This window comes from Pelecanus crispus, chromosome Z (genome assembly GCF_030463565.1).
Source record: "Pelecanus crispus isolate bPelCri1 chromosome Z, bPelCri1.pri, whole genome shotgun sequence".
Classification (NCBI taxonomy): domain Eukaryota; kingdom Metazoa; phylum Chordata; class Aves; order Pelecaniformes; family Pelecanidae; genus Pelecanus; species Pelecanus crispus.
Genome location: NC_134676.1, coordinates 65,035,539 through 65,107,627, shown reverse-complemented (window position 1 = coordinate 65,107,627; position 72,089 = coordinate 65,035,539). Strand labels below are relative to the sequence as shown.

Sequence of the window (72,089 nt, the reverse complement as noted above, 5' to 3'; positions counted from 1 at the left end):
CTAATAATGCTAAGTGCATTGCTATATTGGTACAAGTATTATATTACAGGTGTATTGTCAGTTTGCCAGTAGTTCCTGGGATGCACTAGCTGTTTAAGAGTGCACAACACCCACCCAGGGCACGAGGAACAGTGCCAAACATTGCTGAAAGATTTTATGGTTGGATTCTCTCATCTACAAAAGTCTCAGCATTGTTTTGCCAGAGAGGGGGTGTTCATAATATTTTATTTATATGAATTGTCTTTTATGTACCAAGTACAGAACCTAGACTGTTATCTTGTCTTTTGTTGAAGGAATATTTTTTCTTTTCTCCTTTATTTCTTTTCTCCTTTATTATAAGAGAATATGTAGAATCTTTGAAGTCTTTCCATATATCAAATGCTGTTGAAAATTCAATCTGCAGTTGAGAAATTGGGTAGCAGTAAACATAAAGTGTTTATTTTGTACTTAGAGAACCAGGCTAAAAAGTAGATTATCAAAGGGGAAGGATTAAAATCCTGGGATAACCCCACCACCACCACCTCTTTTTTTTTTTTTTTTTTTCATTTTGTTCCACCAGTGAGGTCAAACCAATGAATTGTTTGCCATTGAAGGCACCAGCTTAATTTCTTTCCACTAATTAATTCGCTCTTGCAGATCATGGCTTCCCACACAGGAAGAAGTGAAGGACTTGAAAAAAATTAACTCTGTGGGAGAGCAGGGCAGTGCAGGGGTAGATGGGATGCCGTAGAAACTTTATCAAGGCTACAGTTGCAATCTAATTATTTTACCCATCCACTGGGAGAGCTGATGAGGACAAATCAGTGTCTCTCTAAGTTTTTCTTTGTTTAGGCTGCTCTATTACGTCTAATTTGGTTTACAATTTCAGACAAATTTAATTTTCAAATTAGGGTAACATTAATATGCTTATCATACAATTGGTTTCATTTACATAGTTGTCCATGTGTGCATGTGTTGAGAGAGAGAAAATTTTATTTAGAAAAATCCAGCAGAAACTGTTTTTCCCCATCCACCTTTTTCTCTCAGGCTGTAAACTTTTGTGGTTCGCAGCTGTCCCTTCTGTTACAAAGGCAATCAAATTACGTCCCTGTCTTCCCAACAGGAATTAAGAGAGGTTAAAATAAAATCTACAGAACTCTGTCCTAGGGCTATTTCTGGAGAATGATCAAAATATAAAGGTCTTCATGTCACTGTCTGGCATCTGTGTGTGCATGAAGAGGAATAGGCATCAGGGGAATGGAAAGTGGCTGTGAAAGAGCTTAAGGCTAAGGTCTAAGCTTGAATGTATAAGGTATATATATCCTCTGGGATGCTAGTCCTCCTTATGACATGTATGTCTGGGGGAGAGTCTCATAAAAAGAAATGTCTTTCAGACTCCTTAGAACAGGAAAATGCTACAACCTTTTTTGACTGCTTCAGGAAGGGACTTGGTAGGACTCATTTGTTGCAAGTAGTCCTTGCATGTCATTTAATCTTAGCTATAGCAAGTGCAGATCTGCTCATCTTGTTAAATCCTGAACATATACGGGGAAGTTTTCTACCTGAGGATTATGTGTTTCTGTAGTGAGTAGTATGGAGACACCTGTCGGTTTGGTGGTTTTTTTTTTAATCTGAGACAAAATAAGATATTCTAATTGACTCTTAGTTGTTTAAAAATTAGGGAGACCGTACTGGGACCGGTGCTATTTAACATCTTCACCAATGACATCTGTCCCTGCTCACTGCAGGGAGGTTGGGCTAGATGACCTCTAAAGGTTCCTTCCAACCCAAAGCATTCTATGATTCTGTGATTCTATGAAAACAAAACAAATTGACTTTTTAAAATATTTTACTCACATCAAGGTTTAGTGGTTTGAACACCAACTACTTGCATTCTCCCGGATCAAGACAGACCTAAGAAACATCCCAAATGAACCACCCTGCCTGTCTGTAAAAGGCAGTTGTCAGCAAAAGCTAAGTGGTTTATCAAAATATCACTATAAGGGAAGAAGCAACTAGGTCTCCCTAATTATGCTAGGCAGGCAGCTGTGACCAGCACAGATGACAGTGTAACAATACTAATAGCAAATCCATTACTTTCAGTTATTTAAAGCTAGTGCGATGCACAATTATTGTAACAAACCTCTACTGCACTTTCTCTTTTGTGATTTTCTCAGGTTAGAGAGGAAACAAAGTAATGAAAGAGATTTTAAGAAATAGGAGGGCTAGGTGTATCATAAGCATTTGCAAAATAATTCTTATTTCCTCTGAGTTCCTGAAAATTCATTATCTATTGAATAACATACTGATTGCATTTGTTCTCCACGAAGTTCTGAAAGGTTCTGTTTGAAATTTTACTTTGTTCTTTTTTTGGAGGAAAGAAGCATTGCCATGGAAGCATGTAAATAAAATCACACTTTTCCCAATTTATAGAATTGTTTACACCTACTCATAGTGTACACACCCATATTAAATTCAGGGGAAATGCAATGGGCTTGTGGTAAATTTGCAACCAAAAAAAAAAAAAGAATTGTGCCTGTGTCATGGCAAAACAGTGACAGACTTAAATAATGAGTTAAAGTTTGTTTTGGCTGGTGATAGATCTAGAAAATAAGGACTTTAAATGAGATTGCCTACCTATCTTTCCATGGCTAACAGTAATATGTGGGTTTATTACTGTTTTTATTTAATTCTATGTCTTTTCACTAAAATGCTTCATTGCTTAGTAACTATGGCAGGTCTTCAGAGAGCAGAGGAGCTTTTGACTTGTCATGGAGAGACCTGTTTTTCCCAGGGGGGCGGGCTCCCACAGGATCCCCCTCCCTCCTCCATGGCAGGGGCAGCTCTTCTAGGGGCAGCACTCAAGAAGGGCAAGAGGGAATGAAATTGATCCCTCCTGTGGAGTATTGTTCTGATGAACTGCTCAAGAAGAACCATAAAATTGAAGACTGTGACCCTTAAAGACAATTTTTATTTAGAGGCCAGAAGAAATCTCGTGGGTTATAAGCTGGTGCTGGAGCAGGAAACCCAATATGACATTCATGCAGTACATATCAGCTGTGGGCTTGGAAATGTTACTGTCTTATAAAAATACTAAATTAACCTTTACGCTTCTCTATCTACCAATTAATGAACACTGAAATTTATAAATCTCTAAAGAAATGCCCCATTTTCAAATCACAGCTTTCACCACCATCATTGAAATCTTCAGTATGAAGCCATGTTTTCCAAACAATTATTAGTGAACAGGAATGTATCATCAGTACTAGGTATAGCAATCCATAAATGTGTAGATAAATGATGTCAGATAAGAGTAACTTCAATAACCATTTTGAGTAAATCGAATGTAATCAGAATGGATAGAGTCCCTAGGGGTATATATATTTCTTCCAAGTACATATACGTGTAAAAACAAAATTATTTTTCCCATTATTTCCAATGAGATTTTCAGCATGACCTATGGGAGTTAGCAGTATCTCATGAGGGGTTTCTAGGAGATTAGTATCTAATAAAGACCATCTGGGAACTACTAGCTAAAAACATCAACAGGAAATATATTTTCCTTTTAAAAAGTAAATTCCTGTGCAAAATTTTTTATTTCACCAAATTTTGATTTGTCAATTGGACCCAAACTGAAATATTTTGTCGGGAGGTTTGTTTGGTTTGGATTTTTATTTTGCCTGCACCTGAAACGTTTCCTTTCAACATTTTTCATACTACATCTCTCTTTTGAAGTACCATGGACAATTATGGTGGTTGTAATATGTGTCCCTTTCTTTTTCAAGTGGTAAGGACTTTGTCTAGTTTACTCCACTTCTGAAGTACCTCAAGCATCTCCTGGCAGATATACGTAACACACCACTGGAGTCGCCTCCTGACTGTGTGTCATGGGAGAGGTAAGTTAATCAGGGAGCTTGGCCTACTGAAAGGAACAAAGAAATAAAGTACTTGAACTCTAATTGCCATGTTCCTTCATAACATTTTAAAGAGGTACAGTTTAAGGTGAAAGTACTCCAAAAGTACAGACCTCAAACTGGTGGCATGATTTTCCATTTTGCTTCGTATAAAGTAGTTACTTGATTTTTCACCCAAAGTTATCAGAAAAAAATTCTGTCCTGTAAAAAACCATTATCTCTGCTCTTTTGCTGAGGCCCTTGAAAATCAGAACCAACATCCCTTGCATTGTACAGCTTTCTCCATCCCCTTACTTTAATTTTTCTTTAGAATGTGCCAAAGTGGGCTTTCTTAAGGTCTGGGGTCTGTCCGCATTCCCTTTATAAGAGGCACTCCCTGGAATGGTGGTGCATTTTGATGTGCATAGGATATTTTAGATAGTTTGATCACTTGCTGTAGGAATCCAGCAACCACAGGCTGTGTGTATTTTCATGTCACCTAGACAGGCTCTGATTCACATCAGAATCTCACGTGCATGTTCCACACTAGGAGCTGTACAATCACTGTAACACATACGACTTGTCTTGGGTTTGCATGGCAAGGTTTTGGGCGTGGGGTGCTACAGCGGTGGCTTCTGTGAGAAGCTGCTGGAAGCTTCCCCTATTTGTGATAGAGCCAATGCCAGCCGGCTCCAAGATGGACCCGCCACTGGCCAAGGCTGAGCCCATCAGCAACAGTGGTAGTGCCTCTGTGATAACGTATTTAAGAAGGGAAAGAAAAGAAACACTGGAACACAAACTGCAGCTGGAGTGAGGAGTGAGAATGTGTAAGAGGAATGATGCTGCAGACACCAAGGTCAGTGCAGGAGGAGGGGGAGGAGGTACTCCAGGCACTGGAGCAGAGATTCCCCTGCAGCCCCTGGTGAAGACCATGGTGAGGCAGCTGTGCCCCTGCAGCCCATGGAGGTCCATGGTGGAGCAGATATCCACCTGCAGCCCGGGGAGGACCCCACACCAGAGCAGGTGGATGTGCCCCAAAGGAGACTCTGACCCCATGGGAAGCCTGCGCTGGAGCAGGCTCCTGGCAGGACCTGTGGACCCATGGAGAGAGGAGCCCACGCTGGAGCAGGTTTGCTGGCAGGGCTTGTGACCCCATGGGGGACCCACATTGGAGCAGCCTGCTCCTGAAGGACTGCACCCCATGGAAGGGACCCACGCTGGAGCAGTTCGTGAAGAACTGCAGCCTGCGGGAAGGACCTCCAGTTCATGGAGGACTGTCTCCCGTGGGAGGGACCCCACACTGGAGCAGGGGAAGAATGTGAGGAGTCCTCCCCCGAAGAGGAAGGAGCAGCAGAGACAACATGTGATGGACTGACAGCAACCCCCATTCCCTGTGCCCCTGCGCCGCTCAGGGAGAGGAGGCAGAGAAAATCAGGAGTGCGGTTGAGTCCAGGAAAAAGGGAGGGATGGGGGGAAGGTGTTTTAAGATTTGGGTTTATTTTTCATTACCCTGCACATGTTCTCACTCTCTTGTCACAAATGCAGGTTTGTGAATCCTGCTGATTATGTCAATTCACTATGAACGAGTGAGTTTATACAGTTTGATTTAGTAATAGTTAGAATTTACTTTTAGCAAATCACCGAATTTGACTATAATATTTTTTATAGCACTCAGTCATCAATGATTAATAAAGTAATTAGACAAAATTGATCAAAACAGTGACTTAGTTACAGATTCGAAGATGGCAAGGTTCACTCTATTACTACATGGAAGCGCATAAAAGAAAATTAAATCACACTGAGTTAGAAAGATTCATAAAAGGATTGCGTATATACGGAATAAGGGGGACCCTCCCGTTGAGTCACGAGGTTCAGAATGGACCCTCTTGCTTTCTAAACTCCTTTTCAGAGAGGAGCCTGGGTGCGGCTGGGCCCACTCTTAGTCTCAGACTTGGTCAACGGTTTAGGAGAGTAAAGCTGTAAGAATAGTACAGCAATATAAAACTCCCTTTAAAATTAAATCATACATCTACAAAACTACTTAAATTGATTCATGCATGCACACTCACAAATATGAATGCATATATGAAAATAGTATACCTGTTAAAAATTCCCCTCGAGTTTAGTGAAATACTCACGTCTAATGCCTTGGCATTTCTCAACGGGTGAGAGTGGAGCCTCGAGGAGTGAAGAATATCAGCAGCCCAGGCTCTGTTGTCGATCTCCGGCGATGGAGTTCTGGTAGCAGCAGACTTTCGGAATCTGCTAGTTTTTGCTGACTCTGAGAGACATTTTGATCAGAGGGAGATGCTGGTGCAGCCCGCGGTGGTCCGGGAGAGCTCAAAGGGCCTCTCTTAGGACTGCCACTTATAGGATTGTGAGATGATTGACTTTAATCACCAGTAAATTTCCATCCGAGCCACAATTTGGGTCGGCTTGTTGCTGGAATTCCAGCAGCAATGATTCAAGCCTGTTTCAAGGCTGTCTCGGGTAGCTGTTTTTTCTCATTCCTCTCGTTAGCCAAAATATGAATCTTGATAAGAACAGAGCTGCTCTCTGCTCCAGCCATGTAGGAGTTTCTGGTACAATTAAGGGGAGCTTAACTGACCAACTTGCTACACAAAAGCTGCGGCCTGGAATTTCTGAGATCATAAATTGGCTGAAGTGAAGGGGAAAAACAGAACAAAAAAACGGGGGGGGGGGGGGGGGGGGAATGTACCACCACACCTCTCTCCTACTCAGTTTTGATTGCTAATAAATTAACCTGATTTTCCCCAAGTCAAGTCTGTTTCACCCGTGACAGTAATTGCTGAGTGATCTCTCCCTGTCCTTATCTCGACCCATGAGCTTTTTCATTGTATTTTCTCTCCCCTGTCCAGTTGAGAAGGGGAGTGATAGAGCGGCTTTGGTGGGCACTTGGCATCCAGCCAGGGTCAAACCACCACAGATCTTTAGGGAGAGTTTGCATCCCACCTCCCCACAACACCTAAAAGAAGAAAAAAACCCATAAATCAGATCATAAATTATTTGGAAATGTGGGACTTAAAAAAACCCCTATGTTTTAAGGGACTTACCTGGAACTTCAGACAGCTAGAGAGAAGTCAGCTCTTGTATGACCAAAAGCACGTTTGCGCTGCTAATAGTGCTGAGACCCTGAGCTAGACATTAGCTTTTAGGTCTACATGTTGCTTACCAGGTGAGGACAGGAAGCAAAAGACCAACAACTGTTCAACATTTTGCCCATGCTGATAACGTGTGTCTCTTGTCTTGTAGTGTTTATGATATTAAGCTGATGATGAAAGAAGTTAAAGAAATGGGGGTTTTGTATAGCTATCATAACAATTTTTGCAAAGGTTTTTCTGAAGTGTAACTTAACATCTAAATGTCTATGTAGGTGGTAAGATAGCTGTGAAAACAGCCTCCCCTCTGTGACTGTAATTATTCAGTGCTTTGCAGATTCGCATTTCTTGTCCTTTCAGTAGCATTGCTTGATGAGAAAGGCTGGCTGTTCAGCTGAAACACACCTTAGGCAGAGTTCTCTGTAATATGTTTAGAAAATGACTACAAGGACATTAAAAAATAAAATTTACAATATTGTCATCCAAGTGTTAGCACAGCTGAATCTGAATTTCCATATTACAACACCCTGTATTAGAATAACAGGGTGAGAAGGTAAGGGAAGAGAATATGCAAAAATGAAAATAATAGATTTTTTACAATAACTGGCTGTCATAGAGGCATCATATCCTTGAGACATATGCTTAAGTTCAAGCCCGGGAGTATGTCTGGAGAAAAAAAAAGTGTGCATTTTTTATGCTTCAATACCCAGCTGAATCAAAGCCTGCAATCACTGGAGGCACAGACTTTGCACCAGATCAAAAGAAAAAGGAATTCAAAGGCTTAAATTCCTCCACATAATATTTCCATGATTATTACAGATTTAGGGCAGAATGGGGCATGTCTGGAAGGGCTTTGGTCTTGTTGGTATGGAATAGTTCAGTATTAATTCCTAAACCCAGACTGCAAAATTTAAAGAAATTTTTCCTAATTTCCAACCTAAACCTCCTCTGGCACAGCTTGAGGCCATTTCCTCTTGTCCTATCGCTAACTACATGGGAGAAGAGACCAACACCCACCTCACTACAACCTCCTTTCAGGTAGTTGTAGAGAGCAATAAGGTCTCCCCTCAGCCTCCTCTTCTCCAGACTAAACAACCCCAGTTCCCTCAGCCGCTCCTCATAAGGCCTGTGCTCCAGACCCTTCACCAGCTTCCTTGCCCTTCTCTGGACACGCTCCAGCACCTCAATGTCTTCCTTTTGGGCAAGGGGCCCAAAACTGGACACAGTATTCCAGGTGCAGCCTCACCAGTGCCGAGTACAGGGGGACAATCACCTCCCTGCTCCTGCTGGCCACACTAGTCCTGATACAAGCCAGGATGCTGTTGGCCTTCTTGGCCACCTGGGCACACTGCTGGCTCATGTTCAGCCAGCTGTCAACCAACACCCCCACGTCCTTTTTCAGCCAGGCAGCTTTCCAGCCACTCTTCCCCAAGCCTGTAGCGCTGCATGGGGTAGTTGTGGTGCAAGTGCAGGACCAGGCACTTGGCCTTGTTAAACCTCATACAGTGGGCCTTGGCCCATCGATCCAGCCTGTCCAGGTCCCTCTGCAGGGCCATCCTACCCTCCAGCAGATCGACACTCCCACCCAACTTGGTGTCATCTGCAAACTTACTGAGAGCGCACTCAATCCCCTCATCCAGATCATTGACAAAGATATTAAACAAGGCTGGCCCAAAAACTGAGCCCTGGGGAACACCACTCATGACCGGCCGCCAACTGGACTTAACTCCATTCACCACAACTCTCTGGGCTCAGCCACCCAACCAGTTTTTTACCCAGTGAAGAGCATGCCCGTCCAAGCCATGAGCTGCCAGCTTCCCAAGGAGAATGCTGTGGGAGACTGTGTCAAAGGCTTTGCTGAAGTCCAGGTAGACGACGTCCACAGCCTTTCCATCACCCAGCAGGCGGGTCACCAGGTCACAGAAGGAGATCAGGTTGGTCAAGCAGGACCTGCCTTTCATGAACCCATGTTGGCTGGGCCTGATCCCCAGCTTGACCTTCTTCCATTGCAGGGGTTTCTAGAGCAGTCACAGCTAAGGACAGCACAATAACTAGTGCGGGTTACCTTCGTGCCTCCTTGCCATCATGGTGTAAAGGCCTAGTCAGCAGCAGGACATTTTCGGGTGTTTCATCCCTGATGGGAGCAGTTGCATGCTCTGCCTTGGACTTCCAGGGACCAGAGACAAGGAGCAGCTCTTAGTCTCCAGAGGCTGATGGAGAGGCACCCCCGCACATGCTGAGGAGCAGCTAATCCCAGGGGTAGCCAAATACTCCCAGTTTCCCTTCCCATGCAGCCACAGCTCCAGCCTGCAGTGTTTGGGAGCAATGCTGGTGAGTATTTTGCCATCTCGTGGCTGTGGACAGGCAAAACAGCTCTTGGGGGGGTCATGAGCTCTCAGCTGCCCAGGAGGAACAAAACCAGAATGCACGAGTTTGGTTGTGGTAACTCTAAAATGGCACTCTGAAGGTTTGCAGCTGCACAGAGCAATCCAAACCCTGCAGAGACCATTATCTGCCCACCTGCAGCTCCGGCATGTTCTCTGCATGCCTGTGGTGGCATCCGAAATCAAGACAAAGAAGCTGACTGTGATATATTTGTGTGATGCTGTAGCTATCATGGGATATGCTAATAAAAGAACCCCAAATTGAATGGCCTGCGCCTCCTGCTGACCTCCTTCCCCAGAGCAGCTGTCGCTGCTGTGCCTGAGGAGGACTTCTCCCCAGCCTGTGGCCTCCTGCTCCCAGTGTACGCCCAGCTGCCCCTCTCCAAGGCACCCCATCGTGCTGCTGCCCCTGCTCCTGCCATGCAGAGGGAGGAGCTAGGACTCAGCACCCATGTCCCCATGGCGATTGGAGACATGCTGCAATGGGGATCCTGGAGGAGGGATGTTGGGAGCAAGATGTCACTATGGGGATCCTGGAGGAGGGACGTCGGGAGCAAGATGTCACTGCCAATGGCCCTGGTGTCTCTCCAGAGACATCTGCTCAGTGCCTACATCTCTGCTGTGTGAGTGCCACATGTTTGTGGTGTAGAGCAGGGGGGAGGCGAGATGTCATGCCTGGTACCAGGGCGAGCCAGGGCAAGGGATGGGGTGGTCTGATCTCAGGGACTGTGGGTCCCACTGGGGACAGAGCTTGGGCACTGCCAGTGCTGTGGCTGCTGCTCAGGAGAGCACGAGAGCAAAGCTCCTGTGTGCTCTCCCCCCAGCAAAGTTGTCAACAGGGAAAAGCTCTGCTCCTGATCAAGAAGCTCCGAAGGACACAATGGCTTGGATGGAGCAGAGCCTGGCCTCTGCAGGGGAAGGCTTTCCCCAGCTCCAAGAGGTCTGTGGGTGGGATGAGGTGGAGTAGGTCTGTGTGCAGGTTGTGGGAGAGGGGCCACAGGCTTCTGCTCTCCTCAGCTGTGCAGAGAAACAACCCCCAGAAAGATCTCTTTAACTTCCAGACTTACTTCTTTTCAGCTCAGAAGTGAAAATCCCACTGTGAAGGAGCTTTGCAGCCTCTTCTTGCTGTCCCAGGTCACTCCTGATGAGCACTGGTGAGCAAGCAGCAGCCAGCCATAGCACCAGTTCAGGTGGTTTGTATCAGACGAGTTACCTGATGGGTGATACCAGCAGGAAGATGTCACAGATCTAAGTCTGGACTGCCAGAAGCCACTGAAAACCCCAGGCTTGCTTTTGCTAGCCCTTTTGGGCTGAATCCTGCCTCAGGGTTTACCTGTGTGCCCAGCAAAAGACTACAGCAAACCAAAGATTTTCTTCAGCAGCTGATGCCTACTTGTGAGAGCACACTCACAGACAAGTATCTGGAGGGAAAGAACTCTTTGAACAGTGGTCCCACCACTGGGACATGATGAAGGATGCTGTAGAGGTCAGGCTCATGGAGGCCTGGGGAAGAGCCAGCCAGTTTGTTGTTCCCTACCCTGCAGACCTTAGCTGTTTGTGAGCCTCCTCCTGGTGTTTGAGCAGCCATGCTCTCACCCTGAATCGCAAAAATGTGAGCATGGGATGAGAGCCCCAAACCACTAAAGTGTTAGTGAGTGCCCTATTAAAGCCAACAGCAAATTAACACACAAACTCATCCCGAGGTTAACCAGACAGAAATTATGCCAGGTATCACACCTGTGCAGCTGGAAGTAGGCACAAGAGAAGCCAGTGCAACAGCCCACCCTCCTGTGTATCTCTAGGGAGAAGAATCAGCTTTGGCTCTCTGAGCAATGTTATCCCAATTACAAGTTGGGGAAAGAAGAGAAACACCTTTCAAAGATGGCAAATTACACATTTCCTTGGTTTTTATTCTTACTTTTATGTTAAACACAACTTTGAAGTATTCTGGAAATATATTTATCCCACTATGAGAATACAGGATGGCTTTACATAAGTGCAATTTTCAAACACCCTCATGAAAATCCTTAAAAGTTATGTACCAGCAGTACTCTGTCTTCTTCACTTTCAAGAAGTATTCAGTGTAAAACATGCTACTTATCTTTTCCTAGGGAATCGAACCAACAGGATCTGTTGACAAACCTCTTTGGCAGTGTTATTGTCAATGGCAGTCTGTCTTGGATGGTCAAGGAAGTCTGTCCTGGGGGAAGGCAGCTGACTGCATGATGCTTGTTGTGGTCCTTGGCTGAGGATATGTGTCAATATGTTCCTGTTGACACAAAGCAGGACTTTTGGAAGAGGTTCTTAAGGTTGACAGCTCCAATGTCCAGTAAGATAACGACACATGGTTCCTCCATGGGAGGACCTCCATTACCTGAAAAGGTAATTTGTGTTTTCTTACACATAGGTGAGATATTGAACAAGATAGACACTGAAGGTTTGCATGTGAAAAAGCACTCTTCACTGAGTAATCAGATCGCTGCTTGTTTGCAGCCTCCTAGAGTACAGATGCCCTGAGTGCATGGCCTGTGAGAATACAGGCTGATAGCAAGCTATGTGAACATACGCAGAGTTGACAGTAAACTGCTACATGGGAGGCATTTCTTTATCTGCAAACAGGATCCTGAATGACACAGACTCCCCTTCTTGAAGTTAAAGCTGGAAGGAGACTTGTCTTGGTGAGTGGAGCTCATATTTGCCACAAAGGATTACCATTATTCACAGGATCCACTTTTCTTTCAGTCTTTCTGACCTTGATAATAAAAGATACAGACATGTATACTAAGATGGAAATCTTTATAGAAGGTAGTTGAGGCAATGGCTTGGAAGTCTGCTCAAATATTCTTCTAGGGACTGAAAACCAAAAAATTGCTCTTTTTCAGAAAATTGCTTTTATGGGGGAAGAAGGGCAAGGTAGTTGAAAAGTGTATAAAATAGTGTATAGGAAAGGATGATGTTTGTCTGTGACAGTCACATCACCCAGATCAGTTCTCCCTCTCACACACGTACTGAGTCAATGAACATTGTCTTAGAGAAGACAGGAAATCTGACTTCTTACAAGCAATTCATTATTTTTCCAATGTGAAGAAAGATGCAAAATGTTACATTTTATTTTGGTACAAGACTATTTCTTCCATCTTCTCTGAGTGAGTGTGGTTTGATGCTTTTATCTTCTTGACAGCCCTCATTCTGTTTTCTTTCCTGGAGGCTGGTCATGCTGCCAAGAGAGGGCAGCAATCAAACATAGAAACTGCACGCCTGGCCCTATATTAGGTCACACGAGAATTTAATTTAAGGGATCATTAGCACAGAAGCGCTGCTTCTTACTGTGATTACTGCTCAATGCACTTAGCCTGCTGCTGATTCGTTCTCACTGCAAAAGCAACCCTTGGAATTGTTCTCTTCTCTTTGTGTTTTCTTTCAGACAAAAAAAAAAAAAAAAAAAAAAAAAAAAAAAGCCCAAACTTCTGCTGAATCATTTGGAAATAAGTTCTGTGCCATGGGAGCATGGTCAGGCAAACACCAGGGGCTGCTCTGGGGATGCTGTGTAGGAGGCATAGGTCCCACACCTGCATTTCCACAGGGGGACTTTACAGGGGACTGAAAGCGTGTGACAAACAAGTATACAGCTATGTTATACCTTTATTTCCATGTGTAAGACGTTTTCATAGTTCATGCTGTCACCTTCCTACTGCAGGCTGTGTTACTTAAAATAGACTGCTCTTTAGTGGGCAGCTTTTTCTCTCAAATCCACCATTTCTGTAAGATCCAGAGCCACCTCCTTCATGTGTAAGGCTGCATGATCAGATCAGCACATATTCTTAAAGACATATATTCCAATATTTATTGACCTGATCCAGGCTGAACCTGTTTTAGAAACAGAAGTAACCTGGTTGGTTTTAATATGGATAACTATCTTGACCCCCAAAAAGAGCTGCAGTGTTTTGGTCCCTCCCTCCAGAGGCAGTTCGTTCTTCTGCCCATATTTTTGAGATTACAACATTAAAACACAATGTTCCCTTTCAGTTAACAAGGAAAATGTCATGGCCCAATAAAAATGGTGATAGAGGGAGGCTCTGCATGGGCTTTGTCTTACTGCAGGACAAAAGTGCTGTTGCTCTCTGGGGCTCTGCTCTTCCCATGTCAAACACAGATGCTGGCTTTTTACCTGGTTACTGGAAAACACCTGAAGCTCTACTGGTAGAATGAAACTAGCATTTAAGGGCAGAGGAAGAAGAAACCATCCCCAAGCACACTGTGCAGAGCCAGACAGGGCTGTAATGGCATGAAAGTGTGAAGCGGTGGATGATCCCTGCCACCTGTGCTATACTTAGGCTTGAATGGACTAATGCTGGCTTAACCTTGTGTGTAAAAAAGGGAAAAGCTCTAGGTAAGACTGAGATCTAGTTGTAGGAAATCATGATGGGCTTCCCAGGGCAGGAGAAGCTGAGAGAGCACCAAGCCCACAGGGAAGGTGTTCAGCCAGTGTAAGACCCAAGTTACTTTGTGGGGAGGAAGCACCCGCAGTCCCATTGGTGATCCTGCCCATTTCTCCTCAGCGAGGAGGCTGCACAGCAAACAGCATTTTAGGGGCAAGGAGATTAAAAGAGAGGAGGGGAAGCACAGGGAATAGGAGTAGTGGGGTTACACCAGGCAGACACTGCTCTCTGTGCAGGTACTGCTGCTCTTACCATCCGAGCCTGATCCTGCCCCAGATGTCCTCTGTAACCCGGGCAAAGGCACTGAGCCTAGATTAATTTAAAGGCCAATTCAGTTGCCTAAATTCCCTGGAGGGTATGAGCCTTGGCTGCACTTTCACACTACAGCTAAATTGGTCTGGCAGCTGCTGAAAGAGGCAGGATCCCTCCTGCCCTGCTCTCCCCTGGGGGCTTTGTTCAGTTCTGCAGGCAGCAAGAATTAAAAACCCTGGCTCCTCCAACTTCTTTGCACAAAGGGAGGATGGTCCTGTAAGTTCAGCTCAAGCTATGCAAATGATGATAAAAGAAATAAACAGAAATCAGTGAAAGGCTGGCCATTCAGTTTTCCACAGGTGCTGCACTTTGTATCACCTCCCCAGAGGTGCCAGCATCTGCTTCATTGTGCTGCAGACAGCCAGGCAGCAGCCCCTGTGTGTGACCTTCACTGATTTCAGCTGGGGTAAGAGCACAGGTCAGCCACAGGATGGATAAGCTTCCACCCTATGCCAACATCTTCAGCAAAGCACCTACCTTTCCAGCATAGGAACCATAGCTGGACCCCCCTGGATGGACCTCTCCATTGGCAGCAGCTGGTGGGTCTCCATGGGAAGTGCCTGGCAAGTGCTTAGCACCGAGTTCATCAGCAAAAAGGTCTGGGAACTACTGAACTACCTTTTCTCTCAGCATTTCTGCCTTCTTGCACTAGTACGAGTAATAGCTTCCTCCAGTCAAACAGGCTTGTTATTTAAAAGACGCAAGGAATTCTTTTTTTATATTGTCCTAACACTCAGTAGCTTTTGTGCTTTTTTCTTTCTCTTGTTTTTTTTTTTTTTAAAATGGAGAAAACAGACATTAGTCACACCAACAAATCATTTTTTGATGTGTGTGTTTGTTGCAATGGGCAGTAATAACTCCAGATAAACCACTCTTGGCAGAGAGCAACAAAAGGCTAACAGCCTGAGCACAGGTCTAAGAGACTCCAAGCCAATTAATGAACTGTGCAGCCTCTCTGCTGAAATCAGAGAGCCCACAAGCAGGGCTTCAGGAGTTTGCAGCAGTAATGAGACTACTCAGGCTGTTTTCTGTAAGTTTGTGATTCTGCATGCTGACAATGTTGCAGATGAATCCATCCAGATCCAGAACCTGCTGCAGAATAAATCTTGTGTTAAATCTGGAAAAATCTTTGCAGAGATACCTTGTAGTGAACGTGCCTTGGAAAACTTAAGTGATGCTGTGAATGGCTCAGCATGGACTATTATGCTACTGACAAAATTTTCTGAATGGATCAGAAATTTGTGTTTCAGTCTTACACTGCCTTTGCCAATGCTCTTAACAGCATAAATTAAAACTCTGTGATACCTGTGATGCCACTGAATAACCCACTTGCCCAAGAGAAGACCTTTTTTTTTTTTTTTTCCTTTTTTTTGCTTTGCAGGCTGTTAATGCACTGTAAGAGGATAGTCCTGGCTTTGCAAAACAAGTGGAGAAAATTTTCCAGGAGTCTACATAGAGGCAACAGTGAGAGGTATGGAGGAGAGGGAAGGATGAAACAGAAACTAGAGCACTTGTCATGGTGAAAAATGGTGAAGACAGACTATGTTTAGAATAAAACAGAAGTGATATTCCTTGCTCTTGTTTTATAAAGGAAGGGAAACTCTTCTTTTGTCAAAACTAATGGTAAAGTTCTCTGCCAAGTCACGTTAATTAAGTACTGTTGAATGCGTGCTGTATACGTGGGCATGCCTGGCGCTGTGGCTACTTAGAGGTACAAAATGCTGCCAACCCCAAACCCTAGCTATGTTCGGCTTTATCTTGTGAGCTCTGCCAGATGTGCATTCTTTTCCATGAACAATGTACAGCTCCTCATATCTTGTAGCTGATACTGAAAAATATTAATAAAAGAGGAATACCAGTCATCACAATGAAACCAATACTGCACAAAAGGCACCCCATGAAATATGCTGCTGCTTTGAGAAATGGGCATTTCAACGATATTTTATTTTTGTTATATTTGGGATTTTTTTTCTATATAGAAAAAACATTTTCTGATGTGTTTTGTTATTTCAAGAAACATTTTCTTGGCTCATTTTAACTAAACTTCGCTTGGCACAGTCTTTAAGGGAAAAAATCAGGCAATTATATTTGAGAGAATAGTGTGGGAGGCTGTGTTTGTCTTCAAGGCAAGAGTTCTGAGCTCAAGCTGGAAAAGGAGGAGAGGGACAGAAATGGCATTGTTTTGAATTACTTGCTTTTTGTGCACTTCAGATATCCTAGTTCTTAAGCATATTTGATCAGATTTGAACATTTAAGACAGATCTTCAATGTTCCTTTTTCCTCCTGTACTTGATAGGACTGCTAGCTGTGATTCAGTAAGCCAGGTTGCATTAGATTTCACTATAGTTTTGTATTGCTGATGTGAAAGGTAATTACTAAAATAGCATTGGAAATCTTCACCTTTTCGTGGTTAAAATTAAATTAAAGACGATAATTTATTATTTTCTGAATGACTGAACTCTGGCTATTCCAAATGTAAGGACAGCCAGCTCTGAGCAAAACAATTCATTCCTTGCTGAAGAGAAAAGGCAGCAAGAGGGGCTTTGGTGTCTGGATCAGCGTCGATGCCATGCTTGTGGGAGGTAGCTGACATAATAGCCGTGCCATTGCTTGCACACAGCGTGATTTTGGACACAATGTTTTGTGTTCTGCTTCTGTTCCCTGTTTTGCAAATGAGGAGAATAACAGCTATGTATCTCTGTCTCAAAAATTTAGAGCAAGAATCAGTTATGGACACACCACGTGCTTCATCCATGCACGGGCTGTAGCCTTGTGCCACAGGAAAGCAGATTTCTGGAGCCAGAGGGATGCTGGGTGTCCTCAGCCTTTGCAAAGTGCTGTCGGTGCAGCCAGTCATGGTGCCTGGGATGGCAGAAAGTCCTGAGCAGGGTCGGGCGTTTCTCAGTTAATCTCCCATGTGTCCCAGATGCTGCGAGAGATGCCCATCAACAACAGGCAGCTGCCTGCAGGCAGAGGGCTGCTTCTGACTCCAGTGCTGGGGAACAGGTCACTGTAAGTGGGGGGGCCAGACCTCTGCTCCTCTCTGCCCCCTTGCCATGGCGGGGTGGCCGGAGCCACCTGAGCTCCTCGAGGAGAGCCACAAGCACTGTGAGCATGGGTGGAGGGTTTGGGTTCTGGGAGGCTTTCAGAATTCCTCTGCCAGTGCTGATTCATTTAAATGCTGTCTACAGTATTTTTTACCTTTTTTATTTTTCCCAGCAGTGTAAATGTACTTTTTCCTGTGCTGTTTAAAACAGTAAACGTAAGACAACCTGTCTATACCACACAGTCTATAAACCATACCAATGGGAGGATTATGCAAAGAAGACAGAAAGAAAAGAGAATGGGAAGAAGTGAAAGAGAAACAGGAGGACATGTGGTCTGCCCTGGGCATGCAGCTAAGTGTTTCCAAAAAGGGAAACAAATTCTCAGGCTTGGTCCAAACCTCAGCAACCCAGAGACTCCTGTTCTTGGGCTACCAAGCTGCTGCATTGTTGTTGCTAGTTATTCTTCCACCTCTACAAAACTGTTCCTGCTGGCTGCTCCCAGGAGACACCAGTTGCTTTGCTGGTGAGAAGCCCATACTTGCAGGTAATATCCTACTGTGCAGCTCTCAGGCAACATTTGATAGTTAAAGTCCCCAGGTCATTTATGCTTTAATGTTGTTCTCTTTCAGTAGCTAGTTCAGAAAAAAAGTGTTCCCGCAACGTGTTACTGTCCGCTCATATTGCTACATACTGCCTGCAAGAACCACATGGACAGCTATCTTGTATGCTAGGTGCCTACAAAATAAAAATTGCCATCTCATTTTCATGCAGAAATGTGTGCCCTGTCACTACTGATCACTGCCCATCCTCCTGCCAGTCTTACCAGGATGCTTACTGTGCTGCCCTGCCAGCTGACAACTGCCTGGCCATTAAGCAAGGGTCCGCCTGGGAGTTGCGGACTCCAGCTGAATGAAACTCCTTACTTGTCTTAGGCTGCATTCGCTGTCGACCGCAGCTCTGCTGTACCTCTCCCAGGCAGCTGCCTTCAAGCTGCGTGCGGGGTTGCCCAAGCACTGCAGCAGAATGCAGTACTTAAAAGGGTATGCCGGGATACTCTGGCAAAGGCAGGAAATTTGTATCCTGCACTAAGAAAAGCCTAGGAAGCGCGTATGTCATCCAGCTGTGACCTGCCCCTGCTCTCACACTCAAGGATGCAAGTGCTGGAAAAGCAAGCTGGGTGACCCTATCCCATCTTTGGTATGGTAAAAGAAAAACAGTTCAGGAGTTGTGAGCATACTGCTGGGTGAGCAATACTGCACTACAAACCATATATATGGAATTATGTCTAAAGCTGAATTACCGCTCTTCGGGAGAAGCCGGAGCACTGTTGCCATGACTATCGCGTTTGCGAGGGAGACTCTCGCCTGCACCTCGGAGCACTCTGCAGCCGGCAGCCTCTACGCTGCCTCCTCCCTCTGGAGGTCCCAAATGTCACCCTGACACCACCTGTCCCCTCAGTACGTTCTGTCCTGGCAGAAGTGAGCAAAGGGTCAGAGACAGGGAGAGACCTTGGGGATACTGACCATTGTGCCAGACTTGGGTGAAATGCCCCTGGCCCTGAGCAGAGGGGAGCTGTGGTGGTCCCCTGGGTCAACAACAGGGACTTTATTAATGGCTGGAAATTGGACATGCCTGAACAGACAGGGAAGGGGCATGCTGAGACTGAGGGCTGGGACAGCAAGGCAGCACACTGGAAAAATGCTCTCCGGCATCAGTCTCAGTCCCGTCTCCCCACAGCAGGTTAGGTGCTCAGAGATCTCTCCACGCTTCGCTACGTTCAGCTGTTAAACAAGAACAGCAATCCTCATGTCACAGAAGGCTACATATATTTTATTTACAAATTCTTGCAATAGAAGGCATTGCACAACGGGAAGTAGAGCTGACACACTTCATATGCCTAATGGTGTATTTGGCTTTCTCCGCGATAGGTTATTAATGATTTTAAATTTTCCTTAGCTCTGTCTGAAGGCCTATAAAGACTTCCACAAAAAATGCTGAAACTTATTAACTGGAATGAGCCATATTCTGTTTTTTTCTCTCAAAACTACAATCCTATTGCAAAATTTCTGGCATTTCTCTCAGATGTTTCCCAATCAGCTTGGCCAGTGGAAAATGTGAAACCTTGTGGCTGCCATCTTGTCCTGCACTGCATTCACCCCTTAGAGAAAGGGCAGGGTAAAAGCAGCAGCTCTTCCATCTCAGAAAGCCATCAATATCTCATTTGGCGTAACCGCTAAAAGGTGAAAAAACCCCCAAAACACCCAAATTGAGATAAGGCAGCTTCTCCTCTGATTTCAGTGCTGGGGATGGTTTGCCTGTGCTCTCTGGCTGACAGCCAGAGTTGGGGGGTACCCAAGGAAAGGACAGCGCCTGAGTACCCAAGGTACTAGTGGCATAAATCCAAGAGATTTATAAATCTTAAATAAGCTAAAGCAATCTGTGGAGAGCAGTTTTAATAAGCTTGGTGCGGTTAGCATTAAGAACCAAGCAAACAGCTCCAATCTGCTCTAACTGGATCTTCTGAGGCGTGCTTGTGAGAAGCCTTAGTAAAGTGTATTTTAGTAATCCAGCCTGCAGAAGAAAATGGAGTAGTTGCTCATATGCTGCAGCAGTGGAACAGGCAGTCTAGATAAGGAGGGAATTGGTTACATGGGTGCCTGTTGCCGACTTGCTCAGAAATGTGAAACCTCGCTGTTAAAGGCAAGTGCTGAAGAGCTTGTGGGGTTTCCTCAGGGAGGTCGGATGTCTGGAGGGGAGGATGTGGGGCAGTGCCCAGGGGATGGCTCTGGCCAATGGCAGCTCCACAAGAAGAGCGACTACCAAAATGACACCAGTCCTTCTTATCAGAAAACCACCAGACAGACAGGCAGAGACACCCCTGCACAAGGGAACTGAAAAACTCAGTAGCTGAGCTTTATGTCATTTAAAAAAACCCCAAACCTCTGCCTCCTAACCTAGAATTAAGCCAGGCCTGGAAATAGTTTTCCTGTTAGTCTGTGCCTTCTGTTTATACAGGGCCAAGCTAGAGTCAGCAATCAGAGGCAGATTAACAGAAGAGTCCCTAGTCACGATTTAATAGGAAGCTACTCCCAGAGATCTTTTTGCCAAAAGGCCACACACTTGCCTCTGACCAGCTGCTTATGGAAATGGTTAGAAGGCAGAAAATGAGAGCAGAACTCTCCAAAGCACATACGCGTGTGACTGCATGCGTGCGTACGCACACACACACCCACGTGGCCAGAAACCGCTGGGAACTGGGACTCCGCTACAGACAGAAAGGTTTCTGGATATATATGGCAATGTAAAAGGTCGCAGCTAGTCTGAACTGCTTGGTGCCTCTGCAGACATCCAATGACAGTTACAGCTGCAGATGACTAAAATGTAGGGAGCTTATAGCACTTGCATCTGAAGCCAAGGACTGAAATACTACCGGCATGCTCCCAGACACTCATCGGCTTCTGCAGAAGCTGCAGCGCACAACGTGTTGCAATCCAGACCGTTGCCTAGCACTTGTACTCTGTTTTGTTTGCTCTCTGCACTCGCGCTGGCTGGTGCTTACGGTAAACGGAGTATTTCTCTGATTACCCCCGGGCCTCTTGCTTCTGCTGACATCTATTTGAGGAAAAGTAGCTTTACCACATAGATGTTTGCTCCAACAATTTTGGACCCCCGGAGCCTTTTGAGCTTTCCATCAGCCCAGAGTGCTCCCTGGGTGATGAGCTCCATAGTTTTTCTCTGCAGTGAATTAGCAGAGGGGTCTGTACAAATGCCTGGGAGTTAAATATGCATATCCCAAGTATCATGACTAGCCTAGTACGTTTCATTGTAGGTGAAATGTCTGTTCTATACTTGGAAAGCAGAGGATGTTATGTATTTTTTATTCCACCCACTGTGGAAATCTTGTGAATTCAATAGCTAAAATTCTGTATATCTTTATCAACACTGTTGGGCCCATCCTTTCCTTGGCCTGGGAGCAAAGAAAGGAAAATAACAGGGGGATAATATGTATAGGGTAAAAAAAGGGCAGCAAAGATAGTGTAAGCAGCCTATTCTGGACGTTTCATGTCCATAATACACCAGAATGGATATCAGCTGCAGGACAGGAGAGGCTTCTGGCGTCACACGGGCACAACCCGAAGTTTAACAGAGCAAAGGATTAGTCAAACCAATCAATTGTAAGCAAAGCCACAGTGCATGCCCAACATATCTCTGGTAGAGGATCACACCATGGCAGAGCACAGTTCAACCCCAGCATGGCTAGCAACATGAACATGACTGGCTCTACCTAATAATGGCACAGTTAAAATATAGTGAGCTATTTTTTAATGGTAAGCTAATTTTTGATGCTTTTGTTATCTACAGCTTAGTCTACTGTGACTGAAAACAACTGTACTGATGAATATGACATTATTTAGTAAGTTGCAAATGTTGCTTTGGCAGAGAATTTTACTCTGTCAGTTGCTTTTGTTACATTTAAATTCTGCCACATTAAATTCACAAGTTTTACTGGTCAAGATCTCTTATGCAGCCTAGGGCAGCCTCTCCCGCCAGGCTATTGTTACTGAAGAGGCAATGTATGGTCGTGCACTGGCTAGCGAGAATGTCTTTGGACGTGTGAATTCAGACATGCAGGTCTTTTACAATACAAGGGTATATACATGGGGTTTGTGTTCTTGGAGGGAAATTCAGCTTTCACAAGCTTGGAAAATACTGACCTAAAAGCTAGGTGGACATCTGCCACTGATTTTAATGATAGAAATATCTGAATTTCTGAAAATTATAACCTCTGACAATGTACTTTCAACCTCTTGAATTAGCATGAGAGGCAGTGGAAAGAGAGGAAAGGAAATTTTGCAGCTTGCACACCAAATACCAGAATAGTGAGAAAAGATGTAGGTTAATTAGATTGTTTAAAAACCCTGAACTCTCTTTATGAGGATATTTGTAAACTTGCCTTATTTGTACCTTTTAGAAATCCCCACATCGTGTGGAATAGCACGTGTCTCCTGTAATGTATTTCCACTACTAAACCACTGTGTGTATTTTAGGGAAGTTAATCTGTAAACTATTTCCATTATATATACATACATACACACACACACACATACAAATGTATAATTTAATAGCCTATAAAATTAGTATGGTTTGTGCTAATTTGTAATTTGTTACAAATTTTAAACTGATTATCATTTTCTTCTTATTTCCTTGTTTTCATAATACAACTAGAGAAAATTAGTGAGCCAAATATTGTTACGGATACCGGGGGTAAAACCCTGGCACAGCTGACTTCACTGGAAACAAAATGTCATACTTACACTCCAGGGTGAATAGGCAGAGACACTTATTTCCTCTTGAGAAATGACATATTTCCCAGGACCAGACTTCTCTGTCCTGGTCTGTGTCTACACGCGGGCTGCAGGCAGTTTCTGCTGTCAGCTGTGAGTTAAGGGCCAAAGGACAAGGAAAGCTCACAGTTTGCAAGGGGTTCAGGAAACCTGCCAAACTTTTTCAGTTCCTGCAGACTCACATCTCCAGCCAGCCTGTAACCTCTCTTACAGTTTTAACACCAATCTGCACCAAGTTTGTCCACTTACACAACAGCTAATGAATTCAGCTCCCTGACTTTTGTTGACAGGATGATACAAGCAAGAGTTGCCAGTTAAAGAAGAAGAAACTTTTGTCATCTGGCTTGTCCACAGTGGACTTGCATACGAAGGGCTGGGGTTTTAGACCAAAGGATGAACCTCTGGATCACTAACATCACCTAAAGTGAGCAATCAGCTTTTAGGAGACTTATCCTAAATATGCAACTATGTCACGCGTGCATTCTCCCCAACACAAGCATGTGTCCAAGGCCCGTGGTGCTTGCTGTCCTGAGGGAGAAAGGGGTTTTGCAATGCAGCACACACAGACATGCTCAGGCTCAGGCAGGGTCGGGAGGTGCTACCAGTGCCTCGAGCGCTCACCCTGGCCCTGGGGTGCAGGTTGGCATCCCCTGGCTGGCTCATGTGGTGCATAAATACTCATGGGTAAGAGTGAGCGACAGTGACTGCATGTAGCATCACTGCTGACATCTGCGCCACCACTGGGGCTGTCAGAGGTGTGGGCACGCACCAGCAGCCAGGAAGGAGGCTTTACTAAGGTAAGTTTGGCAGCAGATGACAGGGGTTTGCCATCACCAGCCTCCTTGCCTGGTGGTCAGGGTGCCTCAGGGGAGACCTAGTATTCAGGCTGTGCTTCAACAAGTATTTCAATTTATTGAATAATTTGGCCTCAGCTCACATGCTGGCATTTCCTCACAGATGCCTTAGGCATCTCTCTGCTCAGCTCATCATCTGCTCCAGCTCCCCTTCCTGGGTACCTTCCTGATCCTATACCCTATATTCCCTTCCTGACTTAACTCTCAGCCAGCTCTGCTAGGGGACTGAGTGCCAGTTTAGGTAAGACATGAGCTACGTACACCATGCAGAGCAGCTGGAGTGCATGTCCACCTTGCAAAATGCAAGACATAATTTTCTGAGTTAGCTCAGGGCCTGAGAGAAGTACAGTCATGCTAGGGATACCACTTGGTGCACGATGAAAAGCAGGACAAAAAATTTGAGGAAATCACCATGTTAATGTAGGTATACTGCTTCTGGTGCCAAAGCTAACAACTGAGATGTAGCTGAGGTTTCTCTTTGCTGTATTGCTGTATGTAACCTGCCCTGAGGAGAAAGCAAGCTCTGCACCATCTTCTTCTGTCCTTTGGGACACAGGGATAAACAACTGAAGGGATGAAACTAAATAATACAGCACTTTACAACTAGATCTCTTGCTGAAAACAGTATTTGGCTCCCAAAATGTTATCAAAGGCAGTCCTGAAAACCCTCCCACTGGTTCAGACCAAGCAACCCATCAAGCATTGTCAGGTAGCCTGTGAAGTTTTCCTTATGTTATCACCATTTGTACACAAAATGAACATCTCTTCTTCAATCTGGAACTAAGGCTGTGGATGCAACAGTAAAACACCGGTCTGTGAGACACAGTGCCACAGAGGCGTGACCCAGGCACCGAGGGGAGGACCGCTCCACAGCAAACCGTAGCTGTCTGCAAGGTGGGTAGTGCATTAGTCCCTCATGTTTGTGACAAATCTCTTTTGCTGTCTCCTGTGAACAGCTGTGAGGACAAGAATGCCCCGAGGTGAGAACTAAGCCATCGCAACACATGTTATTATTCCACTTAACAATGTTCTCCATTCACAGTTTTCAAAAACAGAGAGTATATTTTGGGGAAGAAAACTGCAAAACCGACCAAGCATCAAGGCTAACTGGTCTTTTCAAAGGCACGGGCTGCATTTGGGGGTAGCACCAAAAATCGCAGTCTGACAACATCACCCCTCTTCCCCGTGGGCACAGGGCCATTTTTCCTGCATCCAGCACAGGGCCACAAGAGAAGGGGAGGTAAGCCAGAAGAAGTTGTCCCTGGCACCATGTCCCCACACGAGCAACCAGATTGACTGGCCACGAATGATTAAAGTTGAAACCTTAAAGAAGGAATTGGTACCTCTTGTTTTTCATGATGCTTCAGGTACACTCGGAATATTTGCTTTTTACCTCTCAAAGCAGGGCTTAGGTCCATTCTAGGAGCCAGAAAATAACTGCAGCAGGGAAGCACTGCCTGGGGCCGTACACAGACCCCCAGCTCTTGGTGCCCCTCTGGAGCCAGGTACTGCCAAGCAAGTGCCACCTCCGCAGGGCAGTGTGGAAGTGTGAAGGATGTACAACAGTGGTCAGGATGCAGCTGCATTGTCAGACCTCCCTAAGTCCGCTCATGTCCTGAGAATGGCCTTTTTAAAATATATATGCGACTAAATAATTGTTGAAGACATATGTATATTGAGGTATGAAAGAGAAGGATGGCAGCGGGGTACCTGGAGACATATAACTCCTGTCAAATTTTCTTTAATAATTTATTTCTCTGCTTAATCCATAGATGCCTACATCTAGTGACTCTAAGGTAGGCTTCTGGAATATCAAGGCAGATCCATTATCTGCCACAGGAGACATTTATTTTTATTTAAAGAAGAAGCCTGGTGGTCCAACAGGCTGTGTGCCTTGCAGCTGCATGCCAGAGTTCATCTTCTGCCATGGTCCAGGCAGGAGCTCTCTGCAGAAGCAGTTCCCATTCCCCTCTGGCCTGCCTGCCCAATTCTCCTCCCGTGGACCCTGTTCCGGGACCTTGGCCTACTTCAGAGCTGGGAGGGAGTGGGGACATGCCTGTGCTTGACATCCGTAGAAGTGCTGCTGCATCCGCTACTTTACAAGCCACCATGAAGCCCTGTAGCTTGCAGGTCCATCAGTGCTGACTGTGCTGCATGCCACTCACTGTCACGAATGCAGGTTTGTGAATCCTGCTGATTATGTCAATTTATTGTGAATGGGTGACTTCACACAGCTTGATTCAGTAGTGGTTTAGAATTTACTTGTACAAATCGCAGGATTTGATTGTAATATTTTAATAGCACTCAGTCATCAGTGATTAACAATGTGATTAGACAAAATTGATCAAAACAGTGACGTAGTTACAGATTTGAAGATGGCAAGGTTCGCTCTTTTACTACATGGAAGTGCCTAAAGGAAAATTAAGTCACACTGAGTTGGAATGATTCACAGAGGCATCATGGGTGCAGGGGATAAGGGGGACCATCCCGTTGAGTCACGAGGTTCAGAATAGACCCCCTTGCTTTCTAAACTCCTTTTCAGAGAGGAGTCTGGGTGTGACTAGGTCCAATCTTAGTCTCAGACTTGGTTCAACGGTTTATGTGAATAAGGATAATATATATATGTGTATATCTAGTACATGGAAGAAGTGCATAAAAGAAAATTAGGCTACACTCGAGTGAGAGAAATCGTGGATGCAGGGAAAAGGAGAATTTTCCCCTTGAATCACGAGGTTCAGAATAGACCCCCTTGCTTTCTAAACTCCTTCTCAGAGAGGAGTCTGGGTGCGGATAGGTCCAATCGTAGTCTCAGACTTGGTCAAGGGTTTATAGGAATAAGGATAATGCAGCAGTATAAGACTCACTTTGAAATTAAATCGTACATCTACAGACTACTTAAACTGATTCACACATGCATACACACAGACATGAATACATATATATATATATGGTATGCCTGTTGAAAATTCCCCTCAAGTTCAGTGAAATACTCATGTCGAATGTCTTGGCATTTCTCAACAGGTGAGGGTTGAGCCTCAAGGAGTGAAGGGTTTCAGCCCAGGCTCCACTGTTGGTCTTTGGCAGCGGACCTCTGATTTTAGCAAACTTTCAGAGTTTGCTGGCTCTGAGAGGCATCCCACTCAGAGGGAGGTGCTGGTGCAGCCCGCTGCAGACCAGGAGAGCTCAAAGGGCCTCACTTAGGACTGCTGTTTATAGGATCGTGAGATGATTGGCTTTAGTCACTGTATATCTCCATCCGAGCCACGATCTGGGTCGGTAATTACTGCTCTGTTTCAAAGTTGTCGGGGGTAACTTGATTGTTCTCACTCCCTGCTTCAACCATGTGAGACTTTCTGATAAGGACAAGGCCGCTCTCCACTTCGACCATGTAGGAGTTTCTGGTACAATTAAGGGGCACCTAAACGACCAGCTCGCTACACAAGGCCGCGGTCTGGCAGGAATCCCTGAGGTTGTAAAGCAGTTGAAGAGAGAAAAAAGGCGGCGGGGGGAGGGAGGGAGGGATGCACCACCACACCTGCCCTGAAAACTCCAGGGACTGAAGGGGAAAGGTCTGTCAGGTTATCATCTCCATGTTCCCTCCAGCACAGAACTGTTCCCTACAGTCCCTTATTTATATGTGATATGATTTGCACAGCCCAGTCGCAAATGCCTCTATCAATGAGCTCCCACAACTTCTAAATGATTTTTCGGGCTTGACAGAGCCTCCCTACCAGGATATTATTTTTGACGCTAAGCATGTGCATTCCTCCCTTCAGTTTCTTCCCAGCTGCTGTTGACTAAAGCTTGCAAAACTCTTCAAATAATTCCTCTGTTCTACTCATTTGAAATAGTTCTCTATTCTTCTTACCGCTGCTTACTTCTAATTTAGCATTTACACACAGTTACATCTTATAATCTCTCTCCACAAATTAATACCACCAGCCCCTTAACAATTTTGATTGCTTTTCTCTAAATCCCTGTCAGTTTGTTTTCATATTTTCGGTTCTGAGGTTTGCAGACAAAGCAATGGGCAGCCTTCTTGCTGGTGCAGGGTACAAAGGGCCAAACAGCAACCCAGGCTGCAATATTGGCTTCTGGACATAAAATTGCAAATTGCACTGTTTTCTCTTTTTTGTTGGTAGTGGGTTTTTTTTTTTTTTTTGGGGGGGGGGGGGGAGGGCCAACTAGATTGCATTGCAAATTGATGTCCAAATTATTGCCCCTTACGGCCGATGGGGTTTGCTTCTGCATATGGCCTCCCTTCTTTCTGAGGCTTGCAGGTAATGCACTCGGCTGTGACAGAAGCTACATGCCCTTGCTCGGGCGCAGCTTTCCTCCCGTTTTGTTACTACAGGAATACACCAAACGTTCACGCGCTAAGCCCGTCGCACGCCACGTGCAACACCCGAAAAAGCGAATTTCACGCCAACCAGCGACGCCGTCCGCAGCCAGTGCACCCTGCGCGCTGCGCAAATCGGACATTTCACCCGAAGTTCGTTAATCGATGAGGCAAATATTAACGTGCGGGGGGGGGGGGGGGGGGGGCGAGCCGCACGCGCAGCTCCCAGCCCCGGGGCGAGCCGCCACCCCCCCCGCCCGCTCGCGCTATAGCGGCGCGCGGCGAGCGCCCTCGCCCGCCCCCTAGCGGCCAGCCGCCGCGCTCGCCGCCGCCCTGGAGCGGCGGCGTAGTCCCGCCCCCAGCCCCGCTGCGAGTGGCTGGCGGGCGCCCGCGCCCTTTTCTGATTGGTGCCGGCCGCGCCCAGGAGGCTGCGCCGCGCCGCGCCCCGGGCGCAGGGCCGGGTCTGGGCGGCGGGGGCCGGCTGTCATGGAGGAGCTGGACGGGGCGCGGGGGGCGGCGGCGGGCGCTTCCCTGTGAGGCCAGCTGCGGCGGGAGGGGGCCGGTGGCGCCCCGGGAAGGTAACCCGCAGCTCGGCGGCCCTTTCTGGCCGGCTACGGGCGGGTGGGGAGGCCGGGGCGGCCGTGGGGGAGCCGGGAGCGGGTTTGGGGCCCTGAGGGGAGGGAGGGAGGGTGGGGGAGGGGGCTCGCTCTCGGCGGGGGGCGGCGGGCCTCTGGGCGGGCTGAGGGTGGTCGTAGGGGAAAGGGCAGGCTTAGGCTCTCCTTACCGCCTGAGCGTGGCGGCCTGGCTTTCCCCCGTGGGGTGCCTGTCCGCGGGGCAGCCTGGGGGGAGCAGGGAGGAGGGGGGGCTCATTCCTTAGGCTGCGCCTCAGGCAAGTCGGGGGTACGGCTTGGAGCGCCGTAAGGGAGACGAGGATCTTTCTGCGGCTGGTATGGATGACACGCTGGTTGGATCAGCCCCCCTCCCGCCGCAGCAGTTTTCCTCAGGGGGCACCTCGCAGCCCGGGGGGGTCCCAAGGAAGGCAGCTCGACGCCGACGCACCGCAGCAGCGAGTTGTTTGGGTACAGCTGTAGAAAAAAACAATTGCGGTTACTTGTTTGAGAAGTAGGAGGTGAAAACATCCAGAATTCTTTCTCTTGCAGATTTATAACAAGCACAGCGTGTGCTTTGTCAGGACCCTGTTCAGAGTCTCCATGTTGTCCCATCTAGATGAAACTGATCTGAGGAGAAGCTGGGGACATTCTGTTTGGGGTGTGCGTTTTCAGTAAGCTTTTGACTCCAAAAAAGGCAGGCGTGTATCCTTCAAGAAGCAGAGAGTGACAGACTAAATGGATCTAAAGACAGCAGTGTTCAACGCAGCTCGTGATGGCAAGCTGCGGCTCCTTTCCAAGTTACTGGCAAGCAAAACAAGAGAAGAGGTAGCCCTACTGATGTCAGAGAAAACCAATGGTGCCACGCCACTTCTGATGGCAGCCCGTTACGGTCACCTTGACATGGTGGAATACTTGTTGGACCATTGCTCTGCATCGATAGAAGTTGGTGGTTCAGTGAATTTTGATGGTGAGACCATTGAGGGGGCTCCGCCATTATGGGCAGCATCAGCAGCTGGCCACTTGAAGGTGGTTCAGTGTTTGTTAGATCATGGTGCATCTGTCAACAATACAACTCTGACAAATTCAACACCACTTAGAGCTGCCTGTTTTGACGGTCACCTGGAAATAGTAAAATATCTTGTGGAGCACAAAGCAGACCTGGAAGTATCAAACCGTCATGGGCATACGTGCTTGATGATCTCATGTTACAAAGGCCACAAAGAAATTGCTCAGTATTTACTTGAAAAAGGAGCTGATGTTAACAGAAAAAGTGTAAAAGGTAAGTTAATTTTTTCACTTTCCTTGTGGTAAGTAGGGGTAAAGTTACTCATTTACCCTTCTTTAGGAGGCTGACATCCAAAAGTATTCTTCTAGTCTCATAAAGTGGTTGAGTAAGGGATAAAGTGTATTTAGCTATGTTTTTAATGTTTTTTTTTAACGTACTCCTTTGCTAACATAGGTTGTATAACTTCATTCTAAACTGACACATTTTTATCTTAAACCCCTAATTCTTAAAAATTAAAAGGATGTAGTTACATGAAATGTCACATTTGTGCATGTGCAAAAAGGTAATAAACTTTCTGAGAGCTCCTCTTTGTAGTAGGTTGGTGTAGCAAAGTATTCAAATATATGAGCATGTATTCTTGTTTTTCATACTGTGTCTAACAAACCAAATATGCTGGACATAAAACTGACCTGTGCCAATTAGGCTAGTACAAGGAAAGATGCATAAAGGAGAAGAATTATTTTCTGCATTGGAGATGAATAACCACTTTGCTCTTCACCCTCCTGGCCCTCCAAATTCTTGAATAATTTGGGGCATTTTTTCAGTGTCAGTAAAAAACCCATGTATTGGGTCTAAAGAAATGAAGCTGCCAGTTGATTGTGATCCCAACAGAAGGACTTCCAGTGGTGCACAGATCAGGAAGGACATCTCATTGCCCCTGTTTACAATTACCCTGGTATTATCATTCAAAGTGAAGATTTCTGTCGTTTTTGCCGTGATCATAATTATGTGGATCTCTTGGTTTAACCACTGGGTTTTTTATTACATCTCAAACTTGTATGTGGGTGTGATATTTGCCTGAAAAGCATACCAATTATTTCAGGTTACAGTTAATTTTTAGCTCACTGAGCCCGGATTGTGTTTCAGCAGTTTATTTTTATTTTTATATATGTATGTGTATATATATTACTAATCTGCTAATGAACCTTTTTGTAGCGTAATACTTCCACTGCCTGTTTCTGGCTGATTACATTTGTAAGAGTATACTATACTTTACAGTTATTTCTGTTAAAGTATACTTGGTGTCTAGATTATTGTGTCTAGATATTGCCAAATATGAGAGTAATCTTTGGAAAAGCTGTTCAGTTAAATATGCTTTTTTTCAGCAAATCATGCAGATATGTGGGTTTAATGTAAAGAAAGCTAAACTACAGATTTGTCATCGAGATGGGCAGAGCAAAATAAATCTTTGTAAGGATTTAAGGTTGCTTATGAATCATCATGGACTTGTGATAAGATAAAAATGTCATTTTTCTAGACAGGGTTCTTGGAATAACAAGCTAAATATAAAGTGTGTATTGTTTTTTAGTTTCAGACCAATCCCTTTATATGATAGGTATGAACAGAGCCATGCTGTTAAATATCTGATGTAACAGGGAGAAAGATGTACCTCTGCACCTCTTTTTTTCCCCTCATTTTGTGTTGGTGGAATAAGCTTTACTTTACTTGTCCTTATTATTAACTTTAGTAGTGCATTAGTGTTATTTGCCTTTGTTTAAATGACTGAGTGGCAGCTATGAACTCCTGAGGATTTTCTCAGTGCTCTCAGTTTCTCTATTATCTTAATTCCTTCCTTTCTCTACTTCCTTTAGTTTCTGCGTGACTCACAACTAGGCACATGAACAAGTGTTCATAAGGTATAACTAACTGATCCTTATTTAAATTAAATTTTTAAAGAAGTTGGATTGGATATGTTTTAGCTCATTAAAATTCATGTTATACTTTGAACTGCCATGTGTACAAATGGATGTGTGTACGTAGCATCTATTGGTTAAGTATGTGTAACATGTATGGAAATCCCCTCTGATAGAACATGAGCATACTTTTTCTTTTTGGCATCTTAAAGCAGTCTGGTCTCTGAAGTTATTTAATAAGCAGTGGTGAGGTAAAGGGAGAGAGAAGGAAAGAAAGTACTATAAACCCTGAAAGTCAGCTGTGGAAAGGCAGGAGAACTGAGCAAAACTGGTAGCCGTAAATATTGCAGTAGTGTGGGTACTGCAGCGGCTGAGGCTCAACAACTAACCTTCTGAACTTTGCTTTGCAAGAATGCTCAGTAGCTATTAATTTCAAAATTAGTATTTCCAACAGGATTCATTCTACGTTGTCATGTTCCACCAGAAAGTCACTGTGTATTATTTTCAGTTTCTGCTCCTCCCTGCTGGGAACTAAACAGTTACTGGGGTGTGCCTGTGCTTGTAGTAGGGAGATACAGAGAACTTGAGTGCTCTGCTCTTGAGTAGTAAAAGTTGTTGCTATCCTTGTATCTGAACTCGTCTTAAATAGGCCCCTTCCTGGGCCATGTATGGAGAAGCCTACTGTTTGTGAAAGATGTAAAAGCTTTAGCTACTGTAAATTTTGCTGTGTTTAAAACTACAACGTTCCTGATAAGAACAAAACTGTGTAACTTCAGTAGAGGTGCTGTGGTGGGAGATTAGTATAGATTCTTTTCCCGGTATTATTCTTAAAACCATGGTGGGGTGTGGGGCAAAATTACTTGAATTATTCCTTGTGTTTTTCCACTCGGTTTTCATATTGCAAGGTAGAACTTCATTCATATGTTAATAACCAGGAAAATCTAGAGCTGGGAAAGATACAAAAAGTGTTGACAGTTCCAGGGACAAATCCAAATCCTTTGAGATGAGAAAATAGGTAAGTTCATAGGCATCTAAAAGTCAGGGTACCACTGAGGCAGGGTATGAAAGAACAGGTGAAAACATGCGGTGAAATCCTCCTAAAATACAGGCAGAATCCCACAACTGTGTTTTGGACTATGGAAAATCAGAATGCACAGGTTCTTGAAAGACAGTTGTGGAAGTGCATCTGTGATGATAAAGATGTCATAAAGACTTCAGACTCTGACTCAGATGAGATGCTACACCAAGGTAAAGTGTAGTGTCTGGCACTGTTTCACAGGGGATGGTGGTGAAGAGGTAACAAGATGTTCGAGGTAGGTTAAGTGCTAAAATGTGAAAGATGGCCAATGGTTCTGAATGTAAAGTATGAGCCTTTAGTTGTCTTTGCTTCTACTGTTTTGCAGATCTGAACTTTCACAGTTTCCCCAAGCTTTTGTGAAGCACATAGGCAACATAAATGTAAACAAAGGATTTTTTTTAAAAAGTTTTACGTTACATGAACAGTGTTAGGGGGCAAAACTGATACCTGGGGTAAGAAGGGTGGGTTATTTTCTCATAGAATTGTAGAAAACAGCAAAGATATCTGTAGATATCTTGTGTGTGTGTGTGTGCGCGCGCATAGGAAAACAAAAAGCAGCCAAAGTAACACAAAGTGAGTTAATTCACCACTGTCTTCCTAATTCAGAGGCTTCTTCAGGATATTACTCCTGGTTTAAGAAGCTGCAGATTAAAAATAACAAAGTTTAATAAGTTTCACTGGTATCTAATAAGATCTCAAATGGTAATTTGGTTTTGTTTTTTTTTGTTTGTTTGTTTGTTTGGGGTTTTTTTTTCCCCCCCAAAATACCCAAACAAAAATACCCCTCTTAAAACATAAAGATGTTAAAGCTTTTATGCTGCTCTTGAAAGGAGGAACGGAGGAATGCTAGAGTATCAGAAACCTGAGTTTTTTCAGGAGGAGGTAGAACCTTCTTAAAACAAAACCTCAAGTGAAGCAGAGACCTAGCTTTGTGCTGGATGAGGAGGATGTTCTGTGTGTCAGCTGCATGCAGTTTTCTGTTCTGCTGCATTGCGAAGCCTGCCAGTGATGCATTGTTAGAGTGGTGCTCCATGTTCAGACTAGACTTCTGGATTGAATACAGTGTTTCACTGATGTGTTTCTGTGCACAGTCTTTGTTTGGCTGCTATGTGTGTGGAGGGAAATGCTTACTCTTGTAATTCAAGTGGTAGCAGTCTTTGGGCCTTGGAATTACAGATTTAGGCTCTCTTGGGGGTTTAGGCTCTCTCTAGGGCTGTGTTTGTTGGATTTTGTATTTAAAATAAAATATTTCATGTAATTGCCCCAATAAAATTATTTTGCATGCAGACCATTTTAAAGGGATCTTATACTTCTGTTCTAACTCCGGACAAGACACTTAGATCTTGCATTTTGAAAATTTGCAGTGCACATTTTGATAATTTGTGTTATGCTTTATCCTCCTCCACCAGATTTGCTGCAATGATGGAGATTGATTCCCTTCCTTTCTGCAATTAATGAGTTAAACTGTAGATAAGGTACACAGGTGCTGATAGCCAGGATGGTCTGAATGTAATGGTGCAGGAAATAAGGACTCTTCCAAAATATCTGCTTTAAAGACAGATATTTTTTCTGAACATGGCTTGTAAGTCTTCCTGTCGCTCAGCTGCTTGGTTATGTGGTCTCTTTCTCTTCAAGGTGATATTTGTGGTTTTTACTAATGGTCTTTGCTAACTCTGTCCCTCTTCTGTTGTTAGCAGACTCATCTGCTAGTCAAAAGACTAATTTTTCTCCTTCTGAATACTAGAAAATTTCATAAGAATTGCTGGACTAGGCGTTCCTTTAGGTGTCTCCTGAGATCTGCACAGGAACGTTTGGTTGCAAGCCCTGATTTTTTGTCATTTATGATACTCCATACCAGCGTAGCCATTGGAGGGACTCATGTATTTTGAAAATTATTCAAAATGTGTTGTTCTTAGATTCCACTGGCATAGTATTTGATTAGAATAGTTTTGTAGAATATGTGGAGGGCAAGGCTTGATGACTTTGCTTTCTCATTTTGGAAAGCATAGAAGCATACAGATCTCAGTGTCTATGGGTACTGTATCAAGGTTATACATATAGTAGTACTATATCAAGGGCTAGTTCTACTTCACTATTGTCTGTGTACTGGAAAGTGTAACACTCAGACCCAGAAATAGGGGTATTAGAGAGATTCACACTCTTTGCTCTATGATCAGTGTGGTTTAGTATGTATTAAAAATAACTAATTTTCTCGTGCAGTAAACATTAAGGAGTCCAACAGGTTTGTTCTCTTCTGAGGTTTTTTGTCTTGTCTGCTTGCTGAGATTTATTTTGGGTGCGGGAAACACCAAACAAAAAGCCAAAACAAAGCTCCCTCCCCCCCTTTCTTTTTTTCCACTTGTGAGTAAACCCTTGCTGTAAAAGTGCTGTGTCCTTTTTTTTGGTTTGGTTTTTTTTTTCCATTTTTGGTCGGTATTACATGGTGCAGTGCACTGCATTTGCAGATATTTTCTGTGTGACGCTATGTGAAAACTGAACTTCAGTAGGAATGTCTGTAAATAAAATAAGGAAGATAGTGTTTAAAGGAATAAATTCTTGAATTTCAACTAGAAAGGAGTTTATGTTGAAATTAAATGATTAACAGCATGCTTTTTATTGGTAATATTCATAATGCAACTTCTTGTGAAGTACTTTAGTGAGCAAGAGAGCAATTATTCCGTTACAGAATATGGAAACTAGATTAAAATAACTTGTTGAGATTAGCAGTTCTTTGCAATTTTTACTTAATCTCTTCTTAAAGGGAAGACATACCTTTAGTTTTCCTTTGTCATGCACACTAAGCGTAGGCATGTATTTTTCTGCAGTTTTCTTGCACACTGTCCATGTTTATATGTATGTAGCAATACATTTTTTTAAAATCAGTAAAACTCTTGGAAGACTTAATTACTTCAAAAGCTCTGTTAGGAAAAAAAAATCAATGTTACATAAACAACTTCACTTTATAATAAAGTGATTGATTTAATCTGTAAGGCTGCAAAAATAAATACATTTGGTTAATTTTACATACTGGTCAGTCATTTAAATTAAATCTTTTTTCTCTTATGTTTAAAGATCTTGGATATGAAATCAGATTGATACTAAATTTTAATGTAAGTTTTACTACCCAGAAATTTTGATCAAGCATTTTGTAAGTATTAGGAAGTGGATGTAGTTAATTGGTTGCAAATCAAGTCAAATCACTTTCTGTGTCGTTGCTTCATTTTCTTTCATTCCCATGTCACAAGCTACAAGTCTATTTTGGGAATTATTTGCTTCTGACATGGAAAGACATGGCCTCATTATGAATCTGAATGCCCACCCCCCACTCCAATAAGGTTTTGGTAACACTGGATAGTTAGGCAGTTAGTTCTGTGATATACAAAGTGTTTGTGTAATGTTCATACCACTTTTAATGGAGGACTCCAGCAAAAGAATAAAACATGAAGCTGTGGTGCCAACTGCCCATACCTTTTTCCTTAATTTGTTTTTGCAAGACTTGGAAGGACTGGAGGTGGGGTTATTCCATTTCTTTGTTGCTGTTTTTAATTAGAGGAAGTTATTAGGTAATGTGAATAATGAAGTTTGATACAGATAGCAATGGTTTGTAAGTAGTATTAGCAATATAGTATAGTGGCACTGACTTTCTAGCCGACAAGTACTGTGACTAACAAAACATTTCCAGTCCAACTTTGTTTCTGTGCAAGAACGATGAGCCTTTCACGTTGTTGTAGTACTAGCTATCTTCTGTATGTGATTAAATTCCTGCAGATCATTTTGGAATTAAAAATGGATTAAGCAAATTTAATGAAACCTATTTTGAAATAATCATTCACACCTTTACAAAAATACCTTGATTTGACCAACATCTTTTTATGTGTCCCTTGGAAAACTGCTTATCAAAGAGAATGACTTTCAAATCAATTTTACTTATTTTCAGCCTTTTTCCTTTTTAGTACAGCAGTAGATATAATGTGGACTTCTAGTTTGTTACTGAATAAATAATGTTACAAAAATTGAATTAACTGCTGGATTGTGTTCATTCCTATCACTATAGACAATGTAGTGTTTTTGAAATGCATGAGTTTAATTCACAATACTGGTTGATTTGCCATACTTGTTTGAACTGTTCAATTCCTAGCCAATATGTGGAACATAGCATTTGAATTAGGTGCTAAGGCCACTGCCATGTTTTATTTCAAGTTCTTCCTCAAGTTTAACACTTCATACTTGCTAGGTGTAGATGGCTGGTAATCTTATTATTTCTTAAGGTTGGGGTTTATGGGTTTTTAAGTTGGCAGCTCTCAATCATGTGTCTACCCATGCTCACTTCTAGTCTGTGGAAACTTGGGGTTTTTTACACTGTATCCTTCCTCCTGCTGTACCTGTACCATCCAGTCAAACTTAAGTGAGGTGCAGCCACTAAAAATTAGCAGTGATCCTTTATTAGTTTGTACATGGTTTAAAATAACTGCGGTTATTCTAACTCTAAGGGCTACTACAATATAAGTAGCTAAGAAATTACACTACTTCTGATGTGCTGTCAGTAACAGCTGTTTAAGCTTAAGTCAGTAATTGTAATATGAATAAAAACCCCAGGTTTTCTTTTTTTAAATGAAGGACGTCCAGTTGGACAGAGTAGTGAAATTCCTTGCAGTCTTAAGCATATTTCCACATGTTCTGCATAGCTGCATTGTAAACAAATGACATGCAGACTGTTGGACTGGACCTGAATTTACTCAGACAATGGCCAAGCTTAATTCGTATGGATTTTTTCAGTAGTAATGTGTCATAGCATATATGCCTGGCAATTGATGAAAGTGTGTCAAGAGCAGCGTTATATGGCAGTGGATCTATAATATGTAATATGAATAGCTGCCTTCAATCCTATTGTCAAAGCCATCAAAATGTATATTAATAGTTGTGAACCAATATTAAGAACTTTGATGTTACTAATACCTTTTGGTTTATTTGTTTTTAATATGCTTTTGGTTTTATGACTTTTTAAATATCTTAAAAATATTGACTTGAAAGTTTCAGAGCTGTGCTGTAGGGGATGGTATATGGACTTGATTACACCCTGAAATGGCTGTATTAACTGGTGGCTGAGCCAACACCCAGATGCATCTGGTTTTGCCTTCATCACTGAGTGCAGGAGTGCAGATGGTCTGGAGCCAGTCTTTAGTTCTGGATTGACTGCTGTAGTTACATTTTAACTAGACTTTCTCCGGCATAGAAGGAAAATGTATAATGTTTGTGTTGGCAAGTTTGTGTATTTGCTTTTGATACCTTTCCATCTTAGGAATTTAAAGGTCTCACGCTCATCAGTATTGGGGTATTGACAGTTTTCTGGTCTGTGATATGTGATGACAGAGGGAATTATAGTTGAGAAGCTATGCATGCAAAGTTTATCAGACTTCACGTATATTTGGTTAAATCTCTGTTCTTGAGATTAGAAATTTTGTTGGTCTTGGTAGAGACTGTAGCACGGCCAGATCTATAACTGACTTAACACAATCTATTCGTGATAAAAATTGCCTAAGGCATTAAAGATTGAAAATCACTTGCCATTGTATGAACTGATTTAGCTTTGTGAATCTTGATCTAACAGATAATTTCAGGTGCTACTTTGTGTCGGGGTGTCTTCCTCAGCTAACTTGTTAGATTATGATAGTAAAATCACTGGCCACATTTCAGAAATGTTTCAGGAAAGGAATGTTTTACAAGTTAAGTTCACTCTCTGTTAATGAAACAATCTGATATTTTCTGTGTTTTTTTTTTTTTAAATGTTTGGAACTTGCACTTAAAATACTGTTTGGGCGGACGAGATATGTTCATAGCTCTGCTATAATGCAAAAAACTGTTAAACTTGAGTCATAAGCTTTTGAAAAATAGCTTTTTACACATCTTTTGTATGAATTTGATGAGTGTGTCAGCTAAATTTTGGTATCTGGTGAGCCTGGAATGAGACGCAGTTTGTCCTGAATAACTGCTGTTCCTTCTTACCACTGTTCTTCTGGTTGCTGGAATTGAGAGCAATAAAGAGGCCTTGGAATGTGCTGTCAGTTCATCTTTAGATAGTCCACAAACAAGTTCGAAGAAGAAGCAGCAGACCAATTTACATGTAAAGTTTTGAGAACTGAGAGATTAGAACAGAAAGAGAATGAGGAGGAGGTGACTGGGATACTAGTGGGGAAACCAAGGCAAAATGCCCAGTGCCCATTAGAAAATTTTCATCTAAACAGACCTTGAGTGTCTACATAGTTCTTCTTCTGCATACCAAAACTTGCAAAAGCGTTGGACGAACATTTTCTTGCCTCAGTGGCTTGTCAACAGAAGATAAAAGCAAGCAACTACGTGATAATCTGTGAATTCAAAATGCAGAATAGAGGTCTACATTGTGGATCTAAGGTATCTGGTTCTGCCGGAGACAAGTGGGTATTGAATTTAGAGGACAGTCATTATGGTTTGACCAGATATTTCTGAATTTTGCTTTTGTCTTTTTTCTTAAACTTTATATCCTCTTACTGTGTCTTGTTAGAAAGAAGATATGTGTGCTATGAAGTCACATATGTAAAAGCTAGAAGATGTCAAAATTATTTGTGTAGACCTACATCAGGTTATTATAATTGAAATAAAAATGGAACAAATTTTCTATTTCTGAAGTGCATTTAATAAGTATGAATCTTTTTTCCTTATATGCATGTACTAACTTTGAATGTTTTGCTTTGAAATTTGTTGTATTTTAGATAGTGTAAAGAATATATTCTTGGCAGAAAGAATGTATTGGTGGAAAGACTTTACCTCCATTTTAATTTTAATTTATTTCATGCAGGGTTTAGCTTTTAAGACAGATCTCAGGCATGCTTTTGATTTGAGTTTCATTAGCTAAATACTGTAGTATGAAGAATGAACTGCACATTCTAGAGATTAGAGCCTGGGGGAAAATAGTTAAAGTGTATGAAGAGGCTGTTTAGATCAGTAGACTACGTATCTACAAATACACACTTAATCCCAAACACGAGCTGAAGATTTCAAGACTACTGCTTTGTTTCCTAACCCACCCGGTTCTGTCAGAGCCTAGAAACACAACAGCAAAGCACGCTGTAAATCGCTGTCTTGCTGGCATTAAAAAACAGCCTACCAAAAATGCAAATAAGGAAGTTTCAGGAAACTTCTCTCTCTTAACTTTTAAAAGCCAAATCTGATGACTATGAATGGGCAGAGAACCCCTAGAAAAGAAAACCTCATTTGTGAATGTGGAAGCTTTCTGACAGTGTAGTAGAAACTGATGATCTGATGGGCAGTTAACTGGAATTTGCGGGGCTAATGGTCTAAGAAATCTTAAGGGGGTGGGGGGTTACATGAGCTTTCTGTTAATAATTTACATATTAATTTAGTGGGAGGCTGAAAGTTACTATGCCTGGAATCTGCAGTATGTATAATATATTACAAAGAATGAGGTAGATTTAAATTGTGTAATTTTAAAAGCAGTCAACCACATAAGAGACTTTATTATGTTGGGAGGGGACCAGGAGAGTTTGTCTCCATCTTTTTCCTTCTCCTCCAGTGAAGTGTTCATATTTAAAGTTAAGCAAAATTTTCATCTAGTTGAAGCCTAATAGTTAAATATTTAGCTGTGGTATCCAATGCTTGCTTTCTAAATTTCTGTGAATAGGGTTTTCAAACAGGTGGCACTAGTGCTTACTAGAAATTTCCCCATATGGTGTTAGAACTGGAGTGCATTTAAATAAAAGACTGTGCAATGTCAGGTTGATGAGAAATAATCTGCATATAAATGCTGGCACAAGATAGATGGCTGAATGTTGTGTGTTGAAGGCATTTTTTTCTTCTTGGCTTTGGGAATCCTATCCAGAGGAGCAGAGGGATTAATGTGGGGCTTCAGGCTGAAGACCTAAGAAAGCATTAAGAATAGATTGTCTGGGTATATACATGTGCACAACAAATTATCCGTCTCCCTCAGAATATACTGGCAGTCTCAAAGGCCCCAGCTGAGATGAAGGGCCTGTTATGATTGATTGTATTTTCCGTTGTGTAAAATTATTGCTTTAAAACATGTAAATCAAAAAGGTTGACAGAGAGGAAGAGGTATAGTGTAGAGGCAAACAAAGCCAATGCTGAGTTAGCCCAGTTTTAATTTTCATACAGATCTCATTATTTTTTAATCATTGCTGGAGATAGAGGGGAAGGGAAATTTGACAAGGGAAGAAAGGGAAAGTGTAACAACATGGAGATAGCAAGCTTAAGTTTCTGTTTCATACTTGAAAGCAGATACAGAATCCATTCTAGAATAGAGTAGACTATTTCAGTTGGAAGGGACCTATAACAATCATCTAGTCCAACTGCCTGACCCCTCCAGGGCTGACCAAAAGTTAAATCTTAAGTTATTAAGGGCGTTGACCAAATGCCCCTTAAACACTGACAGGTGTGGGGCATTGACCACCTCTCTAGGAAGCCTGTTCCAGTGTTTGACCACCCTCTCGATAAAGAAATGCTTCCTAACGTCCAGTCTGAACCTCCCCTGACACAGCTTTGAACCATTCCCACACATCCTATCACTGGATACTAGGGAGAAGAGATCAGCACCTCTCTCTCCACTTCACCTCCTCAGGAAGCTGTAGAGAGCAATGTGGTCACCCCTCAGCCTCCTTTTCTCCAAACTAGACAAACCCAATGTCCTCAGCTGCTCCTCACAGGACATGTCTTCCAACCCTTTCACCAGCTTTGTTGCCCTCCTCTGGATGTATTCAAGGACCTCCACGTCCTTCTTAAAATGTGGGGCCCAGTACTGCATAGTACTGAAGGTGAGGCCGCACCAACACTGAATACAGCGGGATGATCACCTCTTTTGACCGTCTGGCTATGCTGTGTTTGATGCTCCCCAGGATGCGGTTTGCGCTCTTGGCTGCCAGGGCACACCGCTGACTCAGGTTGAGCCTGCTGTCAACCAGCACCCCCAGACCCCTTTCTGCAGGGCTGCTCTCCAGCCACTCCTCTCCCAATTTATACTTGTGCCTGGCATTGCTCAATCCCAGGTGCAGAGTCCAGCATTTGTTCTTGTTAACTTTCATGCCATTGATGATTGCTCAGTTCTCCAGTCTATCTAGATCCCTCTGCAAGGCCTCCGTTCCCTTAAGAGAGTCAACAGCACCTCCCAGTTTGGTGTCATCAGCAAACTTGCAACTGGTGCGTTCAACTCCTGCATCTAGAACATTGATGAATATATTGAACAGAACTGGCCCTAGGATTGAACCCTGAGGAACCACCACTGGTGACTGGTCACCAGCCAAAAGTAGCCCCATTCACTACAATCTGTTGAACCCTGCCTTTCAGCTGTTCTTCAGCCAGTGCTGAGTGTACCTGCTTGTCCCACAGTTGGACACCTTGTCCAGAAGGATGCTGTGAGGGACAGTATCAAAAGCCTTACTAAAATCCAGAAAAACTACATCCACTGCCTTGCCTTCATCCACTAGGCAGGTGACATTACTGTAGAAGGATATCAAGTTAGTTGGACAGGACTTTCTCTTTATGAACCCATGTTGACTCTGCCTGATGATTGCATTGTTCTTTAAATGCCTTTCAATAGCACCCAGTATGATCTTCTCCATAATTTTTCCAGGCACTGAGGTTAGACTAACAGGTCTGTAGTTTCCTGGGTCATCCCTATTGCCCCTCTTATAAATTGGAATAACACTGGCTAGCTTCCAGTCAGCAGGGACCTCCCCAGACTCCCAAGACCTTTGGTAGATGATCAAGAGGGGTCCTGCCATAATTTCCATTAGCTCCTTCAGTACACTGGAGTGAATCCTATCAGGCCCCATGGACTTCTGAACATTCAGCTGATACAGCTGGTCCCTTACAATGTCAGTGTCCACAAATGGAAAGTCACTGTTCCCACACTTGTGGTCCTCTGACTCAGGGGACTGGGCAGCCCAAGGTCTGTCAGTATTATTAAAGACTGAGGCAAAAAAAGCATTGAATGCCTCTGCTTTTTCTTCATCCCTATTAGTCAGGTGACCATCTTCAACAAGTATTGGTTTGATGTTTTATTTAGACCTCCTCTTGCTATGAATGTACTTTAAAAAGCCCTTCTTGTTGTCTGACACAACACTGACCAGTTTCAACTCTTAAGTGAGCTTTGATCTTTTGTGTCTTCTCCCTGCATATACAAACCACAGCTCTGTAATGTTCCTGCAAAGCCTGATGTCGCTTCCAGAGAGCATACAGTTTCTTTTTCCTCTTGAGCTCCACGAGTTCCCTGTTCAGTCAGGCTGGTCTTCTGTCCCGCTTGCTTGACTTTCAGTACAATGGAATTGCCTGTTCTTGTGCTTTAATGTAGTGAAGAATTCCACTTTAAATCTGTTTTTTTGAATAATGAGACAAACAATATCCTTAAAACCTTTTTAATTATTTCAGGCAGTATTGTAAAGCATTTTGATTTGTATAACTGCCTGGCAGCCTTTATATTTAATCAAATCTTCAATATTTTGACTTGTCATCTAATCCTTTCATAGTCCATTGATGTCAAAACAGCTTTTTTTTTTAACTACTAATGTTTGGGGTTTTAAACTATTTTATAACTATTTTTTTTTTTAACTATTAGCCTGGTGGGGTTTGGACTATAAGTTAATTAACGATTTGTGTAATTGTGTTTCTTCTCTTGCAGGAAACACTGCGTTACATGACTGTGCAGAATCTGGAAGTTTAGAGATCATGAAGATGCTTCTCAAGTATTGTGCTAAAATGGAAAAGGACGGTTATGGAATGACTCCCCTTCTGTCAGCTAGTGTGACAGGCCACACAAATATTGTGGACTTTCTGACCCAGCATGTACAGACCAGTAAGGCTGAGCGCATAAATGCTCTGGAGCTTCTAGGAGCGACATTTGTGGACAAAAAGAGAGATCTGCTTGGTGCTTTGAAATACTGGAAGCGAGCTATGGAAATGAGATACAGTGATAGGACTAATATCCTGAGCAAACCTGTGCCACAAACACTAATTATGGCATATGATTATGCTAAAGAGGTAAACAGCTCAGAAGAGCTAGAAAATCTTATTGCAGACCCTGATGAAATGAGAATGCAAGCACTATTAATTAGAGAACGTATTCTTGGCCCTTCTCACCCAGATACATCCTACTATATTAGATATAGAGGTGCTGTCTATGCAGACTCTGGAAACTTCAAGCGTTGCATCAACTTATGGAAATACGCTTTGGACATGCAGCAGAACAATCTTGATCCGCTGAGCCCTATGACAGCCAGCAGTTTACTATCATTTGCTGAACTTTTCTCCTTCATGCTGCAGGATAGGGCAAAAGGCCTGCTAGGCACTACTGTCACATTTGATGATCTCATGGGTATACTGTGCAAAAGCGTTCTTGAAATAGAACGGGCCATGAAACAAACCCAGTGTCCTCCTGATCCAATACAGCTGAACAAAGCCCTTTCCATTATTTTGCATTTAATTTGCTTGTTGGAGAAAGTACCTTGCAGCTCAGAACAGGAGCATTTTAAGAAACAGACTATTTACAAGTTTCTTAAGCTTCAGCCTAGAGGGAAGAATAACTTCAGTCCACTTCACCTTGCCGTTGACAATAATACTACATGTGTGGGTCGCTACCCAGTTTGTAAATTCCCCTCTCTACAAGTTACTGCTATCCTGGTGGAATGTGGTGCTGATGTAAATGTCAGAGACTCTGATAACAACAGTCCATTACACATTGCTGCACTGAACAACCATCCAGACATCATGAATCTTCTTATCAAGTCAGGTTCACACTTTGATGCCACAAACTCGCATAAACAAACTGCTAGTGATTTGCTGGATGAGAAGGAAATAGCAAAAAATTTAATCCAGCCCATAAATCATACTACATTGCAGTGTCTTGCTGCTCGTGTAATAGTGAATCATAACATATACTATGCAGGGCACATCCCTGAAAAACTAGAGAACTTTGTTTTGCTCCATAGATGATAGTGTGAAGTCCCAGAGTACTGTTTTTGAAGCACGACTTTGTGACGATATTTTCCTTGAGCACTGTTGTGATACACCAGCGTTCCCTTAGCTTGCTCCATCTTGCTGTCATTGGCTAAAGCGTTGTTAGTATCAGATCTGCAGAGTTGGTTACCCAGTATTTAATATGAATATGCCATATAATATATTTTGTGGATTATTTAGAAATGTAATGCCATATTTAGACTCTTAAAATTGTCTGCCAAAGGCTTGTCTATTCTGGTCTTATTTGCCTGTTGGGTGTTTGGGACTGAGTTGAGTATTTTCCACTGATGTCTTTTTACTATAACTGTTACGAGGATTTTATACAGTTGGAAGGTCATCTTTTCTTTGGTTTTGCTTGAGCATTTCTACTGTTATTCTATTCTTTTTCTATGGACTCATTGCTAAACTGTATAAGTTGTATGGACTTGTTAACATTTGCAACTACCATAAGTGCTTTTATCTTCTCTATGCACTGGCTTAAACATGACTGTTGTGTGTGAGCATATTTCTATGCAGCACTTGGCCAATTTCAACTTAAATGCCAATTTTGTTTTGCGGTTTGTTTGGAGCTCTTTTGAGAATGCTGTCTTCATAGCATGATGAATTTTGGAGTTACTTATCAGCTCTCCAAACTTGGGTTTGACTTTTTTGACTGCTGTAACTGAGGTTGCTCTCCTTTTGATCCTCTGGAAATTTGTCTTAAATCTGTGAGAAGAAAATCTTGCTTTTTCTCATCGTAGTCCACCTGAACTTTAAACCTGAAAATCGTTTTATTGCATCGTGCGGTTTGGGGAAGAGTCCTCATTATGTACAACTGACACCTTCCCCTTTGCACTTATGTCTTGCTTGTGCTGGTTATGTGACTAGATGTGAAGTTTGCTCAAAGTTTAACGTCAAACTTAATGATACACTTTAATGAGAAATAGATCAAATGTATGCTGTAGTTTAAAATTTACAAATCAACTTTAGCTACAAAAGAAACTAAAGCATGTTGGTGGCATGATGCTTATCAGTCCAGATCTAGACATCATCTAATATAGTAAGTGGCTGTATGCCAGGGTATTGGAAGTTCTATAGCAGTGTCCTTTTTTCTTCATTTTAAGTATCTTTATAAATACTTGCATGGATTTTTCATCTCTGCTATGTCAGCTGTACTTAACAAAAAGCAAAAGTTCTGTTGTGTATATAGCTCCTAAGTAAAGTACCTATTTTTATAATATTTGCACAACAGCTTAGCTTTTACAACAGAAAGGGCTCTTTTGACTTGATAAGAAATCTATAAATGAAGATCATAAATGTGAGTGCGATTCAGGTAATTAATATAATTCAGCACTTTACTGTTGATTAATAGTAGAATTTATTATGGCACATTAGCCCTGCAAATGTCTTAAAGTGAAATTAATTTCTGTTGGATAGACTACAGTTTACTTGCAAGTTTAGTGGTCTAGTGTATTGGATATTTTTGACTTGACGTTTCATTTCAGTGGTGGGCAGTAAGTGTACCTACGGGGTTCTTGCTCCAGAAATTCAACAAGTTGATTTAGGCCTTTGTCAGTGATAGAGATATTTAGAAGCCAAATTAATTAGACAAAGTTGTTTTAGGAGGGTCTTTTTTAATATTTTATTTTTATTTTTTTAAGTTGATGTTCACATGTTGTCGTTTGTGAATTAAGTTGAGGAAGAATGTGTATTGGGAGCATATAAGAATAGTTCTTCCTTGCTTTGGGGCTGTTTTGGGGTTCCTGTTAGTGTACAGTGTGGTGCCTACTAGTTTAGCCATTCTTAGGAAAAATATGGGGATATTTTTAAACAAAGGTGTGTTGATAGCAGTGCTGTTTGTGTATTGCCATTTTCAGACTCTGTATTTTGAAGCAACTTTCACCTGTTTGTCCCATGCCATGTCTACATTGTAGGAAATTATACCCTGTTAGTTTCTCTTGCAAATACACAGGGGTATCATTCTATTAAATTGGCTGAATTTCTCTGATTTGTAATGATTAAAACAGATGCCACCCAAGTTGTCATTTGTGAGAACACATAGTTTGATTTTTTAATTCCTTTTTTTAATTATCATTTTTATGCTTTTCTACTACTCTGTAAGTAGGGATAATCAACAAATACACCATGCTAGAAATGATCCACACTATACTTTAAGTCATAAAAATAATTCTTTTTCTATAGGTCACAGGGAAAGGGATTTTTAGATCTTTAGAGTTTTATACTCTGGAATCTGTAACATTCTTTAGTGGTTTTAGTTTAAATTTCTGTCTTTATACTGTCAAATACCCTGTTTAAAATTAGTTGGACATTATTAGTCCAGAAATACAATCTAAAAATTGTTAATTGTTAGCAAATTTTTGAATGGAAAACATTACCAAAGGAGAAAGCATATCACTATTAAGTATAAGTACATCTAGTGAAAAATGCTACAAGGAAGGCTTATTCCATTAGCTACTCTTTAAAAACAAACCAATTTAATAGGACGTATTGATTTATTTTATGTAGTTCTGTCTAAACGTCTACCAGTGTGCATCAGTCATAAAGACTATCACCTTCATGCAGAGTTTAATTTTTCGTGGTGATGAGGCTATCTGCTGAACTCTTACCTTGCCAGATACTTGGACTTTGGTGTCCAGGCGGGTGAGTTCATGCATTTAATACCACTTTCCATGTAGCCCTGTATGTTGACATTACCCTGTTTAATTTTTCTTAATTTTAAAACAAATTGGTACAGAGCCTGTGCTGGGTAACGTGTTAGGGATTAGTTCAGGATTTGCTGATAGGGAGGGAGGGTTGGGATAGCAGGTTGTCTGAGATGCATGTGCCACTGAGGCCTGTGCTAACGGGTAATGGCAGTTTTGTCCCCTCGATCCCTGATTCAAACCAGTTTTTTCTCCACACCAGTTTTGTCTTCACTTCTGTATAGATACCAACTTTCTGGACCAGATTTTTTTTTTTTATTTTTATTTTTACTCTCGTTACTATTCAGCGTTGGGAATAAGTTCATTTCACTGAAACATGTTGCAACTAAATGCAGTGGCGTTGCTAGCTGGACTCAAACTGTGGTAAGGACAAGGAACTAAAGAGCATTCAGAACACAAAGAATTCTTTTGTCTTATTTTGAACTCTTTTCTGTTCTTCTCTTTTCTTTGTATTTGGGCTTTCTTTTGATGAAATGTACTGCTTCTGAGCTACCAACGCAGAAAAATGTTGAGAACACTGCGGAAAAAATTGTGTGCCCTGCAGCAGTGAAACAGGTTTTAAAATTGATTAAACAGTTTACAGGTATGGCTCCCTAGAGACAAAGACACTAATACCTCCTTGCTTGTTGAGATCTCTGAGGTATTTTTTGGGGTAGGGGATAAATGCTCAAAGAAGTTTTTCTTCTAATTATCTTGGGTGTCAACTGAAATACTTCAACCAGGAAGCTGAAGAGTATTATTGTAAAAAAAAAATTAAATGCTTTTCTTACCAAATTCTAAAACTGTATTCCTATTTTTGTATCACTTATGCTGGTAACGAGATTCCAGCTCTGTGGTGTCTCTGTTCTGTTTGTTAAGTGCAGTGTAAAGACACTTTCTGAAATGCAAGGCAACAGTGTGGTTAGTTTTCCTTATATACTTTAAAACAGTCCCTGGGTAGGAAGTAATTTTGTGTATTTCCTAAGTCCCCAAAGAGCTCTCTTTTAACAGCTGTTTTGCAACTGGTTAAAATTAACCTCTTTCTATTTTTAGAAAACACTACTTTAAAAAAGGAATAGAGTGCTATAGCAAAATCCTTACAGGAGGATTTATAAAAAGATAAAAACTTTATGAGGAAACAATGTGCCTCTCCTCAGTTTTATATCAACTGCAAGGTGACAGTGGCAGGGTATGACTGCTCTTGAAATAGCTTTCTCATGCTTTGAAATATGAAGTGGAATGCCTGTTATATTCTAGAATGTTGACAAACATGAGTAAGTAGACTAAACACTAATTTCTATCTTTTGTGACTGCAATGAAGTCAACTGGTATTTAATGCTTCAAAGTAATTTGGGGGAAATTGATGGGAGACATGCTGGACTGCTCATATCTCTTGCCTTTGAGTGTGAAAGTAACTGTTGACCCCTCAGTGAGGGCAGAATGAAAAGCTATTGTTGGTTTGGTTTTAACTAACATTGTATTTGTGTTCTATTCTATCACAAAGACTTCATATGCAGGGCTAGCTCTGTGTATGGAAATATTGCCGTTTCTTTTTTACGTGAAGTAATTTAGCTTTAACAGTAATGTAAAAAAGGAATAACAAGCATACTTCTCTGCTCTTACTCTCTTTAGGCTCCAAATGCAGATTACATTAAAACTATGTTTTGGAGAACACCTGTCTGAGTCTATATATCTTTCCTTTAGCGTTACTGCCATACTGGTTGGTAAGCTGCTTTTTCTGTTGGGTATAAATGTGAATGCTGCAGCTTTAGACTCCAATCTTCATGTCACTAAGAATTGTACTTTAAACAAAATGCCATGTTTCATTCTCTTTCTTTCTGTGACATGGTGGTCTAGCCAAGTCTTTAAACTCTGGTAGTGGGTAATAGTAAAGAAAAGGCTTATACTGGATGATACAGCAGACATTATTTTCCCAGTTCCTAGAAAATGCAGTTAGTCATGCTATTAATGTAAAAACATAGTAGCTTTAGTTTATAGCATAAAAGTAGTTAGCAAGACCGCGTACAAAGTTAGCAACAGACACTTTTTCAAGAAAGTTGCACAAATTAATCTTCTCCTTAAAGCTTTTGAAGTCTCTTCCCTATTGCATGGACAATTTTAAAAAATGGAGGCATAGAATACTCCAAGGGTGAGAGAAGTATGAGAAGATCCTTATTAAAGACAGCTAGAGAATGGGAAGACTTTGAAGAACATTGCCATTGTAATTTCAAAAGATCTTTATAGTTAGGCACAGTAGTCACAATCCTATGCTGAAAGGCAGCATACACTTCAGAGAGCTGAAATTTTAGATTTAGGCCTAATTAGTAACCAACAGCATCAAAAAAGATGAGGTTCTGGATGAGGAAAACGGATCCAGAGCTTTCACAGTAAGATAATTGTCACACAGATGGCTTTAATGAATTGGATATAGATTCTCTTAATTAGGAAAGGGAAGAACCGGAAAGGATCATTTACATCATTATTCACCCCTCTGCAGTTGCAGATGATGAAAGACGTTTTCGTCTAGAAGTGTCTGCTGGTTACCTAAGCTGTATACCCATGCAAAAATGCTTCTTGGCAGTAGCAAATGCTAGCTGTCAGTTGAAGACCAAAACTCACCGTACAAAATAGCACAGGAAGAGGGCAAAAGAGGCCAAATTACTCTGGCAAAGGCAATACATTTGTTTGTTTCCCACGTGATATTCAGAGGGCCATATACCATCCACAGTGAAAAGCAGAAAGCCCTTCCCCCTCCCACCAAATCAAAGCCTTACCTTGCAGTTCATCTCCAACATTGGGAGAAACTGAGAGGGTTTCTATACTCAGAAGTTATGGACAACGATGTTGAATTATGCGCAAAGGAGGAAAAAGAATTGCTTTCTGATCCCTGCAAGTGCCCATCTGTCCTGGTTTCGGCTGGGATAGAGTTAATTTTCTTCCTAATAGCTGGCATAGTGCTGTGTTTTGGATTTAGTATGAGAATAATGTTGATAACACGCTGATGTTTTTAGTTGTTGCTGAGTACTGCTTATGCTAGTCAAGGACTTTTCAGCTTCCCATGCTCTGCCAGGTGCACAAGAAACTGGGAGGGGGCACAGCCAGGACAGCTGATCCAAACTGACCAAAGGGCTATTCCATACCATATGACGTAATGCCCAGTATAGAAACTGGGGGGGGTTGGCCGGGGAGCCGCGATCGCTGCTCGGGAGCTGTCTGGGTATCAGTTGGCGGGTGGTGAGCAATTGCATTGTGCATCACTTGCTTCGTGTATCATTATTATTATTATCATTATTGTATTGTTATTATCATTACTACTTTACTTTATTTCAATTATTAAACTGTTCTTATCTCAACCCAGGAGTGTTTCTCACTCTTACTCCTCCGATTCTCTCCCCCATCCCATCGGGGTAGGGGGAGTGAGCGAGCGGCTGCATGGTGCTTAGTTGCTGGCTGGGGCTAAACCACGACACCATCAGAGGCCACTGACCCTGAGGATATGACGTAAATGGCAACCACATCTCCCATCAGGTCGTAAGACGTGGGTTCTTATCTGAAGTTCAAAGGGTTGCTTCTATCGCATTTCCTGAAAATTTATCAAGTCATAAGTTCCTTGCCAAATTTCTCTCTAGAAGGCTGTTTGGGACTCCAGTCCTTCAATAATTAGGAACTTAATTCCCATTTGATATTTATTTTTTCACAGTTTTGTATGTTTGATCTTTTCATATTTTCAGCACTTGTCTGTCCTTCAGATGGAGTTATCCTCTCTCAGCCTTCATGTGGTTAGGCTAAACCAACCAAACAAAAAAAACCCCAACTGTAAAGATGAGCAAGGAACAGAGAATATCCAGAGTTGAGTAAGCTGACCTAATGGTTGATTTCTCCCTTTTCCCCTCCCTTGCTTCTATGTTACAAAAAAAGAAAAAAAAAAAAAAGGAATCGCTGATTCACTAAACACTTTTTGCTGCTGAACCCGCAATTTAACTTGCTAATTGTTTTCTAGTTACAATGGGACGGGTTTTTTACAGTAAACAGAATCAATTGTTTTTTCTTCAGATACTTTAGCTTGTACTGTCCTAATCTAATTTTTGTCAGATGCCATTTTGTTCTATTCACACACTGCATTACCCTAACTGTAAAGTGAGGCAAAATGTTCAGTCGATGAGCCAGACTTGGATTATTTTTTATTTCCATCCCATAGTTTCAGAATAGTAAACTTGCTTTTTCTCCTTTTCTTTCTTTTTGCATGGGTGGCTACCAGACTTGCACTATACTTTTATTTGCTAGTCTGTTAAGATGGTGTCCTCCTAAGCTGTCGGTGCTCTTTCTGGTTTTCTGGCTGTCGTGGTTTAGCCCCAGCCAGCAACCAAGCACCACGCAGCCGCTCGCTCACTCCCCCTACCCCGATGGGATGGGGGAGAGAATCGGAGGAGTAAGAGTGAGAAACACTCCTGGGTTGAGATAAGAACAGTTTAATAATTGAAATAAAATAAAGTGAAATAATAATAATAACAATATAATAATAATAATAGTAATAACAATATACAAAGCAAGTGATGCACAATGCAATTGCTCACCACCCGCCGACCGATACCCAGGCAGTTCCCGAGCAGCGATCGCAGCTCCCCGGCCAACCCCCCCCCCAGTTTCTATACTGAGCATGACGTCGTATGGTATGGAATAGCCCTTTGGTCAGTTTGGATCAACTCTTCTGACTGTGCCCCCTCCCAGTTTCTTGTGCACCTGGCAGAGCATGGGAAGCTGAAAAGTCCTTGACTAGCATAAGCAGTACTCAGCAACAACTAAAAACATCAGCGTGTTATCAACATTCTTCTCCTACTAAATCCAAAACACAGCACTATGCCAGCTATTAGGAAGAAAATTAACTCTATCCCAGCCGAAACCAGGACATTGGCTTTGCTGGTTGAGGGAAATACATCACCTTCTTTATCATGCTTTTTTCCCACTCGCGTATAAAGTGGGAACTCCAGTGAGTTTGAAGAAAAAAAACCCAAACAAAAAACCCCAGGGCCTGCTGTAGAATAATAAAATATGCTCTGTGAGGGAGATGCCCAGTGAATTGCTAAATGAGGAATGCATGTGGCTTACTTTCAATGCCACCTTGTGTTAACCTTAAGAGCCCAACAGCAGATGGTCCTGTAGCAAGGCTGGCCTGTGCACTGGGCACCCCACCCCAGGAGTGTGCTTCTGAAGTGAGTCTCCCAACTGTCCTCACTTTTGTGTGTTTGGGTTCATATCACAGAGTTGTCTCAGTCCCTGCCCTGGATTCCTTTTGAATGAAACTGAGCTGGAAGATGCACTCCAAACATTTGGCTAACAGGTTCTGACCACTAATGGGTCTTCAGTTCATGGGAGCAGACTATAAGTTGTTCTGAAATAACCCCTTTTTCCTCTCCTGTTCCCTCCACCCCCTCCAAGTGTCATAGTCTTTTGATACTTGGCACCAACTCATCCATGCTACAGATCTGCTCCTTGCTAATACAGGTGTAGTCATAGCTTTCTGTTTCTCTTTCTATGTTAAACGTAAGTTCACACACACACTGGTTGGGTTTTTTTTTTTTTTTCCTTGCTTGTTAAGTGGTTACTGCCTATCCAATGTAATATCCCATAATCCATGTTATGCTTTGAGCTGGAAAATTACAATGAGATAATGTAGTTGATTGCTAAGGTGGATCTACCACAACATTAGCTGTTGGAAAATGAATCAGCCATGCTGTACGTGTCGCTGATACTTCCTCCTGACAGCATGACTGACCTCAGTACAAAGTGCTGTTGATGTGGTGTAAAGAAATATTTGCTCCATTATACAAATGTAGAAACTAAGGCACAGACTCAGTGACCTCTTACAATGACCATAGGTAGTTTGTGCTGTAGCCAGGGACGGGGATCAGGTCATCTGGCTCCAGGGACTTTAACTTTCAGACTCTCTCCTCTAGGTATGGTTTGACACTAGTAATTTCATACATGAAGAATCTCCTCTAAAAAAAAAAAAAACAAAACCACAAACCCCACCCAGAATTTCTTAGGGAAATTAGGCTGATGTCATTCACAGTCTTACTGTATGTCTCTGTCCCTCCTCTCCCCCAGTAATTTTTGAACATGTTGGGCCAGTTTAATAAATTCAACAGAAACAGAGCAGCCTTGAAGATACATGTGCCTGTAGCTTTCTTGAGAACAGCAGACTGGGCAGAAGGCAGAGACCCTACCAACAGTCCCCAATGAAGAAGAGGATTCAGCACGAGCTTGATTCTTACTAGGCATGAGAGAATCCACACAGGGATTAAAATACTTAGGACCATGGGGCTTTGATCGCAGCCCAGGCTTTACTAGAGAGCAGCAGATCCAGTCACCGGTCGGGACATGTCATGCATTCATTACCATGTGTATCATGCAGTTCCTGCACCTGCTCATCAAGGGGGTAGCATCTGACCAACGCATTATCCTGGATGGTACAGTCTGATCTCCCTCATTAGTTACTCGGTGTTCTGAGTTGTTGTAGTTAGCTGTAATGGCACAGAATGTAAATGAAAATCAACTAAGCTGCACAAAACGAGAAACTCTAGGACCATTTATGGCTGTATACTGACTATTGCACTAAATTAAATCCATTTAGCACACATGTCAAAATTGTTTACAGTTAATTTTGTTGAGAAGTTGTGGTTGCCTGCTAAGAGGGTCAGGAGAAACTGACTTCTCTTTTAGCTATAAGGGTTCTGACCTTGTTTGCATCCTGGTTTCTGTCAACCTCAGTGCCAGTTATGAGCAAGACCAGACTCCATAATCACCCTCTTGCAAAATCCTGCATTTCAGTTCTCCAGGATGGTAACTGTTGTATTAAAAAGCTTAAAGTGACATGAAATGAATTCTGGAAAAGGAAACGTGCATCTGGTAGAAAACAGTTCGGCAGGAGAAGGGATCTGGCACTCCTGAAAACTTGCCCAATGAAGTCTGCTCTCTCCCGAGTCTCCAGCAGGAATTTTCCTGAGATCCCCACCTCTGTCTATGCTTGGAGTTAATTTTCCAGCTCTCTCAGGTTCTCTTTGTGCAGGAGCGTTTCTCCAGCTGCGACGCCTTGCCCTCACGCCCTGCTGAAAGCTGCGCTGCTACTGGGAGCCAGCTGCCAAACCAGGCAGCCCCTCTCTGACAGTGATGTCTGGGGAAGTCTGGTACGGAGGATGAGCAATGGTGGCTCTTCAAAAAAAAACCCCAAAACCTAAAAGCTCAGATTTCCCTCCATCCTTTGTGACTCTTTTCTAGCCATGTCATCATTGCTTCTCACTGCGTTCTCCATGTCCTCTCTTTACTGTTTCCAGTTGCTCCTCGGAGTTTTCGCTTTCCCACTCTTCCGCTGCTGCCATTGTGGCTGACTCAGGCCTGTGTTGAAATGGGAAGCGCTCGGGGAGATTTGGCCCTTGCCATGCCTTAAGCAGCTTGTGCTGTTTCTAAGCTGTGTCAAGTTGGGAAGTGGGAGGGCTGGAAGAAATGCAGGATTCAGCTTGCTTGTCCTTTCTTCATCTGCCTGGTTCTTAAGCAAGGTAAGGGTGCTTAGTCTCCTCATTAATGTGAAATGTGGGCTCCATTAATAGTTCTGCACAATGTATTTTGTCTCGCATGAGGTTGCGGATGTACTCCATACAGGTATTGCTGGTGTGAGCTGTTAGGATTCCATAAGCAAATCTCATCCTGGAATCAGTAATACTGGATTTCCTCCCATGCAGAAGGTACTTTAAAAGCTTTGCCCCATTTAAACACTTGGTCCTATGTTTTCAAACTTGCTGATTTTGCAGTTTGTGGCTTCTGAAAATCTGCCTTAAAAATGTGTCATTCTCTCAGTGTCTTTCCAAGTCCCACTAGTTTGTCCACCACGTTGCTGCTTCGTGACCCCATTTTGTGCTTCTGTGCTGTGGAAATATAGAATCATGGAATCATAGAATCATTTAGGTTGGAAAAGACCTTTAAGATCATCCAGTCCAACCATTAACCTAACATTACCAAGTCCACCACTAAACCAGTTAAGGGTATAGTAGCAATTTTGTGTTTCCTGGCTTGGTGGCTGGATTATGTGCTAATATTAGGAATGTGACGTCTCATGTGTTTCCTCTCAAGATGTTGACACCACAAAGGTGGGAAGTGTATTAAAATTGCCTCTTACTGTGTGTTCTGCCTGATTCTGTCTTGCCATTAACAAGGCAAGGGCCACCTACCTCAGAGGATAAATTCTAGTAGGCAAAAAAAATATTTTAAAAAAGGTGATAATGAAAATTTGTAAATTATTACTGTAGAAGCACAGTTTAATAGCATGAATTCAATATGGAACTATTTTCTTAAATCCAAAAGGAGAAAATAAAAGCAAGCTGGATGTACTTCTAGAAAGTGAAACACCAAGCATGCTATGGTTGCATCTGGGGACAAGGTACAGGCACCTACTGGTGGGACTGGAGAAGCAAGTAAATTCCCTTATGACCCTGTTCGCACCCAGGCTAACTGCTAACTCCACCATGGCTGGATAATTAGACCTCTGTGTACTTCGAGCAAATAACACTAGCTGCACAGAACTGGCCAAAGGCTTCTTGGCAAAGTAGGCAAAAGACAATCTAGCCTTGCACTGGCAGGGGATTGCATTTTGCAACAGAAGAGGGAAGAAAGGCCAGAAAGGGTCTTATGGAAGGAGGAAGATGTGATGGTCAGTTGGACTTTAACAGGCTATAGGTGACTTAGGGGTGCCGTGGATGTCTGTCATCAACCCCTGCATTCACCAGCTCCTCATAGCAGTCCTCCTGACCATTTTGCATCTTTCATGCTGTTAGGCAGAGGTCTGAGTTTGTTCCTGCTGCAGCAAGTGCAAAGGACAGGGCTGAAGAGTGCACCTTCTGCTCTTGCTGTTGTAGCCAGCAGCAACAGGGGTAGCGATGACGGCTGCTAGGAGTCCCCTTCTGTCCCCTGTATGCAGCAGCCCTCATCTTCCTGTTCTCCAGAATAGGGACTGCATAAGCAGTGTGTTGATCTAGGCAGCCCGCTACTTTGAGTTGCGCCATGATGAAATACCAGTCGAGGTATCTGAACATATTGCTCTGACTGCAAGTGGTATGGAGACAAGCTGGTGGAGTGCTACTCTTCCCTAAGAAACCCTTGAACCCTGCTCCATTTAGTCGTCAACTGTGTGATATTGGTCTTATACCAGCAGAAAACATCCAGGAAGAAAAGTGAAAGAAGGCCATGCAGCTGCTGCAAAGCCAAGCTGATTTAGCAGGCAATAGTAAATTTTGTTTGGGGGTGAGAAGATGCTGGAAGAACACTCAGTGGGAAAATGAAATATCGTTACTGTACTAATGGCAAAGAGCAGTGCAAGGCAGCCACTATAGATAGATGAGAGTCTGTGCTCACATATTGTGAACTGCCAGGCTGGAAAAGAAATCTGAAATATGGCCTCAGTAATTTTAGCAAGCTTTGATCCCAGAAAAAGAAACATAAGTAGAAGTGTTGCTTTGTGTCTTTTCTAAACAACTGAGATTTTATGCATAGTCATTGAATGATTCTCTGACATGATGCTAAAAATTCCTGAAATCTCCACCATGATTGATGCGAAGTCACTGCAGTGTCTTCTGTAAAGGGTCTTTCAGCATAATCTTTATACCTTCTAGGTAGAGTTCATCTACATAGTCAACTCTTCAGCAATCTACTCAGATAAAAGCACTCTTGAAATGAGGAAATACTCCATCAGGGACAGAGACAAAAATGTTCTAGGGATTAACAGCATCAGAAAACTAAAAAGCAACTCAGTGCTGAATAAGTTCCTGTTCAAAAGATGGATTCCAGAAGGTGGGGAGGAATATACATCCTTCCCTTAATTCAGGACATCTGTCTGGACCTCAAAGGACAGCTGGAACAATCCATTTCCTTCATCTGTAAAAACTGGATAAAGACCTCTAGAAGAAAAAGGTTAAGTGATGTTGTCCAGATCTTTTATTATGTATTCTCTGGAAGATGGCTGATGATGCTTCTTCCAAGAAAACACTTCTTAGCTCACAGTTGGAGACAATTCAGTAATTGTTCAGTCAGATGGCTCAGTTCTGGGAACGTTGCTGTTACTCAAATCAGGGAAATCATCTACTTTCGTATGGAGGTGGGATTTTTAATTAATGAAGGATATCAGAAAGATTTACAAAAAAAAAACCTTCCTAGAATTTGTAGCCTCTGTCTCCAGCCTGAGTGTTTAACCCATGCAGACTGCTGAAAGGTGTCCTGAAGCTCCTGGACTTAGCATCTGGGGTTGAGCACATGCAGGTGCTGAACGACAACTTGAAAGAGTCTTAAGACATTCCATCACCATTAGCCAGGCAGGGCCCAGCAAGCATGCCTGTATTACATCAAAATATGTGTGTATAGCTCATGGCATAAATATGCATATGCATGTGTAGCAGAACACTGTGTGCATAGGCATGCACACACTTAAAAATAGGGAAGCAAACTCTTTTTGCTGCAAGAGCTGTGAACATTCCTTAGTAATTAATTGTGCTTTTGACATGTGTCTTTTCATTTGCCTGAAGCAGCAAAGGCAAAGTGGAGTGACCTGAAGTCATTGAGGCAACTGCAGAGATACTAGATAGATAAACTGAGGCACTAAGAGAACCAGCAGTGTTAACCAGCATTTTGTGGCTCATGTGGCTCTTTGATACTGGCTACAGAGAAAAATGAGCACTTGGACAAAGATATTCACTGAGCAGAAAACTAATTTTCATAGAGATTACTGGATTTTGTGTGTTTAACGGCATATGATGCAACAGCATATATGGATAAGTAGACAGTATTTTTTCTGGTTTGGCATGGTTAAAAAAATATATGACAACCTAGTGTAGAAGGGAAAAAAAAAAAATCCCCAGCTGCCTTTGTTTCCTTTCCTGCTGTGAGCATTTCACAATCGATTGCAAGCCACCACATGTACTTTTGCCCTGCTGCCCCTGCAGGTATCTCTTGGGTGAAATCTGGCAGGTATTCACAGAACATCTCTGTTGAGGCTGCTCATTGAACAGAAAGAGGAAGAAGAATGCTTCCAGTGTTGATAAATATATGATGTTTTTGAGAGGAACACCTACAAACTGATTTTAGGGTCCTTTCCAATCTTAATGATTCCTAGTTTTTACTTTCATTATAATCAATCCAGCCACCAAGCCAGGAAACATGAAATTGCTACTCTACCCTTAATTGGTTTAGTGATGGACTTGGTAATGTTAGGTTAATGGTTGGACTAGATGATCTTTAAGGTCTTTTCCAATCTAAACGATTCTATGAAACTCAAGTTCTGTAGGATTTTTTTTTTCCTACAAACTTTTGTGGGTTGGCTTCCCCCCCCCAAAAATGGAATAACTGTTTGTAAAAGACAACTGCAACAAAATGACTGTGTTTTATCTCAGAATGATCATACTATCTGCAAAGTGGATGAGTGGTTTGCTTAAATAGCTCACTTGCAAAACCACTCAGAGAGAGAGTGTCTAGAACTTGTCTAATTCTTCACAGAAATGAAGACTAGAAATCTCTTTGGCTTGTCTCAAGTGTCTGAGACAGTTCAAAGCACAGTAATTCTCCATCATGCCCAGTGAAATGCTGCAGCAGAGAGAGCGTGGTTTAGTTGGTGTGCACCTCAGTATGTAATTACTATTACTAAAATATGTCTCTAGCTATTGTTTGTGCTGCAGAACATATAATAGTAAGAGACACCTCTGAAATAGGGCAAATTGCAAGTGTATCAACAACAGGAAAGATCAGAGACAGCAGGTTGCAGAACTAACATCTATCCCCTTTGCCTGCTCCCTTATATCAGACTTGTGTTTTTAAAAATTAAATGAAGACGTTAGTGTTTCTGGCTATGACGTTAGCATTCAGGACTGAACTAGTGGTAGAGATCTCATGTTTGCAGACAGCCTGAAGCTTTGGCATTCAGAAGCAAGTTGTTTCCCAGCCATCTCTCCAGCATGACGATGGTGAAAGCTCATAGAATCATAGAATCGTTTAGGTTGGAAAAGACCTTTAAGATCATCCAGTCCAACCATTAACCTACTCTACCAAGTCTACTCTAAGCCAATCAAGGGTAGACTAGACTAAACCATGTCCCAGAGTGCCACATCTACCCGTTTTTTGAACACTTCCAGGGATGGTGACTCCACCACCTCTGGGCAGCCTGTTCCAATGCTTGACCACCCTTTCCATAAAGAAATTTTTCCTAATTTCCAACCTAAACCTCCCCTGGCGCAGCTTAAGCCCATTTCCTCTCGTCCTATCGCTAACTACATGGGAGAAGAGACCAACACCCACCTCACTACAACCTCCTTTCAGGTAGTTGTAGAGAGCGATAAGGTCTCCCCTCAGCCTCCTCTTCTCCAGGCTAAACAACCCCAGTTCCCTCAGCCGCTCCTCATAAGGCCTGTGCTCCAGACCCTTCACCAGCCTTGCTGCCCTTCTCTGAACACGCTCCAGCACCTCAATGTCTTTCTTGTATTGAGGGGCCCAAAACTGGACACAGTATTCCAGGTGCAGCCTCACCAGCGCCGAGTACAGGGGGACAATCACCTCCCTGCTCCTGCTGGCCACACTATTCCTGATACAAGCCAGGATGCTGTTGGCCTTCTTGGCCATATCATAATGATATGGCAGCATTATTAACTATGCAAATGCCAGCTAAAGCTTCTAGGAAAGGCAAAAAAAATGTCAGGATTATTAATGGAGTTGCACTGGCTTCCAAGACTTAGTGAAGCTTTGGAGGGTGCAGTCACATTCCTTGTTTTTCCTGATTCCCGCTGTCTCCCACCTGGTGCTGTGGGCATGCCCAGATGCAGTTCCCCCAGGAATCTGCACTTGGTTCACATGCACTCCGTCCACAGTGCTCCTGGGGACTTCCTTCAGCTTGCACCATTGAAGATGAGCCATGAGGGTAACACATCCCTTGGATGGGTACCTGTGCTGCTTTCTTCTTCCCTGGCACAGAAGTCACCAGTTCGCTGGCGGCAATGTGTTCTGCCAGCTAAAATAGCCATTTTGCTCTGTCTGAGGTCAAGACTCTTCTCTGGGAGGAAGTCTATGTTGCAAAAGGGCTTGCCAACACAGGGAAGTTTGTGCCATCAGAACACTCGTGCAAACACAGCGCTATAATGGCAGGCTGCTGGGACTCTCCCTGTCCTCCAGGAATTCAAGGTATTTCTTAATGTTTCAGAGCACTCTAGAGTCAAATTCGCTAGATTTTGCCAACTCGAGTACGGAGAGCATGCAAGACTGTAATGACGCAGCCAAACTGGTGAAGAACAGAGGGAGGAGAGAGATTCAGTGGCTCAGCAGCAGGGAATCCTTCTGCCTCCCATCAGTAGGATTAAGGCTTCATAAATCAGGGAGGGATCCTGGCACTGCTCTCCTGGAAAGTTAAATTTCTCAAGTCAAGAGGGGTAGAAGCAGCTGAATCGCTTTTTTTCTGATTATATTCTTGCACCTTGTTTATGAGGAAGCAGATGCACAGCAAAATGGGGACAGCCAGTGATAGCATCACCGTGGACATGGGAAATGAGGGAAATGTTTCTGAGGAGGACTGCTTCCCGTAGTGGCTCACGTGGTCCTCAGCCCCAAAGGGTGTTCTTGTAAAGTGCACAGGGGTGAGGCTGTGTGATTACCTTGCTCCTCTCTTGCTCCTGGGGGGATTTTGAATTACTGGTATGCTCACTTCTTATCAAGCCGCAATACGTTAAAATAGGATTAAATTGTTCATACAGAGATAGGAATACACTGTGTGCACTGCTGTGCAAAGTGGAATTTTGCCAGGCATGTTAAGCCATTTAATAATATAAAATCTAGGTTGTCACAGAGTTCAGGGAACTTCTGATTAACCTAACTGTAGCTGTGCTTTCAAACACATAAAAACCTTTCAAAAATGTATTTGCAACATGCCTTGGCAAATTCCTGGTTTTGGTGGTCTCATGCTTTTCAGCCAACTCTCATATTTGTTATGCTATTGGAAGCTTAATGATCAGAGTGGTGTTGGAGCAGTGTGTTTTATAGTATCATAGCCCACCAAACGGGGCTAATAACGAAGTACGTGCTTCTGCTCAACTTCTTCCTGTGAGTAGCTTCGCTGCTGTCAAGGAGACTGGAAGCGTACTTTATGTGTGACTCTTAGCCAAATGCTAGGTATGCATGAGACGCTGCATGTTTTCTAGCTGTTGGTGCCATTAGTTAGCCTTTCACAGGGTAATCTAGGTTGGATGGGAGCTCAGGATAATCTAGGTTGGATGGGAGCTCAGGTGCTTCTCATCGAACCTCCAGCTGAAAGTGTGGCCAGCTATGAAGCCAGGCCAGGTTGTCTCAGGGCTTTATCCAGCTGAGTCTTGAAAATCTTAATGATAAATGTTTCTTATAGAATCATCTGGCCTCTCTGCTGAATATTTGGAGAGAAGGATTTCTCATTTATGCTCTTCAGTGTAGAATTATATGTGTGTTTTACCAGAGTCAGACCAAGGTACGGGGTACTTCTGCTTTTTCTCCTGGCTTGCTCAATGCACCAGCCTCTGGAGAGTAAGCTCCACGAACACATCATCTGTAAGTTGCATGCATTGTTTGACATTTATTTGTCTATTTGGATTTATGCTTTTCTTCCCCTAATATTAATATAATAGATCAGCAAACTGCAGGTTTCCTTCCTTGGCATTTTCTGGTTGTCTGTAGTTGTCTTATTTCTCCTTTATGCTTCCTCTTCTCTGATTATTCTTCAGCCACCAGATGCACTCCAAGTTCCCACTGCCCTCACCTCTCTGATCCCACACTTCTTCCAGCATCATCTAGTCTCTCTGAACAGTTTCTTCATGTGGATAGACATGTGTGTATATAATTATGCAGAAGAGCAAAGTTAAAGGGAAAATATGATGACAAAGTCAAACAATTAAAAATCCAGTAAGGACTGCCAGCAGTCTCATTTTGTATTCCCACATGCACACGGCTGATCAAGCTGCTGATAATTACATGATCAAGTTATTTTATTCCCAAAACACTTCCTCATTCCTTGGACAGGATGTGATTCTGGGTGTGAGTCAGGGCTGTGTATTGAAGGAAGCTGTTTGCTGTTGCAGGAGCTGAAGCATTTGTAGCAAAAGGGCCCAACAATTGCAGGAAAGCAAAAGGATAGCCTTGTGGTTAAGGGTACTGACCGCTGCCCTGGCCAGTCAGATGCCACCCAACTCTGTTACGGGATGTCAGTAGTACAAAGCAAGTGGCTTCCACCTAAATTCTCACGGGTGGTTGCACCGGGCATTTCGCACTTCCAGGGTGCTTAACACTCGATACCTGACGTCAGAAACTCCGTATCTTCAGAGATGTAACTGAATCAATAGGAAAGATTTGCTTTAAATGTATAAAGAAATATGAAAAAGCTGACTGTTTCTGTATTCTTAAAAAATCAGCTCCTTCATGTTTCAAATAGGACATCAAAACCTTAAAAGGAAAGGAGGCACAGCTTGTTTAAGACGGCATGAGGAATGTTTCTCAAGCTCTAAAATGAAAAGAAGGCCACAATCAGGAATGATGGGTGTGCTGAGAGTACTCAATTCATTTGTGTGTGTGAAGCACTCACAGTGGGAGCACCACGAACACGAACACGCTCAGGAGGAGACCTCTCTGACAGCTGATGCCAGACTTAGAGGTGTCTGTTAACAGCCATGCTCTGAACAAAGGGAATAAAAGGAAATTGTGATTTCTAAGAGCTTTGTTCAAAGCAGGTAGTGTTAAGCAGGGAGGCTGGGAATTACCTGAACTAGTTACAGGTGGATGGGGTTTGCATGTGGGGCAGGGGGGTGCTGGTGGTGCTGGTGCTCCAGCCTCTTCCAGCCCCAGCTGGCATCAAGCCTCAGGAGAAAGCAAATGCTGCTTATTGTTCATGAGGCTGGTCCTTGATGTCCTGTACGTCCCACAGGCATACCTCCCCACGCACCACTCTGAAATGAGCCAGGCAAAAGACCTGGCTTTACCATGAGGAGAAGCGATGACTGCTGTTTCATGCAGGAGCTTGTAATGCTATGGCATCCCCAGGCTTTTCTCTCCCGGGGATGGGCCTCCTTTCTGCCCCTCCCCCCCCCCGCCTTCTTGCTTTCAATGGCTGGACCAGAAATTAATTGTTTTTGTAGCCCCAGTCCTGCAAAGGCAGGACTGCAAAGGCAGTTGTCAGCTGTGCCAGTGTCAAGCGTGCAAACAGAAGAGCTGAAGTAAAGTTCCCTGTGAAAACTTTGGGTTTGGAATTTTCTAAATAAAGTGTCTGCCTTCATAAATATAACGTATGTTGTTAGGCTTGGGGCTTTTTTGGTTTTATGGGTGACAGGCTGAGGCGAGAAGGAGGAGATGTGAGCATGTATATCAGTGACTCAGTTGCCATCCTTTTGGTGTCATTCACTCTGTTGTTACAGATACTTAAAGTCTTATTACATAAATCCATTAGTTAGTATTTACTGAGACTTCAGCTAATTTTGGAGTTGTGTGTAAGGAGAAACAAGCCAGTATACCTGGGCCCTTCTACCAGAGCTTGCACTGGCTGTCACGCACCTCCAACCTCCCAACACAACCCTTGAGTCCACTGCTTAACCTCCAGCCGTGAAATACGAGGTATGATCTTTATAGGACAGAGCCCTTCCAGCACTTGAGAGGGACTTCAGTGCTCAGCCCTTGCCGTGGGTGCGTGGGGTGATCTGACATCGCAGAACAACTTGTGTCCCAGCTGCTAGGAAACCCTCTCCCTCAGATACTGCCCCATGTCCTTGTTCACATATGACTGAATGGTGTATTTTGATAGGAGGCATGCCGTTTACCTTCAGTTTCCACCAAGGATGGAGAAATAGCAAAGAAGTGTATAAACTTCCGTGTGTCTGGGAAAGGGTAGTGCTTAATGACTCCTGCTCCTGTGGTCAGTCTGATAACGTGCGCATTGAAGTGTGATTTAAGCAACGCTGGTGTGACATGAGTCAAAGAGGACTGTGCACACGTTGCACAACTTCCTTATAACAAGTGTTAACCAGCTAGACTATGATATCGAGCCTGTCATTTCAGGACAGAAATTTCAAGCATGCAAGTAACAGGTGTCCCTGCAAAATGCTGGACACTTTGGAAAAGACTGCTCTTTAAATATACAAGTGATCGCATTTGTTTTGGTGACAGGTCACTAAGCAACCTGCACCAAGAAAATACAGTCTCAGCAGTGCTTCTCAGTACAGTCAGCATCTTTGGCATTGAATCACTGTACCATGAATTGACACTGACAGGAGCTGTGGGACTCTATCCACAGCAAAATACTGGGGGAGATACCCAGCTATGCCAGTGGTTTCAATTACTAATTAAAAAGCAGGTACGCAGGTTTAGAGTCAAGTTGTTTTTAAATCATATGCAGTATTGTCAGTTTTGATAGTTAGCATGAAAATGGATTAATAGTTACAATAGTCCATATTCAAATGTAGAAATTTGAGCATAAAAATTACTCTTACGTGAACACTGCTAGAAAGCAAATTTTTGTTGCAAAAATTGGAGGCAATCAAACTGGCTGAAAAAGTGTTGGAGAGGAAAAAAGGAACAATATCTTTTAGAGGTTGGGTTTTTGTGAAATACAATAGTGCACACCTCTGTGACTGAAACCCAAACAAACTAGGTGGTCTCACCCAGTTGTTCCTCAGTGAGCTCAACCTCAGTATCTGTCATACCTAACCAGTCACAAGAAACTGAGTTTACTGAAGCAAACAAGTGGGTCATTTGTCATTAAGAATATACATCGTTTTATCAACTTCTGGTAGAGAGTTATGGGACATCTCCCCTAAAATAAATATCTCCACAACCTCTGCCCAAGACGTTAGAGAGGTCTGTCTATAAACTGAGGCAGGATATAGAGGATGTAGTTACGGCTTTGCCTGTATCCTGTAAATACCTTCATGACCAGTAAAACTTGTAGCTAGCTAATCAGCAGTGCAGCTCCGTGCCAGACCATGGGAGGAGACACAGGAGCGCTCTCCTGCCCTTTGCTGTCCATAGAGGAGCCTCCTCCTTGGGAAACCAGGGGCTGCAGGGTGCTCTGGCATGCCATCACCCAGACCAGGGCCTGCCCTTACTTTTGTTGATACAAGACCTGTTAATGCTTCTAGCAAGCAAACTAGATGAGAAGTGTGAGGTCTGCACAATACAAATTTCTAGCTCTCCTTTGCTGATAGGAGTGACCTACCTCAGAGTATGATCTGGCCCTAGGCTATGTGAATAACAGGAGGGAGTAAACCATAACATCGAAAATTATCCAGGTGAGAAAGCATTACAGAGCCACTAAACAGCACTTACGTAGTAAAATGAATTGGCATGAGTGGGAAGGCTGGGTGTTGGGACTGACGGTATGCCCAGTCATGGCCCCGTGGTTTTCTTTTGTAACAGGAGGAGCGGCCAGCGTGTAATCCTTCACGCTGGATTTTCTGCTTCACTTCCTCGATGTCACAACGTCTGTGTTGCTATAGCATGTTTTAGCATGTCTGCATTTGCTAAAATATAAGTTGCTTGACCATGGAGACATTTGAATGGGAAAGATTTACTTGATGCTCCCTGCTCCCCGTGAACAACGGCAGGACGTGCTCCAGTGAAGTGTGTGACTGATGTGAAATGAGTGTGACGCTAATCTTGGCCAAAAGCTTGTGAGGAAACAGTGCTTGTTTCATTTCCAAGGAATGCTGGTTTCAAAGGAGGTTAAAATCAGATATGAATTGGAACTGACACAGCGGTTTTATAAGAAAACTCCAGGAGGATGAATTTGTTAGAGACAACTATTTGTCTTGCATTCACAGCATTTCAATATTGGTTTAACATCAGTTCCTAAAATATATTTCCTACAGCTCTCCCCATCTCCCAGCAGCACAGTCGCTACTTGGTGAGAGGGACTAATGTCTGTGGGATGGTATAAGGGATCAAAGATTAATTTAAATTTCTTCTGATAGTGCAGCTGCTTGGTTACATTGCCTGCCTCTCCCACCTACCACAATGATGTTTATATCAGCTCCCTGGTTTATGGGTCTATACATTTGTTAACACCACATATCTGGATACTGCCAGCAGCCTGTTCAGCTCTGATTTCTGCAGGCCATGTTGCAGTTCATATGTCTGGTCACAACTGAACTGATGCTCACAAAATCCTCAGGAGGAAAATAATGCAACCAAGTGCAACAAACACAGGATATGTAGATGTTTTTTTCTCTGTCCCCTTCTCTTTCACCTCTCTCTCCCCTTTTCAAATTTCCCTAGTTTTACAAGCCTTTGCGAACAAAGGCACACCATGGCTAGGGAAGGAGCAAATGTCCCTTTTGCTCTGGGACAGGCACATGCTACTGATGGCATGACAAGCCCCAGAGCACACGTGTGTGTCTGTGCATAGTTAATGTTGTCCAGGGAGACCCTCAGCAGCCCTGCTCTCTGATGGGGTGGGGGAGGGTCTGTAAAGGGAATTTATCTCCCAGGACATCTGCCGCTACGGACTGGTGGCTGAGCAGCAGCAGTAACTGGAATGACTTGGTGGATGGTCTGGACGCCTCCTGCCTGCCACCCACTCAGCAGACAGGTCTGCTGGACCAGACTGCTCAGCTGGGGCTTTTTTTTTTTTTTTTTTGGGGGGGGGGGGGGGGGTGGAAGGCGTGTTTTGGGGAGATGTAGATGGAAGCAATTGCTGGCATGCTCCTCTGGTGGATGACCTGTGGTGTGAGATGCCGAGTGGCAGCAGGACCACCACCCATGAGCCCCACTGGTGCCTGCTGAAGTGGTTGGTGAGGTGTCCAGACTCCTCCACTGCCAGGTTATGGAGAGGAACAAAACGCAAACAGAAATGGCACCTTCGTAATGGTGGCAACTCAGCTGGGAGGATACGACTGAGCGATGTGCATATGGGTACTGCAGCATCTGTGCAGCCACAGTCTCTTGCCTCTAGAAGCAAAGGTGGGAGCTGGTGGTCCCAGCTGCCCTCCTGGCCATCTCTCACAGGACTGTGATCTGAGAACTGCTGATTTAGTGCAACACGAAGTGCTGAGGCCATGGGAGGGAACTACCCACCTTCTGAAAATATCATTTACATTTACAATTATCTTTACTGAAATACCTGAGAGGAAGAGTGGGTTATCTTGCTAGCACCAGGATCTGCCAACTTCTAATAAGTTACTCAAGTCCATTAATTTCAAATGCATCTACTTACTTTGCGTGTCTCAGTTTATGCATCCCCAGTCTGGAAAAGCAAAGCGCTCAGGAGGCGGCAGTGGGAACTCAGGTTGTTCAATGGCCATGCAAATATCCCTGGAAGTGTTCAAAAAACGGGTAGACGTGGCACTCTGGGACATGGTTTAGTCTAGTCTACCCTTGATTGGTTTAGTGTGGACTTGGTAGTGTAGGTTAATGGTTGGACTGGATGATCTTAAAGGTCTTTTCCAACCTAAACAATTCTATGATTCTAAATAGAGCCTTGGGCATTGCAAGCTGGGCAGAGGCAAAAAGGGAGATCCCTGAGAATGATGAACTGAGTTGATGCCTTGCAAACGGTTAAAAAAATTCTAGGGTTCACTTTGCTTACTCTTGATGATATTCTTTATTTGCTTAATAGTGCTGAGGTCTTAATAGTCCTTGGGATCACCATTCTCCATAAACAGCAATAAAATAGCAGACTTTTAAAGTAAATATGGTTCAGTGTTCATTGCAGAAGGAATCAAAATAGTGCTGGACTTGTATCTTTTAAATTTGACATGATCTTTCCTTGATGATTCGTTGCAAACCTGTTTGTGTTTCTCTAGTAGAAGTGTTCGTTAAACAGTCTTGCAGGGAATAATGCTGAGAACCAGATGCGAAAACATGTAATTTCTTCAGCTTGTAAAAGCTTTCCTTTAAAGAAAAAATCCTGCTATTAATGCACATGTGATGTTCTGCTAAGTGTAGCAACGGAGTCAATATCGGTGTGTGAAATGTTACAAAGGCTTGGGAGCACATCTGTATCTGTGTGGCTTTAATAGCTTATGTACAGGTATCATCACCTGTTTGTAGGTGCTGGACTGTATGGGATAAGCTACACCTAGGCAAGATACAACAACACACTCTGTTGCAGACCCTGTCTGTCTTCCCTAGGTCTGTCCCTCTTCTGCTTTCTGCCAAGTGAGCACTGGCATGAGAAACTTGGTGGCTTTCCCCCATTCCTTGCTTCCCCGCTGTGTGTTCCACAACGGGCAGCAGCCAGAGCTCACGTGGGCTGGGGGACCCGGTAGGGTGTGCGTGGGGCCTTTGCTGCAGCCAGGGGTTTAGCTTTGAATGACCCAGCTGCAACCTCCAGGATAGCCGAGAAGCCAGGCAATTAGTTATTCTGCCCTGATAGGGATGCTTGCTGCTGCTGGTATGCTGGATGTCTTGAATCAGCTCTGGACTCCCTCCACCGTAGCAGCGTCTGCTCCGTACAACGTGCCTGGGCTGGGAGAGGCAAGGCTCAGGATGGCGTTTGCCACCAGCAAGTGCCCCCTGCAAGGCAGGGCAGCAGCAGCTGTGCTCCGCCGTGGGACGGTCAGGGCGTGGGGGTCCGTGACCACCTCCCAAAGCAGGATGAGATCCCTTCACACAACACCAGATGTGATCGCTCATAGACAGAAGAAGTATTAACATCATTCTGACTATTGGGTACCAGCAGTTTTAAGTGCAGTGTCTTGCCGGAAAGGAAATCTGGTTACTGCTCTTGTGTAATGTGTGTGCCAGGGTGTTACAGAAAGGGAAGCTGAAAGCAAAACAGAAAGAAACTAATGCATATTTGGGGTCAATCCTTCTGTATTCTCTGTAACTCTGCAACGTAGAGGATTTTCCACTTGTGGCTTCACTTCTGAGGAGTCAAATTCATTTTCCTAAAGAAGTATTCTAGGAAATTATTTGATTAATTTCTTCTTTAATTGGATAAAACATTGCATTGTAAAGCCTTTCCTGAAGCATTTCTTAAAGTTTAAGCAAGGCAAGATCTCAGAGAAACTAAAGGTTTTGCTTTTCAGGATGAAATTTTCCACTCTGTCCTGAGGTGGAAATGAGTGGTGCGGACCTGCTTTAACCCAGAGGAAGGTCGCCTTGGTTTTAGATGCCTTGGTTTTATACGAGGCACAGAAACCAACTGATCTATGAAAAGAGTTAAAATATTTCCAAGCCGTGTTGTTGCACTTCTACCAACAAAGCTTCTGAATACAGCCATTGCAGTGTGAAACAAGAACAGCCCACCTCACACTACTAGCAAATATGGCACTTCTTTTTCACCTTTTAGAAACTAATTTAACACCTTGGCTAAAAGAAAACAAACAAACAAACCAAGAACCCCCAAAAGGATCATTAGTTGATTTTTTTTTTTTTTTAAATTTTACACCAACTGGCTGTAAACCAAAAGTATTGCCTCAAACTAAATTAAGCAATTTATGTGTTTAGGGGCTTCAGAATGCACAAAATAAATTGAATCTGAGGTCTACATTATTGAAAAATGTTTGTATAAATAGACCAGTTCAGTATGAAACACTATTACCTGTTTCAGAAGAGTTGAGAGCCGGAAACTCTCCAGGAAAATGGATGCTTCTGATGTATATTCTGTCGAAGAGCAGAATTTCCTTGCTCAGATCAAGGCAGCTGGAGCGCCTGCATGGGCTAAGGGAGGGGATGCTAAAGCTGTTGCTGAAGCTGGACCATCACTAGGAACCAGCCAGTAAGACTCCACTGTAAGCAGAGCTGGTGCTGGCTGTCAGTGCTACCTGTGCTACTTTGCCTGCAGTTTGCACTGGTAATTGCAAGTTTGCCACAGGACTGAGGTGGCTAAAAGTACCAGTAGGTCCAGAAAGAGATTAGACATGTTAAATTGACACTTGAAGGAAACACTGCATGGTCTGCATGCACCTGAGCCCCTAAACTGTTGATTTCCAGAGTGTGTGCTAAGGAAAGGATTACTCCATACTTGCGTTGTGCTTTATGCTCTTGCCTTAAGCATCTATTACTGGTTGATGTCTGACTGAAATATGTGACTAGACTGAACTCATGCTAGTGAGCTGTTCCTCTCTTTTGCCTTGTCTTGCGCTGCTGAGTGCACACTGTCATCTCTGCAGCTCTGCCTTTTGCATCGAGGATCCTGAACCCACCATCTGTGGGTCCTTCTGCCAGACAGCAGGAATCTGACGCAGGTCTGGCAGGGTCCTGACCCATGTCACTCTACACAGTGCTTGCTTAAATGCCTAAGAAGGGGCTTTTCCCCCCTATGTTTCTTTTTGTAAAACCAGGACTGGGAAAATCCCTCTGCTCTTCCTCCCTGGGCCTGCACAATTTCTTCCTCCTGCAACTCTTGGAAAATAGTTTGCAGCTGTCTGGGTTGGCACTGAAAGGTGTTGATAACATCTGTGGATAACGAGCCCCAAGAAGAGCAGTTAATGAAGTTCTTGTTTCAGTGGTTGTGCTCCTCTCATCCCTAGAATAGCTAGTCATGCAGTACATGAGCACGATGTTCATTGCACAGTGCTACTTTCATCCCTTTCCCCTTATTACCAATTTTCAACAGCTTGCTGCGTGGATCCTCCCACTATGTTGGTCTGGTAGCTTACGACAGTGGTCTCTGAAGTTGGGGCATGCACCCTAGGCAGCATGCAAGACAACCTATTGGGGTGCAGAAAGAAAATATTTTTTGTAACATTAATAAACAAGATAAAATTATATTTTTTAAATAGTGTTTACTTCATCTTCATGTCATCTTCTTTTAATTTCTATTTTTGTGTACGTTTTACAACGTACCTAATATATTAGTACAGTAGTATATGTATATTATTTATAAATAAATAAATATACATATATTGGGTGTGTATGCTCAAAAATTTTTTAGTAATGGGGTGCACAATCAAAAAAATTTGGAGGCCACTGGCTTAAGAGACATCTTGGAAAACTGACTTCTGTAGACTCTTCTGCTCCTTGAAAATCTGCTCTGAATCAGTCCACCCCACTGGGATTGTTGCCTCCCTGATTGTCATCTACACAGGTACTTCGAGACTGCCTGCTATGTGATTTCCAGTCCCACCTGAGGTCTATACAAATGGTGGCATAATCACAAGTTTTTCTGGGATGAATTCGTTGTTTGTCGCAGGCAGAGCAGGAAGTTAAACCAATTAATCTGTCAAATTTCTGAGGTGGCCTGCAAAAGTCTGAATGAGTGTAAGGATATGTAATCATTCTGCACAGAAAGAGCAAACAAGTTTCAAGTACCAATCTGCTGGCTGGAGATTTGGCTGGGAAATCAAAATCTGTGTTAGAAAATGATACTGACAACTCAGTAGTAAAACTAATATGGTGCCAGAGCAGACCTGCTGTACTGTCCGTCTTCTGCCACAGGCTTGGGATGGATGCATCCTCTCTTAGTGCCTCATTTTCACATTCAGTGCAATGAAGATCACCTTTCTTTTACTTGCTGTTTGTGTCAACTTTAAGGTGCTTGTGACAGTGGCTGTAGCTTGCTGTGAGGTCAGTAAGATTGATCTCACCGTCCTTCCATTGACAGTGATCTCAGGTGGCAGGTTTAGGTCCTACAGTGGTCCTCCCCTGGCAAGCGCAGCTCAGTGTAGCTGCGGACACGTAACGAGACTGGGTTTGTACAAAAGGAGGGCATTAACTAAATTCAGAATGACCTACTTAGACCATGCATATTGAGTTGTAGGTACTAATGAAATTCATTGTAAAGAGCTACAAGGCAGTAAGGAAAGGAAACTGCAGCGACCGGTGGAGGGTCACCTTCAGCCGTCCCCTTCTAGAGCAAGCGTGTTAATGGAGAAAGGTTTGGAAATTGACATAACTGAAACAGTAAATAAACCTTCTGCATGAAATTTCAAATCAATACATGGGAGGATTATGCCTGCCTTTAAAAACCTGACAGTAGAAGTGCTGAATAAAGGGCAGGGGAAAACTATCCTCAGCTGGTTCACTGAAAGAGTTCTCCCCCTGCCCCATTTCAAGGTGTCTTTGCCAACCAAAGTACCACTGGGAATTGTGAAGGAGGAGTCCATG

General features: G+C 43.1%; 2 protein-coding genes across 2 annotated transcripts; both read left to right on the top strand.

Moving 5' to 3' along the window:
- Positions 1-11,719: 11,719 nt before the first annotated feature.
- TICAM2 (TIR domain containing adaptor molecule 2) lies at positions 11,720-15,582 on the top strand. The gene is given in 4 exon segments (XM_075727107.1): positions 11,720-11,757; positions 15,008-15,342; positions 15,345-15,490; positions 15,493-15,582. Coding segments are annotated over 4 exon segments (609 nt in total).
- Positions 15,583-28,260: 12,678 nt separating this feature from the next.
- On the top strand, positions 28,261-44,720 carry FEM1C (fem-1 homolog C). The gene is made up of 3 exons (XM_075726170.1): positions 28,261-28,289; positions 28,872-29,601; positions 43,004-44,720. The coding sequence occupies exons 2-3, from the start codon at positions 29,058-29,060 to the stop codon at positions 44,311-44,313; spliced, it is 1,854 nt and encodes a 617-aa protein (XP_075582285.1). The 5' UTR covers positions 28,261-28,289; positions 28,872-29,057; the 3' UTR covers positions 44,314-44,720.
- The last annotated feature ends 27,369 nt before the right edge of the window (positions 44,721-72,089 follow it).

Excerpts from the sequence above, each read along its gene's own strand:
- FEM1C (XM_075726170.1), top strand. The coding sequence starts at position 29,058 with ATGGATCTAAAGACAGCAGTGTTCAACGCAGCTCGTGATGGCAAGCTG. Across the intron at positions 29,602-43,003 it reads TAACAGAAAAAGTGTAAAAG|GAAACACTGCGTTACATGAC; the intron begins GTAAGTTAATTT and ends CTTCTCTTGCAG.